This window comes from Hyperolius riggenbachi, chromosome 5 (assembly GCF_040937935.1).
Source record: "Hyperolius riggenbachi isolate aHypRig1 chromosome 5, aHypRig1.pri, whole genome shotgun sequence".
In the NCBI taxonomy this organism is placed as follows: domain Eukaryota; kingdom Metazoa; phylum Chordata; class Amphibia; order Anura; family Hyperoliidae; genus Hyperolius; species Hyperolius riggenbachi.
Genome location: NC_090650.1, coordinates 256,169,576 through 256,230,523, shown reverse-complemented (window position 1 = coordinate 256,230,523; position 60,948 = coordinate 256,169,576). Strand labels below are relative to the sequence as shown.

At 43.7% G+C, this 60,948-nt stretch overlaps 1 protein-coding gene across 1 annotated transcript; it reads right to left on the bottom strand.

Moving 5' to 3' along the window:
* Positions 1 to 6,981: 6,981 nt before the first annotated feature.
* On the bottom strand, positions 6,982 to 42,208 carry NQO2 (N-ribosyldihydronicotinamide:quinone dehydrogenase 2). Its single transcript, XM_068234610.1, has 6 exons — positions 41,946 to 42,208; positions 38,278 to 38,442; positions 35,795 to 35,925; positions 26,183 to 26,296; positions 18,652 to 18,753; positions 6,982 to 7,727 (listed from the first exon to the last, which is right to left on the bottom strand). Exons 1-6 carry the CDS (start codon positions 41,950 to 41,952, stop codon positions 7,554 to 7,556), a joined length of 693 nt encoding a protein of 230 aa, XP_068090711.1. The 5' UTR covers positions 41,953 to 42,208; the 3' UTR covers positions 6,982 to 7,553.
* Between the last annotated feature and the right edge of the window lie 18,740 nt (positions 42,209 to 60,948).

The following is a 60,948-nucleotide window of genomic DNA, read 5'->3' as shown; positions in this document are numbered from 1 at the left end:
AATGTCACCTTCGGTGGTAGCTCAGGAACGGAATTACGAACTATTCACCAGATGGTACAGAGATCCGGTTAGACTGGCTAAATTTGACGCCAACACCTCTAGTGCGTGTTGGCGGGGCGGTTCAGCGGAAGGCACTTCCACATATGGTGGCAATGCCCCATTCTACGTCCTTTCTGGCAAAAGGTATTCAACCTCCATGAAATTCTCTACCACCAACATATGCCCTGTATCCCTGAAATTGGACTACTCTCCATTATTCCTGGCTCATTGGCTTCTTCTGATCTGCGCTCGGCTGCTTATTGCCAGAAACTGGAGGAAACAGTTAGCCCCCTCCCTAACAGAGTTTATTAACCAAATGAAGCATATAAAGAGAATGGATGACCTTCTTCTCTCTGCTCAAGACAAATTTAATGTATCTACTCTCAGATGGATGGTATGGATTGATTTCTGTGACTCGGATGCCCTCCTCACTTTCCTGGCCTAAGAGCTCATCCGCTCTTGCCCCCCATATCCCAATACCACATAGAGTTAAAGCCTTGTGCCTTACATATCTTTGACTACTTTAATATACATTGAGTCATTCTATATATTGAATGGTATTACTTCAGATTTGTACTTCTGGTCTATGTACACCCTGACACAAGTCATGTGCATTTTTCTTGCTCTGTTTCTGATTTAAACCTGCTTCCCTTTCCCCTCCCTTCCCACCTCCCCTCTCCCCTCCCTTGTCTCCTCTTCCTCCCCTTCCAACTGTAAATTGGTAAAGAAGAGATAGATATACTATGTTATTTTTCTACAAAAGATTCTATGTTCTGTAATTTTTGCTACATTTTGATAATGTTTGTATGTTGATGCTTTATCTTTAATAAAAAGTGTTTTTTGGAATAAAACAATGTGCGGTCAAACAGATCCAGTGAAGTGTATGCAGTGACTGCTATATAAAACAGCGTGTGGTCACACAGATGCAGTGAAATGTATGCAGTGACTGCTATATAAAACAGCGTGCGGTCACACAGATGCAGTGAAAGGTATTATAATACAATATGCAGCAGTCACACTAGGCACTGAATGTGCTGGGCCTGGCACAGTATTGCAATTAGCAAGAACCAGCTGTGACAGACAGGGCTGTATATGCAGTGTGAGTGGTGGGCCACACACACACACACACACAAAAAAAACACATCACAAGAACATTAGCTCTCAAAAGAGCTGTTTTGGTGGTGCTTTTCAGCAATAAATATCAGCAAGGAGCAAGCTAACAGACCTCCTAACTATCATTTTCCCTATCTCTCCAATGTCTCTACCTTCTCTCACTAATACAGCAGCACACAGAGTGAGAACATGGAGACACAGCTGCCCAATATAAGGGGGGGGGGGGGGGGCTCCAGGAGGGAGTGCAACCTGATTGGCTGCCATGTGTTTGCTGACTGTGATGTAGAGGATCAAAGTTTATCCCAATGATGTAGTATAGGGGGCAGGTCGAAAAGACATAAAGTTTGCGATCTGATGCGAACCGCATCGGGACATCTCTACTCATTAGGCTTTGTCCTAACCAAAATTAACATACCATGTAACCAGCCAGTCTTTTCTCAATTCTATACCCACTCAGCACCCCTAATCCCTAGCCAACCAACACTCTCTCTGGTCTCACTCTTTCCCACCTACCAAGCACTCTGTCAGCCCCTGCTCTCTACTACTCACACAGTACCATCTGTAAGCTCATACTCTATCTTCCCTCCATGCAGCACTCAAAGCCTTTACTCTACAGTCACCTGTGAAGGCAACTCCCACTCACCCAGTATCCTCAGTCAAGCCTCATGTCACTAACCTATCCGGAATGTACTTGTCCAGAATAACCCTTAAGCACCCCGCGCAGTATAACATTACAGCCTAGTTTCGGTGCTGAGAGCCGTGCGCCGAAACTACCTGCTTCGGTCTGTTGAGGGATCTGATATAAGGCATTAAAATGTACATAAAGTAGAAATTAAGAGAAAAAGTTAGATACCTCAGTAGAAGATTATCCAGAGGCTTCCCTCACTCCCCTCAAGCTCACCGTTCTAGCTCTAGGACCTCTGAACATATTCCACAAGTGCTTGTTGAATATGTTGGCATGGATGCTTTCTTATTTTCTTGTGTGTTGCTGGCTTGAAAGGCATTTTATTGATAAGTTGTGAAATATCACATAAGAGAAGACTTCAGAGAAAAAGTGAATTGGATATGACCCAATCACATTGATCCAATGGCAATCAACATATTGCTGCATCTTAAAGTGAATGGTAACCGGTTCCCCAAAAAATAAGCCAGATACTTACTTGTGGAGAGGGAAGGTCTGAGTCCTATAGAGCCTTCCCGCTTCTCTCTCGGTCCCCGTTCCAGTGCTGGCTCTCTAATAGCAGTATCCGACCAATTTGGTCAAATACTATTCTAATCCCCCACTGCGGGAGAGTTTGGAAGTCTTTGGGAGACCAAGTGCTCCCGAAGACAGGCCACCCCACACTGCGCACGCTCGAGCGCCCTCTCTCACACACTCGTGTGCGCAGTATGGAGCCACCTGTTTTCGGGAGGACTCGGCTTCCGAAGACTTCCAAATTCGCTGATTCAAACGGAGGAGCTGCCGCTGCAACAAGGGGACCAGGAGAGGAGAGTAAAGGCTCTATAGGACCCAGAGCCTTCCCTCTCCTTAGGCAAGTATCTGGTTTATTTTTTTTATATGATTCCCAATTACTATGCGTAGCCAGTATAAATGTCAATTAACTAAGGGTGAGAAAGCATGGAACAGATGCTATAATCTGTCCAAAGGTGCCCATTAACGGTACAATTTTTTTCATCAGATGTGATCTTTTGATGCACTTTTTACCATCGCCAGTATTTGGAAGGTATATATCAGTTGTTCCCAAAAACTGGTAAATTAGAACATTTTCTCTCTTCAAATAGGATCGATTAAATTTTCTGTTTCTATTGACCATAGAATCGTTTTACATTGATTTTCACCACTGCACAGTTTTGTGTACAATTCGAAAAGGTGCGTTGAAAGATCACATCTGATGAAAAAATGGTAACGTTAATGGGCACCTTCAATGAGATTGCAACTGTTTTTGCATTCATTTTACCAACAGACATAAATTAAACCTAATGTGAAAATTGCCTGAAGGGATAAACAACTGTATGTATCGAAATAAAACTTTCCTGTGAACCCATATTTTGTTTCAGGGCTTAAACCAATTAACTTTTTCTCTTGAGTTTTCTCCCAGGATATACCTTTTCTCTTATCCCTAAAAATACTTTTCAGCACTTAAAAATTCAAAAAGTGCTAAAAAGCAGGTAATAAAGTAATATCAAACATATTTTGAGTATGTTCTTGGTTAGTGGGAGCTTTAAAGGTATTTTATTGGTTTTGGAATTATCTCCTTGGGGAAAACTGAGGAGATAAGTTACTAGGATCTGGACCTTGGTTTTTAAAATCTAGGCTTGAAGATTAACCTTTTAGCAGCCACAAAAAGTAAAGCCCCATCTACACGATACGATTCTTTGTGCGATTCGATTACGATTCTATTTACGATACGATTTAATTCGACATGTCCGATCGGGATTCTATTCTATTCGATTTGCCATTGTTTTCGAATTGAATCGAATCCCGTTCGGACATTTCGGATTTAATCGGATCGCAAATAGAATCATAATCGGATCGCACAAAGAATCGGGTCGTGTAGATTATGTGACTGCAGAGCCGAATCTTTTTTTGCCTGGCAGGCTGGACAGAGCAGTGCAGGGAGTGTTTTTATACTTGCCTGTCTTGATGGCTGGATCAGCTTCGTCCCTTCCTCCACCCACTGCAATGCAATGCAATCCCGACATCGTCTTCTGCCTTTTAATCACATGATCGGGACTCTTATGTAATATGTAATCAGAAGTCAGAAGACGATAGACTGGTATTTCTAACACTGGGTTATTAACCCTTACAAGCAAAAAAAAAAAAAAAATAGACATAGGGACGTTCCAAGTAAGAACAGTACTGTATAATAAATATGCTTTTTACCATGGTACTGATCACTTCCTGTGTTTATTGCATCAACTTGTATCAAACTATAATTAATACATAGGAAAGTAATGTAAGTGACTTGAAAGGAAATCTTAACTTCTGTTAAACGAAATCCTCCAGGAAATTTTCTTTCAACTTGGCTGATATAACTCATATGCCAGTGTTTCTTGCTTCACCTAACAATGAATTAGATAATACATGAGCTATAGTGTAAACTAACTGCCATTCAGTCCTGGCTTTGTATTTATAAAAAAATTAAATTTCAGTAGTTGTAATTTAGTACTGCAAGCCAATCAGACTCTATGGCACATTGCTGTCAGCCTAATGACTTGTACACACACACGATGGTTATCAGCTGAGACCAGTTGTGGTCCTGGTCCTCTCTGCCAAGAGTCTAGTAGATGTACATCGACCCCGATCCTCCCTGATTCAATGCTAAGTGACCCAGAGTGCTGGATCATCTCAGCGGAGCAAAGGCTGAGCCTATTGTTCTCCTCCTTACCCTCCAGTTCCGTAGTGTGCCATGTGTCATTCCTCCTCCCCGCTTCATAGCAATAGAATGAGACTCATCTGTGTTGTGTTCATAAATTTGGCCTGCAGATGGCACTGTTTTACTCTTATAACTGTACAAGATTATCTAGACCATTCTGCATTGTTTGTTCCAGTTATGACCTGCAACAATCTGTGAAGCACTCAGCTGTAAATTGTTGCCTGATGGATTGTGTCCTGATCCCAGCAGATGGACCTATTAGTCTGTATACACCCTGGAACCTTTCCCAAAGGAGGAATAGAGACATGCTTACTTATATTCTCATTAGTAGGTTGTTGGTGTGCTGGTAACCAGTCTCTACAGTATTGTTAAATTATAGTGGAGAAGAAAGGGTTGTAACCTATGTTGTCTAGAACTGTGTTTCTCAACATTTTATTGATATGTACAGTGGGGCGTGAAAGTTTGGGCAACCTTGTTAATCGTCATGATTTTCCTGTATAAATCGTTGGTTGTTACCATAAAAAAGTCAGTTAAATATATCATATAGGAGACACACACAGATATATTTGAGAAGTGAAATGAAGGTTTATTGGATTTACAGAAAGTGCACAATAATTGTTTAAATAAAATTAGGCAGGTGCATAAATTTGGGCACTGTTGTCATTTTATTGATTCCAAAACCTTTAGAACTAATTATTGGAACTCATATTGGCTTGGTAAGCTCAGTGACCCCTGACCTACATACACAGGTGAATCCAATTAAGAGAAAGAGTATTTAAGGGGGTCAATTGTAAGTTTCCCTCCTCTTTTCATTTTCTCTAAAGAGTAGCAATATGGGGGTCTCAAAACAACTCTGAAAAGACCTGAAGACAAAGATTGTTCACCATCATGGTTTAGGGGAAGGATACAGAAAGCTGTCTCAGAGATTTCAGCTGTCTGTTTCCACAGTTAGGAACATATTGAGGAAATGGAAGACTACAGGCTCAGTTCAAGTTAAGGCTCTAAGTGGCAGACCAAGAAAAATCTCGGATAGACAGAAGCGACGAATGGTGAGAACAGTCAGAGTCAACCCACAGACCAGCACCAAAGGCCTACAACATCATCTTGCTGCAGATGGAGTCACTGTGCATCGTTCAACCATTCAGCGCACTTTACACAAGGAGATGCTGTATGTGTGATGCAGAGGAAGCCTTTTCTCCGCCCCCAGCACAAACAGAGCTGCTTAAGGTGTGCTAAAGCACATTTGGACAAGCCAGCTTCATTTTGGAATAAGGTGCTGTGGACTGATGAAACTAAAATTGAGCTATTTGGGCATAACAAGGGCCATTATGCATTAAGAAAAAAGAACACAGCGTTCCAAGAAAAACACCTGCTACCTACAGTAAAATATGGTGGTGGTTCTATCATGCTGTGTGGCTGTGTGGCCAGTGCAGGGACTGGGAATCTTGTCAAAGTTGAGGGATGCATGGATTCCACTCAGTATCAGCAGATTCTGGAGACCAATGTCCAGGAATCAGTGACAAAGCTGAAGCTGCGCCGGGGTTGGATCTTTCAACAATACAACGACCCTAAATCCACTAAGGCATTCATGCAAAGGAACAAGTACAACATTCTGGAGTGTTAATCTCAGTCCCCAGACCTAAATATAATTGAAAATTTGTGGTGTGAGTTAAAGGAGTCATCAGGCAATCTATAACAAAATGAGTGGTACTTACCGGGGGCTTCCTCCAGCTTCAAGCTCCCAGGATGTCCCTCGCCGCAGCTGTGCCCGCAGCCGTTCGCTACAGGTCCGTCCCGGTCCCCGGCGATGACGTCAGAGTCGCTCCATACTGCGACTGCGTGAACTGCGCTCTCAATCACCGCCACGTGGGCCGGAGCGGACTGCGCAAGCACAGAACAACTGCGCCTGTGCAGTCCGCTCCGGCCCACGTGGCGGTGATCGACAGCGCCGCTCACGCAGGGGACCAGGACGGACCTGCAGTGAACGGCTGCGGGCAGAGCTGCGGCGAGGGACATCCTGGGAGCCCCCGGTAAGTACCACTCATTTTACTATGGTTTGCCTGACAACTCCTTTAAAGAGAGCTGTCCATGCTCGGAAGCCATCAAACATGAATGAACTAGAAATGTTTTGTAAAGCGGAATGGTCCAAAATACCTTCAACCAGAATCCAGACTCATTAGAACCTACAGGAAGCGTTTAGAGGCTGTAATTTCTGATAAGGAGGATCTACTATATATTGATTTAATTTCTTTTTTGTGGTGCCCAAATTTATGCACCTGCCTAATTTTGTTTAAACAATTATTGTACGATTTCTGTAAATCCAATAAACTTCATTTCACTTCTCAAATATCACAGTATGTGTCTCCTGTTTGATATATTTAACTGACATTTTTTTATCGTACCAACCAACAATTTATACAGGAAAATCATGACGATTAACAAGGTTGCCTAAACTTTCGCATCCCACTGTACCCCTTTTAAAACCCCGTACTCACCAAGTAACCCCTAGCATAGTAACCATTTATCACAAGGACCCCTGGACATTATATATTTAATCATAGTACCTGTTAATTGGTTCTAAACAATTTCCAAACATTTACTATTGCTTTTAATTAGCTAATTAACACTAATTTGGTGTTTTTTAAATAAGATTGATCATTTTCTAAAACTCTAAATTTGTTATTCTTGGTTAATTATATCAAGCCCAAGTACCCCCTGGAACCATTAGAAGTACCCCCTGGGGTACGCGTACCACATGTTGAGAACCTACGGTCTAGACTACACGAAAAAAAATATTGTGCTAGGCGGTTCACTTTACATTAAATATACAGATAGTATTTCAACTTAAAATTTTGCTATTTTCCTGGAGTTAGTTTCCTATTCAATCCACAGCTTTAAAGTAGCTATGGTGATGAAGGTCATCTTTTTTTTTTTGTAAAAAAAAAGTGCAATGTGGTTACAGATGGCAGACATGGAGATTATTTGCACAGCAGACAACCTTCCATCTCACAGAAGATCTTGCATCTAATGGAAATACCAAGATGGGGTGCAGTCTATAGGTGGCTCTTCCCAAATGTTCTCCAGCCTTTGAGCCCACTTAATAAGCATGTCTCTCCGCTTTGCTTCAGCCACATACTCTGGTGCGTAGGATATTTGAGGAGCCAGAACTTGAAATCCACAGAAGTGCAATATGCCATGCTGAGAGATCAAAAACAGCAAACATTAGAGGTACAGGTTAATCCCGGTAAGCTATAATATAAGACTACAAGGATGAGCCTTATTTTAAAGGAAATTGTTTTTAAAGCCAAGGACACAGTTCTAAACATACCATTTCATAATTTATTATGCAGATTGTCTTTTATCTTTTTTTGTGGCAAAAGGAGGTTTCTACAGCTAAAAATACAGCCTTTTAAAAAATGGACACATGATCTGTAGTTGAAGTAGTTAGCAGCAGGCTCTGTCAAAAGATGACAGATGAACAGACCAACATTCCAACATTCCAACCGAGATCGTTTAACTATCTTATTAAAGAAAACGTGCTAAGAGACTGTTACAGATAGCTCATGCTTGTGCATTTTGAAAGGCCGTCATGATGGATCACATTGGATCAAATCGTTCAACGTCAGATCTTTCAGGCTGGGTGCACACTTAGCAGAAACACTAGCGTAGCGGGAAACGCTGCATTTTATGCAGCAATGTTAGTCTGTGGGGTGCAGAAGAAGCTGTGTTTCAATACGTTTTTACAGTATGCGTTTCGCAAACGCTGGTAGTGTTGCATAATATGCAGGATGGCTGCCAAAACGCACACAATGAAAGTCTATGGTAACTCATATGCATTGCGCTTTGCATGCGGGTTTTAATGCGTTTTTAATAAAAAATTGAAGATTTCTGATGCGTCTCCGCTTCCTGTTGTCTTCCTAGTGATTCGCATAAACTTAAATAAAACCACACATACAAAACGCATATGTGTTTTACATTAGCAAACCACAAACGCATTAAAACGCATGTGCGTAAAATAAAGCAAAACGCACCAAAAACGTGGTTAAAACGCAATAGAAAAATCACAAACGCACCATCCTAAAAAGCTACTTTTTCACGCTATGTCATATGTGAACCCAGCTTTAATGATGTTTGCGCTAAAGCCTATGGAACTTCCCCCTGCATCCTTCATCATTTAACAATCCTATCGTTGACACTCTTCTTGTTGCTGTTGTCAACATTCCATCGCTACACAGCTTTAGTATAAAGATCGTGTAAACTTTGTTCATTGGCAGTTTACAGCAATTCAGTCTTGTGATGGGTACTAAGCTTAAGCCCAAGCACTCTGTTATTGCGCTAGTGCAGTGATGGCTAACCTTGGCACTCCAGCTGTGACAAAACTACAAATCCCTTCATGCCTCTGCCTTCCCGAGGTATGCTTAGAGCTGTCAGAGTATTGCAATGCCTTATGGGACTTGTAGTTCCACCACAGCTGGAGTGCCAAGGTTAGCCATCACTGCGCTAGTGGAACACACTTTGGGGTTGATTCACAAAACTTACTTATTTCTCATCTTTACTGTAAGGAGAGCTAATGCATGAGAAACAAATGGAAGATAATTCAGGAAATAAACAGATAAAGAGAGATAAACCATGAGTTAAAGAGAGTCTGAAGCGAAAAAAATTTGCTACATTTACCTTTTAACTCACTTCAATACTCTCATAATTAGCGTTAAACCACCGCATCCCCGCCGAAAAACGAGGGCTGCAGACCCCCAAAATCCCCAGGGGTGGGGGGAATCTGGCCGGCCCTTCCTGGAAGGGGCAGAGCTCGCTGCTGTAGCTCTGCCTCTTCTGATGTCAATCGCGGCGGATCGCCGCCTTTCCCTGCACGGCACGGCGATTGATGACAGGAGAGGCAGAGCTACAGCTCATAGCTCTGCTTCTTAAGGCCCATACACACATCGGATTTCCGTGAACGACGGGTCGTTTGAACGTCCCGTCGTTCGCCCGCTAAATCGGGCATGTGTACAGACTGTCGTTCGCCAAACTCACTCTTATCAAGTGAACGACAGTCTGTACACACGCCCGATCTAGCGGGCGAACGACTGAACGACGGGATGTTCAAACGACCCGTCGTTCACGGAAATCCGACGTGTGTATGGGCCTTACGGGCAGCACAATCCACAACCAAGTTGGTCGTGGATGTTTGCCCGGGGATTTGGGGGGTCTGCAGCCCTCGTTTTTTGGCGGGGATGTGGCGGTTTACCACTGATGAGACTTCTGAAGCGAATTAAAAGGTAAATACAGTGACTTGCAAAAGTATTCGGCCCCCTTGAAGTTTTCCACATTTTGTCATATTACTGCCACAACCATGAATCAATTTCATTGGAATTCCACGTGAAAGACCAATACAAAGTGGTGTACACGTGAGAAGTGGAACGAAAATCATAAATGATTCCAAACATTTTTTTTACAAATCAGTAACTGTAAAGTGGGGTGTGCATAATTATTCGGCCCCCTGAGTCAATACTTTGTAGAACCACCTTTTGCTGCAATTACAGCTGCCAGTCTTTTAGGGTATGTCTCTACCAGCTTTGCACATCTAGAGACTGAAATCCTTGCCCATTCTTCTTTGCAAAACAGCTCCAGCTCAGTCAGATTAGATGGACAGCGTTTGTGAACAGCAGTTTTCACATCTTGCCACAGATTCTCGATTGGATTTAGATCTGGACTTTGACTGGGCCATTCTAACACATGGATATGTTTTGTTTTAAACCATTCCATTGTTGCCCTGGCTTTATGTTTAGGGTCGTTGTCCTGCTGGAAGGTAAACCTCCACAACAGTCTCAAGTCTTTTGCAGACTCCAAGAGGTTTTCTTCCAAGATTGCCTTGTATTTGGCTCCATCCATCTTCCCATCAACTCTGACCAGCTTCCTTGTCCCTGCTGAAGAGAAACACCCCCAGAGCATGATGCTGCCACCACCATATTTGACAGTGGGGATGGTGTGTTCAGAGTGATGTGCAGTGTTAGTTTTCCGCCACACATAGCATTCTGCATTTTGGTCAAAAAGTTCCATTTTGGTCTCATTTGACCATAGCACCTTCTTCCACATGTTTGCTGTGTCCCCCACGTGGCTTGTGACAAACTGCAAATGAGACTTATGGTTTTCTGTTAACAATGGCCTTCTTCTTGCCACTCTTCCATAAAGGCCAACTTTGTGTAGTGCACAACTAATAGTTGTCCTATGGACAGATTCCCCCAGCTGAGCTGTAGATCTCTGCAGCTCATCCAGAGTCACCATGGGCCTCTTGACTGCATTTCTGATCAGCACTCTCCTTGTTCGGCCTGTGAGTTTAGGTGGACGGCTTTGTCTTGGTAGGTTTTCAATTGTGCGATACTCCTTCCATTTCTGAATGATCGCTTGAACAGCGATCCATGGGATGTTCAAGGCTTTGGAAATCTTTTTGTAGCCTAAGCCTGGTTTAAATTTCTCAATAAATGTATCCCTGACCTGTCTGGTGTGTTCTTTGGATTTCACGGTGTTGTTGCTCCAAAGATTCTCTTAGACAACCTCTGAGGCTGTCACAGAGCAGCTCTATTTGTACTGACAATAGATTACACACAGGTCCACTATATTTAGTCATTAGCACTCATCAGGCAATGTCTATGGGCAACTGACTGCACTCAGGCCAAAGGGGGCTTAATAATTATGCACACCCCACTTTGCAGTTATTTATTTGTAAAAAATGTTTGGAATCATGTATGATTTTCATTCCACATATCACGTGTACACCACTTTGTGTTAGTCTTTCATGTGGAATTCCAATAAAATTGATTCATGTTTGTGGCAGTAATATGACAAAATGTGAAAAACTTCAAGGGGGCCGAATACTTTTGCAAGCCACTGTATATAAAATATAGCAAAAAAAATTTTCGCTTCAGAGTCTCTTTAAGTCAGGAAAGGAGAGATAAATTGTGAGATTGTAAGTAAGGTGAGATAATTCAACAGAAAAGCTTTGTGAATCAACCCCATTATCACATTATGGCCACAGTGCAGCCAGCCTGTCCTGTATCCAATTGCAACCAGCAGATGGTGTGCACTTACATTTTGTATCGTCACGACTGAGATAAGTACAGTATTATTATTATTAATATCATTTTTAAATGTTAACATATTATGCAGACGTACACAAAAATACAGTGTTTTTAAGACTATAAGATGCTCCTGACCATACGATGCACCTAGGTTTAGAAGACGAAAAAAGGTAAAAAGTATATACTAAACCTGGTGCATCCATGGTGAAGGGGCATCTTGTTGATTATGCCCCCTTTGCACCTCATGCCCCCTTTGTACCTCTAGTGTCTCCCTGTGTCCTCCTCTGTCCCCCTTGTGTCCTCCTGTCCCCCCCAACGAGTCCACCTCTGTCCTCCTTGGATACTCCTCTATGCCCCTTTGTGTCCTCTGCTCGGCCCCTTTGTGTCACCCTGTATCCTCTTTTTATCCCTGTGTCCTCCTCTTCATGGGCACAGTACAGGGAGTCCATGACATTTCAGCGGGTTGGGGGTTTGTATTAGCAGGCGTTCACAAGTCGGGAACTCCCTGCATTTGGACAATAAGACGCAGTGACTTTTTCCCCCACTTTTTTGGGGGGAAAAGTGAGTCTTATAGTCCAAACAATACAGTAAGTCATGCTCACATACATAATATACAAATACACAAGAGAAGATGAAGTATGGCACTAGAGATGGCCCGAACCTCCGATTTTCAGTCCGCGAATGCGAACTTCTGACACACCAAACTCACCGTGTAATGCACCGCAAACAGCTGCTAGCAGCGGCCTTAAAAATTCAGGAATCCACATGGAGTCCTGGACCATGTTGGTGGTGGCGGAGAAGGCAGTCAAGCGGCCTGCAGGCAGAGGTGCTGTGTGGGGAGCGACTTAGTCTTGGGGCAGGCAGTCACATGGAGTGCAGGCAGAGATGCTGTGTGTGGGGACTGACTTAGTTTTCGGGCGGGCAGTAGCCCTCCGGGATCCATGCCTCATTCATTTTGAAAAAGGTGAGGTACTGAACACTTTTGTGACTTAGGCGACTCGTCTTCTCAGTGACAATGCCTCCAGCTGCGCTGAAGGTCCTTTCTGACAGGACGCTTGAGGCAGGGCAAGCCAGAAGTTGGATGGCAAATTGGGACAGCTCTGGCCACAGGTCAAGCCTGCACACCCAGTAGTCTAAGGGTTCATCTCTGCTCACAGTGTCTACATCCACACTTAAGGCCAGGCAGTTGGCTACCTGCCGGTTGAGGCGTCGGTGGAGGGTGGATCTGGAAGGGCTAAGGCAAGGCGTTGGACTAAAGAATGTCCACATGTCCGACATCACCATGAGATCGCTGGAGCGTCCTGTCCTTGCCTGCGTGGACATGAGAGAAGGATTACTGGCAGTGGTACCTTTATTGCGTTGTGCTGTGACAACACCCTTAAACGCATTGTAAAGCATAGTTGCCAGCTTGTTCAGCAAGTGCTGCATCCTTTCTGCCTTCTGGTGATTTGGAAACATCTCCGCCACTTTGTGCCTATACTGAGGGTCTAGTAGCGTGGCCACCCAGTACAGCTCATTCCCCTTGAGTTTTTTTTATACGGGGGTACCTCAACAGGCTGGACAGCATGAAAGACGCCATCTGCACAAAGTTGGATGCAGACATACTATCCATCTCCTCTTGCTCTTCCTCAGAAACTTCAGGTAAGTCCTGATCCTCCCCCCAGCCATGAACAATACCACGGGAACGTTGAGCAGCACAAGCCCCCTGCGACGCCTGATGCGATTGTTCTTCTGCCGCCACCTCCTCCTCATCCTCCAAAGAAACACCTTCCCTATCATCAGAGTCTGACTCCTCTTCCCCACACGGCTCTTACTCCTCAGATTTATTATTACGTATAAGCCAGGGAGTAAAAATGTCAAGGCAGATGCCCTGTCTAGATGTTTTGAGCCCGAGACAGTACAGCCACCAACTCCCGAGAACATACTGCCCGAAAAAGTTGTTGTGGCAGCCACCGAGACCTGGGAAGATTGGTCGCTTACTTGGGGCCTTATCAACAGGATAGTCCCGAGGGGAAACCTGACGGAGTTCTATTTGTGCCACTTCATTTGCGGCTGCAAATTTTTACAATTGTTTCATGCACATAAAAATGCAGGGCACCCTGGGGTGGCCAGAACGCAGGATTTACTGTCTAGGTGTGTGTGGTGGCCATCACTGGTCCTAGATTGTAGGGAGTTTGTCAGAAACTGTACAGTTTGTGCCAGGAATAAGCCATCCAGACAGGCTCCTGTGGGCACCCTTCAGTCTTTGCCAGTACCTAAGGGAACCATGGACTCATTTGTCCATGGACTTTGTGGGCGAACTCCCCAGGTCCGAGGGGAAAACAGTCATATGGGTGGTAGTCGACAGGTTCAGCAAAATGGCTCACTTTATTCCACTGGACGGACTCCCCTCTGCCCAGGAACTGGCGGATCTCTTCATTTAACACATTTTTGGCATACCAGAAAATGTGGTGTCAGATAGGAGAGTCCAGTTTGTGTCGAAACTCTGGAAAGCCTTTTGTCATCACCTGTCATTTTCCTCCGGCTACCACCCACAGACCAATGGGCAAACTGAGAGGGTTAATCAGTCTTTAGAGCAGTTCCTTAGATGCTATGTGGCTGACGCGCAGTTAGAATGGGCAAAGTTCTTGCCATTTGCAGAATTTGCGCATAACAACCTGAAAAGTTCCTCTTCAGGCTTTTCTCCCTTTCAGGTGGTGACGGGGAGGTCTCCCGAATTCTCTCCATTGCCAGTGGTGTCTTCTCCTTTCCCTGCTTTGGAAGAGTGGCAGGGATCTTTTAAGGAGATTTGGACCATGGTCAAAAGGAACATGGAAAAGGCCTTCCAGACCCAGAAGAAGCAGGCTGATAGAAAGCGATCAGTAGAGTGGGACTTTGTACTCGGAGACATGGTGTGGGTCTCTACCCGACATCTGGCACTGAAACAGCCATCAGCAAAATTGGGTCCCAGATATATAGGCCCATACCCTGTGTCTAAATAGATTAATAATGTCACTTATGTAATTTCATTACCACCCAGTATAAGAGGTGTTAAGTCATTCCATGTGTCTTTGATGAAGCCGGCTGTGCATGTGGATTCCTCTCCTCCCCCCCCCCCCTCGATAATTGATGGGGAACCTGAGTATGAGATTGAGCGGATTTTGAATTCTCGGCGGGTGCGTAACTCGGTACAGTACCTTGTGCATTGGAAGTTTCATGAGTTGCATCCTGAGAAGCCATGCAGGACGTGTCCGGAGTCCACGCCTCAAGGGGGGGGGGGTACTGTAACAAACGTTGGAGGGGCAGCTGCGGTGAACAGCGCTACCACCGCAGCTGCCTCCAGCTCCCTGTTTAGCAATGTATCTGTGCCTCAGGCGTCTAGCACGCCGAGGACGGGTCTGTCAGTTGCACATAGGGTTGCATTGTCGCGTCAGAGGAGATGCTCGCCGTTCCTCATTGGTTGATAGGAGGGGGCGTGCCAGAGGGGTCTCTTCTGCTTCATAAGCCTAGCTGAATCACTCGCAACTTGTCTGCTGTTGCGAATACTTTGTGTTAGCGCTCAGACCCTTAGATAGTTCCGGTGTGCTTTGATCCGGAAGGAAACTGGGGATTTCACACAAGATAGGAATTGTTTGATAGCCTTAAAGATTTACATTACTGTGTTATTATTTGTGCATGACTCTGGCTCGTTCTGACTACTCTTCTGCCCATCTGATCTTGCTGCCGACTCTGCTTGCTTATACCTTTTCTGTCTCTACCTCCCGATTTTGTACTGCATCTGTCTGTCTGTTGCCGAACCCGATCTGTCTGGCCACTCTACTCTCACCAGAGGGCCCTTGACTCTGGTGAGGGGCACTGTACTGTTAGTACCCACCAGCTCCTCTGGTGAGGTATTGCCAAAGCTATCAGTACTACTGTTGCCGAACCCGATCTGTCTGACCACTCTACCAGAGGGCCCTTGACTCTGGTGAGGGGCACTGTACTGTTAGTACCCACCAGCTCCTCTGGTGAGGTATTGCCAAAGCTATCAGTATTACTGTTGCACAGATCACTCATTGCTATTTGTTGTCACATCAGCTTCTTATATACCAGTATTATAGGTGATTCTGCAGATCACCATATAATCAGGTATATATCTGCATTATAGGTGATACTGCAGATCACCTAATAATCAGAATTCTGTTCTTTGCTGACACAAATCGTTACAATTAAAAGCCAGGATCACCGCAGGGAGTGGCAGAAATGGCAAAGAGGGATCCAGGAGATCACAGTGACTTGATTGGTATGTTTTTTATTGTACAAATCGGACAGTACAGATTCTCAAGAGGCGGGTTTTGAGAATCTTTTTTAATTTGTGGTACAAATCTAGAAAATGAGAGAAGTTGCTGAGTGGGAGCAGCTCTAAAAAAGTTCTAAAGCCATGCATGGGGAAACGTTTAAAATAATTATGACTGTTTCCAATTGGTAGCCATCGTGCTACAAGCCCTCAAGCTCCCCATCTATCATGGACCCTTGGCGTACATCCTCTGCGGCTAAATACTAGTGGGTTGAGTTAGCACATGTGCATGAGGTCTCCAGCTCTTTATGCAGTCGGGAGGTCAGCTGATCTACTACTATATCTGTTTGCTGCCTGCCACCACTTCTTGCCTGGTCTATGACTATACCTGTTTCTGCTAACTTTGATCTTTTGCCTGAACCTGGCAATGCCTTGTCTTCATCAACTCCCTACTGGAGTCTCCCTTCATTCTCCTGATGAATACAGGGAGTGCAGAATTATTAGGCAAATGAGTATTTTGACCACATCATCCTCTTTATGCATGTTGTCTTACTCCAAGCTGTATAGGCTCGAAAGCCTACTACCAATTAAGCATGTTAGGCGATGAGCATCTCTGTAATGAGAAGGGGTGTGGTCTAATGACATCAACACCCTATATCAGGTGTGCATAATTATTAGGCAACTTCCTTTCCTTTGGCAAAATGGGTCAAAAGAAGGACTTGACAGGCTCAGAAAAGTCAAAAATAGTGAGATATCTTGCAGAGGGATGCAGCACTCTTAAAATTGCAAAGCTTCTGAAGCGTGATAATCGAACAATCAAGCGTTTCATTCAAAATAGTCAACAGGGTCGCAAGAAACGTGTGGAAAAACCAAGGCGCAAAATAACTGCCCATGAACTGAGAAAAGTCAAGCGTGCAGCTGCCAAGATGCCACTTGCCACCAGTTTGGATATATTTCAGAGCTGCAACATCACTGGAGTGCCCAAAAGCACAAGGTGTGCAATACTCAGAGACATGGCCAAGGTAAGAAAGGCTGAAAGACGACCACCACTGAACAAGACACACAAGCTGAAACGTCAAGACTGGGCCAAGAAATATCTCAAGACTGATTTTTCTAAGGGTTTATGGACTGATGAAATGAGAGTGAGTCTTGATGGGCCAGATGGATGGGCCCGTGGCTGGATTGGTAAAGGGCAGAGAGCTCCAGTCCGATTCAGACGCCAGCAAGGTGGAGGTGGAGTACTGGTTTGGGCTGGTATCATCAAAGATGAGCTTGTGGGGCCTTTTCGGGTTGAGGATGGAGTCAAGCTCAACTCCCAGTCCTACTGCCAGTTTCTGGAAGACACCTTCTTCAAGCAGTGGTACAGGAAGAGGTCTGCATCCTTCAAGAAAAACATGATTTTCATGCAGGACAATGCTCCATCACACGCGTCCAAGTACTCCACAGCGTGGCTGGCAAGAAAGGGTATAAAAGAAGAAAAACTAATGACATGGCCTCCTTGTTCACCTGATCTGAACCCCATTGAGAACCTGTGGTCCATCATAAAATGTGAGATTTACAAGGAGGGAAAACAGTACACCTCTCTGAACAGTGTATGGGAGGCTGTGGTTGCTGCTGCATGCAATGTTGATGGTGAACAGATCAAAACACTGACAGAATCCATGGATGGCAGGCTTTTGAGTGTCCTTGCAAAGAAAGGTGTCTATATTGGTCACTGATTTGTTTTTGTTTTGTTTTTGAATGTCAGAAATGTATATTTGTGAATGTTGAGATGTTATATTGCTTTCACTGGTAAAAATAAATAATTGAAATGGGTATATATTTGTTTTCTGTTAAGTTGCCTAATAATTATGCACAGTAATAGTCACCTGCACACACAGATATCCCCCTAAAATAGCTAAAACTAAAAACAAACTAAAAACTACTTTCAAAAATATTCAGCTTTGATATTAATGAGTTTTTTGGGTTCATTGAGAACATGGTTGTTGTTCAATAATACAATTATTCCTCAAAAATATCACTTGCCTAATAATTCTGCACTCCCTGTATTAGCTTCTAGAGAGAGATCTATTATATGGGGGCTGGTAATTTTGGTAATTCAATTAAAACTAATCAGAAACATTCACTAAATGTGCTACATGCACACGCACGCTACTTGCTCTAATGATCAAAGTGTCCTGGGTACCTCATCCTAACTACATCTATTGCAGGGCAAGTCTTAAACAGGTATCACTATATCAGTAAGATATTGCCCTTATGACTTCTTTTCTACTTCAGCATGTTTAAACCTGAAAGCATAGCTCCCAACTGATCCTCTTTTGGAAGGACAGTCCCTCTTTGGGAGCCCTGTACCTCTTTCTCCCTTATTTGTCCCTGTTTCAGAACTGATGTACAGATCTGTGTAAATATATGTAGTTTTCAACAGAAAAATGTGTTTAAATTACTCTAAACTTTATTTCTATTCTTTAAATTGATAATATTTCCTATTTTTAAATGTTAATATAAAGGAAAATGAAACAGGATAGAGAGGACCCGTGTGGTTTGAATTATAAAACAACATATTTTTCTTTTGAAATCTTTATGGTATGAATGACTAGGGGTGTGTGTGTGTGTGTGGGGGGGGGGGGGGGTTTAGGGGTGTGGCAGGGGTGTGGCTTAAGTGTCCCTCTTTCTAATCTCAAAAAGTTGGGAGGTATGCTAAAAGTATGTTATACGTAGCAGACAGTATTTTCCCAAAAATATATAGATTCAATATAATGCTTTACTTTATAAATATTTTATAAATACTTACTTGGATAGGCCAAAGAAGATATTTGACATCACCTTTTACTCCTTCTTTGCTAAACATATCTTCCGTTCCACCAGTTGTAAACGAAAGTAGCGCAATTTTACCCTTCACAGCAAAAAGGTAAAATTGTTTAGAAAATTTTTATTGAAACACAAAATACTCAAATGAGGTCCTGATCACAGAAAGAAATTGAAGAAACCCCAAATATAGGTCAGTTAATTACAAAAAAACAAAAACAGGGAGAGGGTCTATCATGAATGATGCAGTTAGAACAATAGGCATCAGGGCCAGATTTACAGCTCAGGAGCCTATAGGCACAGAAGTTGTGGCGCCCCTAAACTCCACCCCTCAGCAAAGGCCCCACCCCAAGTCACACCCCCTATTTTTATGAAATAAAACCAGACAAGGAAATGCAAATATTATCAAAGAAAAATACAGAACAGCAACTATATGCAAATATTACCAATGATATACAGAATTTAAAAAATATAGGACAATATTACCAACAACGAGCCAAATACAAATCACAAAGAAATTATACTAACAACACAAAAGTTGCATATGGTCTCGTGGGTGGGACCATGGCTCAGTCATCAGGCCAATCACTACACTGCTACTCAGCAAGTGCGATGATTGTCCTGATGATGGAGCAATGGACTTGCCCATGAGACCATCGGCTACAGTGATAACACAAATTACTGTACATCATCTTTGGCTGAAGCTACACTCGGGACACAGTGTGGCATGGAGCTGAGGGAAAGCAGAGGATTCAGGAAGACAAAGGGGGACACATCGGGACATCAGAGTACAGGGGGTACAGAGTAAGACACGGGGACAGCAAAGGGGGACACCAGGAGGACACGGGGACAGCGGATAATACGGGAACAGTAGAGGACACAGGGACAGCAGTTAACTTACCTTGTCGCCGCCTATAGCCAATGTTCTCGACATTGCGTTTCATGTCCCTCCACTACCTCCACCCTCTGGGTTTGAAGGAGGAAGCATTGGGAATATGGAATGCTAAGGAAAGCAATGTGGAGCACATTAGGTGGCGGCTAGGATAGGTAAACTGTCTCACTGTCATGGTCCGCACATTTAAATCATAATTTGGAAAACAAACGTCAGAGCTCATTCACAATTAGAAGATGTCCTTGCTATATAAACAATATATAATTAATATCAATAAAGCTAGGATATAACACTAGCTATGGTAGGAATTACAGGGGGATGCATAGGGGGTGGCCACGGAAGGAATATCCAGAGGGTGGGCACAAAAGGAATGCACAGAGGATGGGCATGGAGGGAATGCACAGAGGGTAGGAACAGGCAGAAAATGCTTACAGAATGGGCATGAGGGGAAAGCACAAAGGGTGGGTGCAGGGGGGCACACAGAGGGGGGGGGGCATGGGTGGGGTACGCACAAAGGGTGAGCATGTGGGGGAAGCACAGAGGGTGGGCAGAAGGGGAATGCACAGAAGGTTGGCACTGGTGGGGTACACACAAAGGGTGGGCATGAGGGGGAAGCACAGATGGTGGGCACAGGCAGGGTACACACAGAGGGTGGGCAACCACAGAGGATGGGCATAGGGAGGAAGCACAGAGGGTTGGTACAAAGAGGGTGAGCATGGGTTGGGTACACACAGAGGGTGGGCATGAGAGGGAAGCACAGAGGGTGGGCATGAGGAGGGAGCACAGAGGGTGGGCACAAAGAGGATGGGCTTGGGCTGGGTACACATACAGGGTTGAGACATCCGCCTGGGGCTCAGCTCTCCATTCTACTGCCTGTACCAGCGCCATCCGGATAAGTATATTGCCTCATTTTCCCCTGTGTCACTTTTTCAGTACGCAGTATCATTGTCACAGTTCATTAAGTGTCACTGCCTCACATGTCCCTGCACTTGTGGACATATATTTTTTGATCATATTGATGATATGACCTCTAGCACAGTTAAGTATATAAATTAGTGCATTGCACATGTTCAGAGAGTTCGTTTGGTAGCTAGGTGAAGGGTGAGGTGTTTTTAATTTCCTTTTTTTCCCATCTAGTTGACATTTTAGGGTTTTTGGTTTAGTTCCCACTAGACTGCTTATAAAAACTGGCATTTTGCATGGTAGAGTAGGACTCACCAGATTGGGGACACTTTGGCGCAGTTGGTGAGCTTAAGCGCGTTAAAGCGTAACCAAGAGCCCCTGTCACTTGGTACCTATACCACTCTTCCTTAGCTATATACTGAACCCGAGTTCAATCACTGGGGGTAGCTCTGCATTGAGCACCCCACGGTGTAATCTCTTAAAGCTATCAGCTACATATCTGATTATTGGGCGCTTATTACTATTATATATATATATATATATATATATGTACAGTGGTGTGAAAAACTATTTGCCCCCTTCCTGATTTCTTATTCTTTTGCATGTTTGTCACACTTAAATGTTTCTGCTCATCAAAAACCGTTAACTATTAGTCAAAGATAACATAATTGAACACAAAATGCAGTTTTAAATGATGGTTTTTATTATTTAGTGAGAAAAAAAACTCAAAACCTACATGGCCCTGTGTGAAAAAGAAATTGCCCCCTGAACCTAATAACTGGTTGGGCCACCCTTAGCAGCAATAACTGCAATCAAGCGTTTGCGATAACTTGCAACGAGTCTTTTACAGCGCTCTGGAGGAATTTTGGCCCACTCATCTTTGCAGAATTGTTGTAATTCAGCTTTATTTGAGGGGTTTCTTGCATGAACCGCCTTTTTAAGGTCATGCCACAACATCTCAATAGGATTCAGGTCAGGACTTTGACTAGGCCACTCCAAAGTCTTCATTTTGTTTTTCTTCAGCCATTCAGAGGTGGATTTGCTGGTGTGTTTTGGGTCATTATCCTGCTGCAGCACCAAAGATCGCTTCAGCTTGAGTTGACGAACAGATGGCCGGACATTCTCCTTCAGGATTTTTTGGTAGACAGTAGAATTCATGGTTCCATCTATCACAGCAAGCCTTCCAGGTCCTAAAGCAGCAAAACAACCCCAGAACATCACACTACCACCACCATATTTTACTGTTGGTATGATGTTCTTTTGCTAAAATGCTGTGTTACTTCTACGCCAGATGTAACGGGACACGCACCTTCCAAAAAGTTCAACTTTTGTCTTAGCGGTCCACAAGGTATTTTCCCAAAAGTCTTGGCAATCATTGAGATGTGTTTTAGCAAAATTGAGACGAGCCTTAATGTTCTTTTTGCTTAAAAGTGGTTTGCGCCTTGGATATCTGCCATGCAGGTCGTTTTTGCCCAGTCTCTTTCTCATGGTGGAGTCGTGAACACTGACCTTAATTGAGACAAGTGAGTCCTACAGTTCTTTAGATGTTGTCCTGGGGTCTGTTGTGGCCTCTCGGATGAGTTTTCTTTGCGCTCTTGGGGTAATTTTGGTCGACCGGCCACTCCTGGGAAGGTTCATCACTGTTCCATGTTTTTGCCATCTGTGGATAATGGCTCTCACTGTGGTTCGCTGGAGTCCCAAAGCTTTAGAAATGGCTTTATAACTTTTACCAGACTGATAGATCTCAATTACAGTACTTTTGTTCTCATTTGTTCCTGAATTTCTTTGGATCTTGGCATGATGTCTAGCTTTTGAGGTGCTTTTGGTCTACTTCTCTGTGTCAGATATCTCCTATTTAAGTGATTTCTTGATTGAAACAGGTGTGGCAGTAATCAGGCCTGGGGGTGACTACAGAAATTGAACTCAGGTGTGATAAACCACAGTTAAGTTAATTTTTAACAAGGGGGGCAATTACTTTTTCACACAGGGCCATGTAGATTTGGAGTTTTTTTTGTCACTAAATAATAAAAACCATCATTTAAAACTGCATTTTGTGTTCAATTATGTTATCTTTGACTAATAGTTAACGGTTTTTGATGAGCAGAAACATTTAAGTGTGACAAACATGCAAAAGAATAAGAAATCAGGAAGGGGGCAAATAGTTTTTCACACCACTGTACATATACAGTGGGGTGCAAAAGTATTCGGCCCCCTTGAAGTTTTCCACATTTTGTCACATTACTGCCACAAACATGCATCAATTTCATTGGAATTCCACGTAAAAGACCAATACAAAGTGGTGTACAGGTGAGAAGTGGATAGAAAATCATACATCATTCCAAACATTTTTTACAATTGAATAACTGCAAAGTGGGGTGTGCGTAATTATTCAGCCCCCCGAGTCAATACTTTGTAGAACCACCTTTTGCTGCAATTACAGCTGCCAGTTTTTTAGGGTATGTCTCTACCAGCTTTGCACATCTAGAGACTGAAATCCTTGCCCATTCTTCGTTGCAAAACAGCTCCAGCTCAGTCTGATTAGATGGACAGCGTTTGTGAACAGCAGTTTTCAGATCTTGCCACAGATTCTCGATTGGATTTAGATCTGGACTTTGACTGGGCCATTCTAACACATAGATATGTTTTGTTTTAAACCATTCCATTGTTGCCCTGGCTTTATGTTTAGGGTCATTGTCCTGCTGGAAGGTGAACCTCCGCCCCAGTCTCAAGTCTTTTGCAGTCTCCAAGAGGTTTTCTTCCAAGTTTGCCCTGTATTTGGCTCCATCCATCTTCCCATCAACTCTGACCAGCTTCCCTGTCCCTGCTGAAGAGATGCACCCCCTGAGCATGATGCTGCCACCACCATATTTGACAGTGGGGATGGTGTGTTCAGAGTGATGTGCAGTGTTAGTTTTCCACCACACATAGAGTTTTCCATTTTGGCCAAAAAGTTCCATTTTGGTCTCATCTGACATGAGCACCTTCTTCCACATGGTTGCTGTGTTGGGGGACATGTGGGGGCATGGCTTGTAGCAAACTGCAAACGGGACTTCTTATGCTTTCTGTTAACAATGCCTTTCTTCTTGCCATTCTTCCATAAAGGCCAACTTTGTGCAGTGCATGACTAATAGTTGTCCTATGGATAGAGTCTCCCACCTGAGCTGTAGATCTCTGCAGCTCATCCAGAGTCACCATGGGCCTCTTGACTGCATTTCTGATCAACGCTCTCCTTGTTCGGCCTGTGAGTTTAGGTGGATGGCCTTGTCTTGGTAGGTGTACAGTTGTGCCATACTCCTTACATTTCTGAATGATCGCTTGAACAGTGCTCCGTGGGATGTTCAAGGCTTTGGAAATCTTTTTGTAGCCTAAGCCTGCTTTAAATTTCTCAATAAATCGATCCCTGACCTGTCTTGTGTGTTCTTTGGACTTCACGGTGTTGTTGCTCCCAATATTCTCTTAGACAACCTCTGAGGCCCTCACAGAGCAGCTGTATTTTTACTGACATTAGATTACACACAGGTGCACTCTATTTAGTCATTAGCACTCATCAGGCAATGTCTATAGGCAACTGACTGCACTCAGATCAAAGGGGGCTTAATAATTATGCACACACCACTTTGCAGTTATTTATTTGTAAAAAATGTATATATATATATATATATATATATATATGGATATATATATATATATATATATATATATATAGATATATATATAGATATAGATATAGATATATAGATATAGATATAGATATATATATATAGATATAGATATAGATATATAGATATAGATATAGATATATATATAGATAGATATATATATATATATATATATATATATATATATATAGATAGGTAGATATATTATATATATATATATATATAGATAGATATAGAGGTAGAGATAGAGAGATAGAGATATAGAGAGATAGAGAGATAGAGATATAGAGATGTAGAGATATATAGATATAGATATAGCTATAGATACATACAGGTAGATATATATATACATATAGATGCATTGTTATTATGGATATACAGGCAGTATGATTCTTTTTAACTGTTTTTATTGAAAAAAACAAACAAACAAAAAAAACTGCTCTATAGTGATTATTGATGAATTGTTAATACATATTTGTACTTTTTGAATACTACAATTGTGTGGTGCTGTGTTTAAAGGACCTGCTCCTTCTTTTCTTGTCATTACATTGGTCCTAGCATACACAATAGATAGTGTTGCTGAGATATTGCATGTGAGTTCAGATGCAGCAACAAACCTTTGTCTTGAACCTAAAGTGAAAAGAATATAGAGGCTGTCATATTTATTTTCTTTTAAACAGTAGCAGTTGCTGGGCAGTCCTGCTAATCTCTTTGGCTGCAGTAGTGTCTGAATCATACACCTGAAACAAGCATGCAGTTAATCTAGTCAGACGTCAGTCAGAAACATCTGATCTGCTTGTTTGCTCAGGGTCTATAGATACATACACACGTCTGATATTCCTGAACGACTTGTCGTTCAAACCGGTCATTTGAACGACAATTCGGCGTGTGTAAGAACGATCGTTAGACTGATCGCAGCAGTCTTGACTGATCCGCTTGGCGGATCCGTGAACTAACTGTCCTTCAAACAACAGTTAGGTCCGTACATGTGTACAGTTTGACACTAATAGACTTTTAAACAAGTTGTTTGATCAGTCATTTGATCTAGACTATTGTTCTATCTAGTACATTGACCAGTCAAACGACATGTAAATTAGCTGTAATTAGCATTTCAAAAACATTTTGTCGTCTGTGTGTACAAGAAGTCTGAATGACTTTTTGCTTGAATGGCAAGTTGCTTAAACTTCCGGTTTGAAAGACAATCGGGCATAAAATCAGACGTGAGTACGCACCTTATGGCTAAACATTTTATGCTAGGTACACAAAATGTAACTTCCCATCTGATTGACAGGAAATGGACAATTACTTCTGATACGTTCAATCTGTTTCTGATCGATAAAGGGATTGATTTTTAGGTTATCATTGGAAAACCGATCCCTTAATCGATTGGGAGCAGTTTGGACATGTACAAACTATACAACTTCTCATCATATTATCCATCGATCGGATTGGAAATTGAATTGTATTTACCAAGCATTAGAGACAGAGGATCAGCAGGACAGCCAGGCAATTTGAATTGTTTAAAAGGAAATAAATATGTCAGCCTCCATGATTCTCACACTTCAGGTGTGCATTGACAATACAGTTAATTATGTACACTGCAGTGCACTTGCATGTTTTATGTGTATACTAGTAGACCCAAGCCCATTTAAAAACGGGCTCTAGGTCTTTTTTTTTCCGCCGCCAGTCACTGCGCATGCGCGCGCACGCAACTGCTCGCCCACCTTGCTCCCTGGTCCCTCCAGCTGTCCATTACTGCGCACATGCGCAGTAACAAAATAACAGGGACACAGGGACGCTGCAAACTGCTGGATGCAGCGACACAGGCTAATTATTATATAGGATTATTATTATTATTACCATCATCATCTCCATTCCATTTTCTCTACCTGCTCCCCTTCCTCTTTAATTTTTAAAAATGCTTGTATAGTCAGTTACATTTTCCTTTAAACATGAACTAATTTGAGGTTTTGACAGACTCTTTCCCTCTTAAAATGGATTAAAATATGATAGGTAGCCAATAACAGAGACCCATAAGATATAATGGTGTTAATATAGCACACCTTTAGCAGTCCGGTGTCATAACAGCCAGGGAAGTCAAAGGCAAATCCCTGTACAAAGACTCGATCTATCCAGCCCTTCATGATAGCAGGAAAGCTGAACCAGTACAAAGGAAACTGAAAAAGAAGAAGAAAGGCAGGCATTCTACTTTTACTTTATTTTCATTTAACCAATCAATACACACAGAAACGTAAAAAATGCTCCATGTACTTCATTAGCCTGAAAGCTTGACAGATATAGTGACTCAAGAGTGACCCCTCCCCTGACATGAACAAAGTGAGTTGACATCCACTGGACCTGCCCATGTGAGTCAGCCAGAGATTTTGCAGTCAGGATTGGAGGGGTCCATCTGTTCAACACAGATCAGGCTAGATACATATCTGGATCAGGACCAGTAGGGTGCTTAGAAAAGTGCACACAGGACAGGAGCAGGGCCGGATTTCTGGAATAACACCATAGGTAGAGATTTTGCGTACATAGAATTTTAAGTTCGCGAACGGTCGAATGCAAACTTCTGCAGATGTTCGCGAACAGGTGAATCTGGCGAACCCACCATAGACTTCAATGGGCAAGCGTATTTTAAAACCTACAAAGACTGTTTAAGGCCACAAAAGTGATGGAAAAGTTGTTTCAAGGGGTCTAACACCGGGACAGGGGCATGCCAGAGGGGGATCCATGCCAAAAGTCTCACCAAAAATTATCGAGTTGCTGCAAAGTCTGGTTTTAATCCCTAAAGGGCAGAAATCACATTATGCAAAGCTCTGGGTGTCAGTGGGCTGTGGAGTGTCTCACACAGAGAAATGCAATAGTACTATAAGAATACAGTGAAATAATAATGCACTGGAGTGGTTCTGTGCATGTAACTTAATGAGGCAACAGAAGTAGTGTGCAGACAGCTCTGGGTGTCAGTGGGCTGTGAAGTGTCACACAAAAACACAGGAGACCAATGTACCAGCCCTCAAAAGGCCTGTTTGGGTGCTTTCATAGCAAGCGAGGAACAAGAACACAGGCCTAGCTAATGCTTTCCCCACCTATCTGCAGCAAGTCTGACACTGCTCTCACTAACAGTCAGCAGCCAGCAGAGCATTAATCCAATATGGCCACTGCTACTGCTTTTTGATAGGTGGGTGGGGGTCCAGGAAGGGGTGCTAGCTGATTGGCTGCCATGTGTCTGCTGACTGTGAGGTAAGAGGTCAAAGTTTGGCTCCATGATGATGTATAGGAGGCAGGTCGAACACGCCAAATGTTTGCTGTTCGCAGATGTTTGCAGAATACTGCTTGCCGGCGAACTGTTTGGGCCATTTCTAATCATAGGCCTTGGGTGCTGCCAGAGGGGGGCAACAGGGCATGGAAGAAGTTAGCTGTATATGAAAGAGGGTGCTGCAAATAGGAAGCAACACATGGAAGAGTGGAGCTGCTGCCAAAGGGAGCTGTACCAGAAAGAAAGGGAATGCTGTACATGGTAATTTCAAACCATATAATCTTCAGCGCTATTCTCAATATTCCACCACCAGTGACACCAATAAACAAGATGCGCTTACCAGAGTATGTTTAGACCTTAATTACAGGGTCTAAAAATGAAGCATCATAGGACCAGCGGCTGGTGTCTTCCCTGCCGGCCTCCGTACACATACACTGGTATCCACCATTATTAGGACAGTCACATCCACCAGAACTCGCAAGTGTGTGCAAAAAAGATAAAAACACTCATCTAAGCGTATCAACCTTTAAGGCTTTTAATGTCAACAACATTTTTAAAAACAAACTTAAAAAAAGCACTCACATATGGGCCCTTGCGACAGGGACCCAGAATGATGATAAGCGTGAAAATATACCAGGACGCCGTCCAGCCAAATGTCTGCCACAGCCGACCGGTTTCACTAGCGTAGTTTCATCAGGTGCTAAAAGATAAATGGCTGATATTGGCTTTTTTATACCTTAAAAGTCCGCAGAAAGGCATTCCTCCCTCAGACGCCGGAGCGAAGATGCTTACTTCATTTCCAAAATGGCGCTGCATTCCAAGCAGCGTCACTTCCACTTCCGGTCAGCCGGATACTATTGTTTATAAAAAGTTTGCGTCATAAAGCGGAGAAGGCATGCCCAAGCACGCATTACTTCCTTCCTTATAAAAAAGATGCCCGAAATATGCACCATTGCAACAAAGGTTTTTTAACATCTAGCATTTTTTCTAAATTTAGATACAGTAAACCTATCTTAAATTAATAAGGCTGCTCTGCTTCCTGTTTACAAATATATGGTATTCATTCATATTATAAAACAAGTCTGCCATCTAGTGGCCAAAATTAAAATTTACATTCCAAAAAGGTCACCATCCAATTTTATGCATTAGAAATAAAACAATTTAAATCTAACTCTATATTTAAGCCATGTAGAGCCATACAATTTAATTCATATACCCATTTGGTCTCAAGTTTTGATCAAGTCTGATCAAGTCTGCTACATGATTGAAGTGTTTTCTGATCAAGTCTGCTACATGATTGAAGTGTTTTCTGGTCAGGTCCACCACATGATTGAAGTGTTTTCTGGTCAGGTCCACCACATGATTGAAGTGTTTTCTGGTCAGGTATGCCACATGATTGAAGTGTTTTCTGGTCAGGTCCGCCACATGATTGAAGTGTTTTCTGGTCAGGTATGCCACATGATTGAAGTGTTTTCTGATCAAGTCTGCTACATGATTGAAGTGTTTTCTGGTCAGGTCTGCCACATGATTGAAGTGTTTTCTGATCAAGTCTGCTACATGATTGAAGTGTTTTCTGGTCAGGTCTGCTACATTTTAGGGTAGCTGCATGGCTCGGCATGGGACGCCACGCCGTCCCTACTCTCACCTCAGCATCCACTACAGGTCTGTAAAAGGGCCCTATCCACCACCGTGCATGCCGTCTGACCTTTCAGACCGTGACCGCCACTGCTTAGATCTGTAGTCCACATCCATCCATCCACTGGCTATCACCTATCCCATCTGGTCAATACGGACATCCAGATCCAACAAGTGGACTTCAACAATGGAGCACCGTATGTGATGAGTAGGCATGGTGAGCCAAGCTTAATATATTGCACCTGTACTCTGAATGTGAGGCGCTGTCATGTGCTTACATGCTGCATCTTGCTTCTGCATATGTATCACAGTTGCTCTGACTTTGCTGTTGACCAGCTGCTAAACCTCTGCACACTGCTACACTGCTTACAGTGCTGTGTGACGTGCATAGCACTTACAGACTTTGTTTCTGTTGCCAGTGTGAGGACATTTGAGGTGGACTTGGGCACAGGGCTTTTTCAACCATGGTCCCTTAAAGAGACTTTGTCTATACTATGCAGCCTGTTGGGCCTTTCTATGCATACAGCTTCATCTGTTTAACCAGCATTGACCAGCAGTTGTTCGTTCCTATTTGATCACTAGAGTTAGATGCCGGCGGATGTTTGTGGGTGTGAGGTTGTTGTGGGTTTGATGAGTGGTGACGGGGTGGTCATCCCATGTTCTTTTTACATTTTATGTTTTATTATTGGAGTATTCAATAAATTTTAATATTTTTGCAAATAAGAGATAATTGTAGAATTTGTGTTTGTCATGTAGAAGGGGGTACTGTATGTCCTGCATTTTAAAAAAGATTCCACTGCCAGCTTTTTGATTATTATAGGTCTGCTACAGGATTGAAGTATTTGCTGGTCAGGTCTGCCACATGATTGAAGTGTTTTCTGGTCAGGTCTGCCACATGATTGCACGTATTTTCTGGTCAAATCTGCCACATGATTGAACATATTTTCTGGTCAAATCTGCCGACTTGATTGAACGTGTTTTTTCGTCAAATCTGCCAACATGATTGAACGTATTTTCTGGGCAAATCTGCTCACATTACGTGTATTTTCTTGAGAAAACCTGCACAATTATGTGAATTTTCTGGGGAAAGGGTCACCAAAACTTAGGCCCATTGTCTTTGGGTTGCACTTTTAAAGGGAACCCGAGGTGAGAATAATATTAAGGCTACCATATTTATCTCCTTTTAAGCAATACCAGTTGCCTGGCTGCCGTGCTGGTCCTCTGCCTAAAATTCTTTCAACCATAGACCCTGAACAAGCATGCAGCAGGTCAGGGGTTTATGACAATATTGTTCTGGGTCCCTGTCGCAAGGCAAGGGCCCATATGTGAGTGCTTTTTTAACTTTGTTTTTAAAAAATTTGTTGACATTAAAAGCCTTAAAGGTTGATACGCTTAGATGAGTGTTTTTATCTTTTTTGCATACACTTGCGAGTTCTGGTGGATGTGACTGTCCTAATAATGGTGGATACCAGTGTATGTGTACGGAGGCCGGCAGGGAAGACACCAGCCGCTGGTCCTATGATGCTTCATTTTTAGACCCTGTAATTAAGGTCTAAACATACTGTGGTAAGCGCATCTTGTTTATTGGTGTCACTGGTGGTGGAATATTGAGAATAGCGCTGAAGATTATATGGTTTGATGTTTCTGAAAACACTATACTGGAGTGTTGGACTTTAGCAGCTTATTTCATTTGGGACTTTTTTGTTTGGTTGTGCTGATATAGTCAACAAATATTGAACATGGAAATTACACACAGAAAAGGGGACTGCATATGGCATTGGGACAGAGACGGCTCTACGCAGGTGCAAGAGGGGGCGGGGCCCCCTCAAATAAATCTTGTGCCCCCTCAAACAGGTGGGGTGGCAGTGGAGAGAGAAGAGGGAGCGATGGGCACAGCGGTGGGGAAGGGGGGACGTCTCCCTAAAGTGGGGAGAAAAAGTACCTGCGTCTTATAGTCCGAATGTCCGAATGTAACCTACCCTGGTGCTTGTTTCCCTGTATAGGAAATAAATGGTCCCAAGCGAGCGGCAGCAGTACTGTCCAGAGCGGCATAGCAGCAGCCGCTGTAACTACGCACACTGCTTGTCCTTTGATCTTAAACCCCCCCCCCCCCGCGTGCCCCGCAGCAGCGCGATCCAGAATGTTTGCATGTGGCATAGGAGGTCCTTTGACATCATAGATCATAGCTGGTCCTGCTGGTCTCGCCCAGAAGCTGTCACCTCTAATGCTGGTCCTTTAAACTTGCCTAGAATACGCCGCCCGCCATTATCTACAATACTCGTCCTTTGATCTTGCCCAGCATGACCTGGATGACATTGACAGGCGATTCAGCCGCTATAGCGGCAGAGTCCTCAGGCTTCCGTACTACCTTGTTTACATACGTCACCCCATGACCCGGCGCACGTGCGACGCAGGTCATTAGAGAGCGCCAGTAAACAAGGTAGTATGGAAGCCTGAGGACTCTGCCGCTATAGCGGCTGAATTGCCTGTCATCCGGGATCGTGCTAATGGGGTCTGACGCTGGGCAAGATTAAAGGACGAGCATTGGAGATAACGGCGGTCGGCGTATTCTGGGCAAGTTTAAAGGACCAGCATTAGAGATAATGGCGGGTGACTGCTTCTGGGTGAGATCAAAGGACCAGCTATGCTGATCACGGTGGCTTCTCCTATGCCACATGCAAACATTGTGGATCATGCTACTGTGGGGTACACTGGGAGGATTAAGATCAAAGGACAAGTAGTGTGCATAGTTACAGCGGCTGCTGCTATGACCCTTAGAAGTACTATGGATCACACTGGTGCTGCTGCCATCATTTACATGGCATGGACACCCACACTAATTTACCATAAATGTAATGTTTAGTTAGTGTAGTTGGGGAAAGAAAGGAAGGGATGGGGGTTGTGTAGTGCAGTGTAGCTTGGGGGGGGGGGGGGGGGGCAGCAGGAGTTAGTGAAGTGTAGTTTAGTATAGTTTGTGGGGGCAGCAGGGGTTAGTGTAACTTGGCAGTGTAACAAGGTCCATAAGACACTCCTGGACCATGGATGCACCCAGGTTTAGTATATCTTTTTCCCCTGGTTTTTACCCCATAAACCTCGGTGCGTCTTATAGTCCGGAGCGTCTTATAGTCCGAAAAATACGGTATTTTCACATTTTAAATAAAGTGCCATTTAAGCCACTAGCAAGCAAGAACATACTGTACTAGGAATACATTTTTACCTATCTTTTGGTACTTTTTTAATTGCAAACGTTATTTAACCCATTTTAGTTCCTGGACGTAGAAACTACGTCCAGGAACCATGCACGCTCCTGCGCCAATCGCGCGCGTGCACGCGCGCTCCCGGCCGCGGTTCGTTAGCCAGGCAATCAGTGAATCGGGCTATGGTGCCCGATCACTGATTCCTCTCCCCCGCTGAAAAAGCGACAGCTTCTCTCGGAAGCTTCTCTTTTTCTGGCTGTAGCGTCCCCCATGCGTCTCTCTAAGTGAATGTTACGCTTAGAGTGATGTCATGTAAACAAACTCATGGCCACCATCTTGTGGCCAAAAAGTAAAACTACAACTAAAAGTAAAAAAAATTAAACTCAAACACACATTTACATTATAAATCTATTGTTTACATCCCACCCTCCCAAAACTACCCAAATAAAATGTTTAACCACTTTACCCCCGGCGGTACGAATTTCTCCGTCCCTTTTTCCATCCTTTAACCCCCAGGGACGGAGAAATCCGTACCTTCCACGCTACCGCCGCTGTCCGCGCTCCCGCCGCTCGTGCGCGTGCACCCGCCGCTCGTGCACACCGCCACCCGCTTGCCGGGAGATCAATGAACGGGAAAATCGATTCCCGTTCGTTGATCTAAACCCCCGCAATGATCCGCTGCTTCTATTAGAAACAGTGCGATCATTGTGATTCTCCCAGCCTCCTACTGCTTCCTGTAAGCGTCCTTCCGGATGCATACAGGTCGCATGTAAACAGACTCACTGTGGACATCTTGTGTCCAAATAGTAAACTACACCCTAAAGTATTTTACACATACAAATACATTGTATTACACAATAAATTAACTCATTACCTCCCACACTCCCCAATTTTTATTTTTTTTGTTATTAAAAATAAATAAATAAATACAATAAAAAAATAAACAAAATAGTTACCTTAGGGACTGAACTTTTTAAATATTTATGTCAAGAGGGTATAACACTGTTACTTTATAAACTATGGGCTTGTAATTAGGGATGAACGCAAAACTGAAAAAAATGCACCTTTATTTCCAAATAAAATATTGGTGCCAAACATTCTGATAGGGACATAATTTAAACGGTTTTATAACCGGGACAAATGGGCAAATACATTTCATGGGTTTTAATTACAGTAGCATGCATTATTTAAAAATTATAATGGCCGAAAACTGAAAAATAATATTTTTCCCACATTTTTTCCTATTTTCCCATTAAAACACATTAATAATAAAATATAATTCTTGGCATAATGTCCCACCTAAAGAAAGCCTAATTGGTGGCGAAAAAAAACAAGATCTAGTTCATTTCATTGCGATAAGTAATAATAAAGTTATAGATGAATGAATGGATGGAGTGCTGAAAGGTGAAAATTGCTCTGTGTTCAAGGGGTAAAACCCCTCAGTAGTGAAGTGGTTAATATAAAAAAAAAACATTACAATAAAAAAACAACAACATGTAAATATTTACCTAAGGGTCTAAACTTTTTAAATATCACTGTAAAGATGAAATATTTCTATATTGTTTTTATTTTAAACTTGTAAATAGTGATAGATGCAAAACGGAAAAAATGCACCTTTATTTCCAAATAAAATATTGTCGCCATACATTGTGATAGAGACATAATTTTAATGGTGTAATAACCGGGACATATGGGCAAATACAATACGTGAGTTTTAATTATGGAGGCATGTATTATTTTAAAACTATAATGGCTGAAAACTGAGAAATAATGATTTTTTTCTGTTTTTTTCTTATTCTTCCTGTTAAAATGCATTTACAGTAAAGTGGCTCTTAGCAAAATGTACCCCCCAAAGAAAGCCTAATTGGTTGCGGAAAGAAAAAGATATAGATCAGTTCATTGTGATAAGTAGTGATAAAGTTATAGGCTAATGAATGGGAGGTGAACATTGCTCAAGTGAAAATGACGGAACGCGAATGGGTTAAGTACAAATGTTATTTTAAACAGAAGATAAAAAAAATCTCCTAGGAGGAAACTTAGGAGAAGAAATTAATTGGATTGGGGCCAGAAAGTGTTAGAACCACTGTCAGAGTTTTATTTGTGCCTATTTCTTAGTTAGGGTTGTCTCAAATCCCTGTTTTATAAACCAATGTCATAGGGAACAGGTAGTGAGGGAAATGGCCCCAGTAGTAGGTTACAAATGAAAACATTTTGAATTTGTTAAAGGAATTGTCGAAAAATATCTAACTATCCACCATCCCCAGTTGGTGAGCAGTAAGGCCTCATATGATGACATGAGAAGCCTCACAGTCGCTTCATGCTACCTCCCACCATTTCATATTCTCAGGATCCCTCTACAGCATTCTCTCTCTCACTCTCTGTGATTCCCTTAGTGAGCATGCATGCACACACAATAATGCACCATGCATGCATGGCTTCCGCTGAGATGGTCAGGCTTCCACCCAAGCCAAACACACATGGGAGGAGTGGAATGGTGATACTTGGGAGAGAGGAGCAAGGCAGAGGGAGGGGCCATCATGGCACTTTAGCTCAGCCACTCTGTGCCACATCAGCGGTGGACTGAGAAGAATCTAGGGGGAGGATTCATGGACAAACATTCCTTGTATTAGGCAAATATCAACTGAGTTAAGCTTCCAGTATGATAATATAGAAAATGAAAATCATCTCTGTATGCCCCTGATAGTAAGGCTGCACATCTAGAACCACTGGTGTATAGTGAGCCTATAGATAATACATTTTACAGAGCCACACCAATCCAACATGCATACAGCTGGGCGCTAGTCTAGTTTAGGGGACCCAGCAGGAAACCTCATAGGGAAATTCTACTAACGTGATTGGGAGGACAGCACAGCAGAACTGCTAAGTTTTAGATGTAGGTTGTAGTAAACTACGTCCCACGCTATTTGGCCAACCGCATTATTTTGTGCTTTAGATGATGCTGTTATTGGCAATCTGTTCCCTACGAGGTTTCCTGCTGGGTCACTTAAACTAGACTAGCGTCTACAACTGTTTCAGACTTTCTGGTCCTCATCAGTGCATGGCAGAGATTGATATAGCTGTATGGGATTGGGTCTGGACCAGTATTAATTAGTAATACCCAGATAGCTCGTGGTGACCCAGAACCACTAGTAAAGTGCTAAAATAGACCAAAACGCCTTCTATTAAAAAGAAATGCTAAATGTAATTTTGTCTACTTAAAATAGAAGTTATTTTCCCATGATGCATATTTGAATCATCTCTTTAATTTTGAAGCCCCTGAAGGCAAGGCTCCACATCCAGAACTGCTGGTGTTTAGTGAGCCTGTCGCTCTGCTAGTACATTTTATCAATCCAACATACACACAGCTGTTTCAGACTTTCTGGTCCGTATCAGTGCATGGCATAGATTGAAAATATACAGTATGCTGCTTGGTTAGGGTGTCTGAAGGTCTCGTAAATAAAGGGTTATTTTAAAATATATATATATATATATATATATATATATATATATATATATATATATATATATATATATATATTAAAAAAGAAAAAATATAATGTTTTTATTAAAACTTGATCTACCTGAAAGATGATTAAGTCAGCTTCATGGACCTTTCTTTGCTCCTCAAGAATATCTTCACTTAAACAACCCTTCTTAAATGCTTCCTTTGTCTCTATACTGTAGCTGAAGTGCTGAGGATTGCACAGATCTCCTGTCCAGTGAGAAATAGAGTTTTTTCTTTTTACTGTTAGAAGAAATGAATTACACAGCACAGACAAAAGGCGCAGCTGCAGACTTAACTAATCTGGGTTAGTGGAATAATTGACAAATGCAACATTCTGAATGGCAACATTGGGTAGTCTTTGAAAAAGGGAATTAAAATACAAGTTTAATACTGATCATTGGAATCTGTGGAGCTGGTCATACACCATGCTATCTTAATTTTACAATCTTACAACATCTATGTAGTACAAGAGTCAGATTTTCTCCAGGCTAGGGTCACCTGTAATGCAGCTTCACACTCATGTACTGGAACTGTCATCATTCTGAAGTGTATCTAGAGGGGTGCAGGCATGGCTCGTGCCATGGGCACTACAGCACCATGTATGAAACAAAAAGGAAAGGCAACCCCTCTATATATAGGATGGTAAACGAGCACTAATTGGACCAAGAAACATATGTGATGTATAATATGTCTTTATTGAAGCCAACTAAAAATTTCAAACATTTCAAACAAAGCAAGCCGTGACCAAGCCTATATAAGGTTATATAGCCTATATAGGCTTGGTCATGGCTTGCTTTGTTTTAAATGTTTTAAATTTTTAGTTGGTATCAATAAAGACATATTATACCTCATGTATGTTTCTTGGTCCAATTAGTGCTCGTTTACCATCCTATATATAGAGTGGTTGCCTTTCCTTTTTGTTTCATATACGTTCACTATCAGGTCTATGACCTATCCCCTCCATGTATAGACTAAAAGCAATATTTATTGCCTAATGATGCATGCTCACCTTTTCTTTTTGTTTTAAACACTACAGCACCATGGGCACCATGCCTGCCCCTGTCCTGAGCCCCATGCCTGCCCCTGTGCTGTGCTGCCATGCCCGCCACTGTGCTGTGCCACCATGCCTGCCCCTGTGCTGTGCTGCCATGCCCGCCCCTGTGCTGCGCCACCATGCTTGCTCCTGTGCTGCGCTGCCATGCCTGCCCCTGTGCTGTGCTGCCATGCCTGCCCCTGTGCTGCGCCACCATGCCCGCCCCTTTGCTGTGCCACAATGCCTGCACCTGTGCTGCGCTGCCATGCCTGCCCCTGTCCTGAGCCCCATGCCTGCCCCTGTGCTGTGCTGCCATGCCCGCCACTGTGCTGTGCCACCATGCCTGCCCCTGTGCTGTGCTGCCATGCCCGCCCCTGTCCTGCGCCACCATGCCTGCTCCTGTGCTGTGCTGCCATGCCTGCCACTGTGCTGTGCCACCATGCCTGCCCCTGTGCTGCGCCACCATGCCTGCCCCCATGCCTCAGACCTCAGATCAGATTAATTCTGTTATCTAGGAAGCATGGCCACTTAATTTATGTATGTAGGGCACACTTGGCTTAGTGCTTTAAGGGTCTTTTTCCACTACACAGCTGAATCGCAAAATCGCAAATCACTAGTGATTTTTAAATTGCTAGGGTTGCTACTTTATTATAGGAATCATGAGAAATATTTTCCACTATAGTGATTCGATTTACAAATCGCAAGCGCTTTCTGGAGCGATTTTAAGAGGGATAATGCAATGCAAATGAAAAAAATCGCAATCGCATTTGCAAACCAATAAAGATTAATTTTGGATGTGCCGGCTTTTTTCCTTGATGAATACTGCATAGAAGGCGTCATCCCTCTTTTCAGCTGTTGTACTCCCCTTAAAGACTATGGGTTTGATCCTTTAGTGAGTGCGAGACAATACTACCAATGTGATGCATTGTACCACATGCCATGACAAGTCGCTAGCATTATATGTTGCCATTTGCATTACTCTGTCGTTGCTGTTGTCATCACACTATGTTGTTGTTATTTTGCACTATACTGCTGTCATTGCAGTATGCCAATTGTCATTGTACCACAAACAATTCCAATCTATTCTACGATAGCAATTCATATCAACCACAGCCTCCTGTGCATCAAGTGTCAACACTGGTTCAGAGCAGCTGTACTTGGAAAAAACATTTATTTCATTTCTGAGAGTCGTCCATATTAACTTACTTTATTTGTGTACTCAGCTTCTGTGAATGTTGCAGCTCTTTAAATATTGTAAACATGATCTGCATTAGTCTGCTAACCCTAAGGACATTTACCTTATACTTTCTACACACATAAAGAGACACAAGGACTATTTTTTGGGTCATTTACATGGCACTAAGTTTTTGGAGTTATGAAATTAAACCATAGCATTTTGGGAAACATTCACATAAGAGTTAGAAAACACAAAATCTGAGCACAATCTCCGCAGTCGGTTCTGAATCCAGCAATGTTCCTTAATACATGATTTCTGCAAGCCACATGAAGTGACTATTATTGCTTACCTGTGATATCACTTCTGGTTGCAGCTGCATTAAACTTCATTGTGTAAAGATCAGAGACTGTGACATTGCACCCCTGCTTGCTGAAGACGTCTACTGCTATATTCTTCAGTGATCCATTCATGGATTTGGGCTCCTGGTGGGCATATACTATCAGAACATTTTTGCCTTTAGAAACAAATGGCACTGATCATTTTTAGCAATTCACTTGTACCAAAAACAAAAGAAACCAACACAGATACAGAACAGGACACAGAAAAGGAAACAGACAGACCAACTAGCTGTGCATTCTGGGAGACCAGGTATATGTTCTACTGGCTTCAGAATTCTCAGTAAACAAACTTTTCACTGAGCTGCACCTGAGAGGACTCAAGATGCGGCCGCAATAGCAGCATAGGGGGCGATATACAGGCTGGGAACGCGAACAATCACTCGCGTTCCCATGCCTGTCGGCCGGTGACGGCCAAACCGGAAGTGTTCGCCGGTGGGTGCAGAGGCATCGGAGCGGAGCTGCGAGGGCACCGATCGTCTGCAGGGGGCTGAGGGAAGCCCCAGGTGAGTTCATCTCATTTTTTTTTTTTTTGGACTTTAGGTTATCTTTAAGTGACACTGCCTATTTAAGTGATCCTGCATTTTTTTTAATTAATGGAGAGGAGGGCTTCATCCAACATTTTGCTGGGTAGATCTACTTAGACCGCTGTTAAGTTCATGAATATTTGGCTCCACCCATGACCACACCCACATGTGGGTGCATGGCCACACCCATTTTTTGGCTGAAGTGCCCAAAAGTGCCCCGGATCTCTTAGGGTCCTAGCAACGCCCCTGGATCGCAGCCATGTCACATTAAATTTTGTGACAATCGGAAGGCAGGGGAGGAGAGAGGCAATGCGGCTGAAGAGGAGAGGAGAGGCCAGGAGCGGCTCTACCATGAAACGATATCATGGCTGGGGGTGGCACTAGGCACAACATCCACTGGAGCGTTCCCTCAGCCGCCGGCTTGCTCATCTGCCCTCCAGCCAGCCGCGGCTGAAGGAGGGGAGACCAGGACGAGCCCCAGACACCGCCGCTGGAGCAGGCATGTACACCTAGCTATCTTTACTGAAGGCACCTATACCCACAGTGCTACCCATAAATATTCATACCCTGGGCAAATTTTGACTTGAAGTAAAATAAAAGTAAAATTAATAAAGTAAAATTAAAGTAAAATTTTGACTTAAAGATAATAATAATAATTCCTTTTCTACATCGTCTTATTATCTTTTGGGAGACACCTATGTCATTTCCCATCAAAAAATTGCTTACTAGTGGAATAAAAGTAACTTAAATCAAAATTTGCCAGGGGTATGAATAATTATGGGCAGCACTGTAACTACTTATACCTGGCTACCTATACTGAAGGCCCCTCTACCTAGCTATCTATACTGAAGGCCCCTATACCTAGCTATCTATACTGAAAGCGCCTATACCTAGCTATCTATACTGAAGGTACCTATACCTGGCTACCTGTACTGAAGGTACCCATACCTAACTACCTATACTGAAGGCACCTATACCTGGCTACCTATACTGAAGTCATCTATACCTAGCTATCTATACTGAAGGCATCTATACCTAGCTATCTATACTGAAGGCATCTATACCTAGCTATCTATACTGAAGGCACCTTGTAATGAATAGCGGAGATGCCGCCGCACGGTCTGGCGGCGGGGCGGCTGTCTCCGCGTTCAGACCGGCGGTTTCCGCACAGCAGCATGTGTCTGGTTTGCCTGGCCCTTCTAGTGCACATGGATGCAGAGCTACGCGCGTGCGCGCCAGAAGACAGGACCTTTATGCCAGCAGGAGAGGTATCAGCTGATCAGGACGATCAGCTGATCCCAGCAGAACTCCTGATTGGCTGAGTGGCTGGGGGCAGCGCTTCAGAATATATAGATCTTGCTTGTCAGTTGCTGGTTGTCTGCCGTTGCGAATACTTACGTGTGAGCACTCAGACCTCAGTCAGATCCTACAGTGTGTTAGAACCAGGTGGACCTGGGAATTCACACTTAGCCAGATTACGCTCTTGTTATTGCTGTGTTATACTTTAGACCAGTTCCGGGGTGTTGAGACCAAGGACCTCACACCCAAGCTTAGGATTACTGTGTCATTGCTGTGTTATACTTTAGATCAGTTTCAGGGTGTTGAGACCAAGGACCTCACACCCAAGCATAGGATACTGTGTTATTCCTTAGACTAGTTCCTGGGTGTCGAGACCAAGGACCTCACACCCCAGACTAGGATTGTACTTTATATCTGTTATGACCATTTGCTCTGTCGACCTCTCTCTTGCTTTCTGATTCGGTACCTCTGCCTATCTGCCTACCAGTTGCCAACCTTGCCTGTACCCGGTTACCGAATCAGCCTTCCGTCTTTGTACCTTATCTGCTCGTGTGTTGCCGACCTGGCCTGCCCGACCCTTCTGTCTGTCACTCATCCCTCGAGTGTTCAGTCTGTCTGTACTACCCGTGACACTATTCCACCAAGTGTCAGTTAGCTGCAAGGACCTCTTGCTCCTCAGAGAGTCCTTCCTGCAGTGCAGCCAGTGGCCTCTATCCCATAGGAGTCCCCTGGCTGCAGTACAGTCTGATTATCAGTTTACCAGGGAATCACTGGCTGCCAGATTGTCTCTATCCCCTCTCTTAAGGAGATAGTCCCTGTACAGCCGAGGGCCATCTGCTCCTCTCTGTGGTCTCTGGCCGAAGTTATCTGTGTCTCCCGCCCCACAGGAGATAGCCTACAGTTGCACTAAACACTTACACTTCATTAGGTGTCCAGAGGTTAGTCATACTTGTATTATTGGTGATTCTGCAGATCATCCATAATCAAGTATACATCTGTATTGTTGATGATTCTGCAGATCATCAATAATCAGATTCTCTCTGTGTGCTGACACCGATCGTTACACACCTATACCTAGCTACCTATACCTGGCTACCTATATTGAAGGCACCTATACCTAACTGCCTATACTGAAGGCACCTATACCTAGCTACCTATACTGTAAATGTTGGTAGATCTCCTGGACTTGGCACATTTTAAAGTAGCTCGCGAGCCGAAAAAGTGTGGGCACCTCTGGTTTACAGTACGCTGCTGAATCCACTAGAATCTGCTCACTCTGTGCTTTTTACATCAGAAATAGGGTACAATCTTATCAAGTAATCTGGAATAAGATGGTGCTCTGACACAATGGAAATGTTAAGTATCAGACTACGTTGTAAAAATAAAAATGTGCCTGTATCTGAAATGCCATTTGACTCTTTTAAAAACACTTTTAATAATGTATGCTTTGTGCGCTTTTAAAATCGGATGCGTTTTTTAATCTCAAAAATCATGAAAATCGTGAAGACCTGTACACACTGTTGCGATGCGTTTTTTCTATTTTCATGAAGGCTTTGTGATTTAATAATCGCAGCGCAAGCGCAGCATTGTATACAGGCCCTAAGTTAAGCAGCCATGATGAATTTTGTCATGAACTGAAGTGCCTCCTACTTTTCCTCCTCAGAATTGTGTCCATTCCCTCCCTTTTCCAAGGCATACGCAATCTATCCATGTCTTAATAGAAGGATCACTCCCAAGCATGTGGGCAGATTAACAATACTATGCAAATGTGCTAAAAATGAAAAGCATTTACATACCTGTCATTATTGCTGATATGCCTTTCAATTTGTTAAAACTGAGATTCTTCTGATGTGTCCAAAAATGACTTCTCTGCTAATGGAAAAGCTTATGTAGGTGGTTAAGGTTTTATATTTAGTGCACATCTACTGAACAGCAGACAGACTTCACACGGCACGAGTATCACAAGAGTAGCTGAAGGCTGAAAAAAAAGACATGAGGCAGCCTCTAGCAGGCTGAGTCATTCATTCAATATGAAAAAGAGAGTACCATTTGCACTTGCTGAACTACATTCCGTAGGAAACAAGAGCATTGTTAATTGGTTCCCCTGCTTTTCGTGAGAACTTTCAAGGGTAGCTGGTGATCACACTAGGCAGAAAAGACAAGGCCGAGCTGTGAACTGATCAGGCCTTCCACTACCAGACAGGTTAATTGCCTCAATGCAGCAGCAACAAACAAGCAAACAAACAAATAATCTCTGGAACCAACATTTCTATTAAATCAATGGGATTTTCCAGCTCTTTGGAATGTATTAAATAAACTCTTAAAATAGCATAATCCCTCAAAACAAAAGGAAAAGCCAAAGGCCTTTCAGCTACATTTCGTACTCACATTGTCCCAGGATAAGATGATGAACCAGCGAGAGTTGTGCTGTCTCGTTTTGTACTCACCCGATGTGATGTGAGCACAAAGTACAGCTCATTGTTAAACAAGACTCATCTGCTTCCAGTTGAAAATCAAGAATTCACACCCAACTTGTGAATGAAGAAATTGATGGTACATTTTATCAACAAACTAAAAGGCTCAAAGATACAGGAAGCCTGGTTAGTGTCAGGAGCTTTGGTGGCCCTGTGAATGAATAATATCATGTTGCATGTCTATGGCCCTCGGCCTTTGTCTTTTCACTGTGAATAACTGTAAGAGGTGATGACGATGGTACAGCTTTAGTTTTCAAGCCATTTGAGATGCTACTGCAGTCGATTTTGTTTGCTGACCTAGTTTTTTTCTGATCACAGGAAATCTTTGTTGCTGCTGCATTATAAAGACAACATTAACCCTAATAAAGCTAGTGTGCATATAAACTTTTGATGGTAATCGGACGTAGAAAGTATGCATGCTCTGTTTGGCTGAAAATGCATATTCATTTCTGTGGAGGAGGGAGAGCAGCAAAAGTCTTCATACTGCAGGAAGAATCAATAGTAATCTCCTGGGAAAATCCTCTCTGGTAGACTGTTTTCCTGCAAGCAGGACCAGCTCTAAATGTGAAGCATGGTTCATACAGGAAAATATGATCACTGCCCAGCCTGATTGGAAATAATCAGATAAGCAATGGTTGGTTATGGAATTTTAAAGGATACCCGAGGCGAGGGCAAGAAGTTCTGTTCTGACTTAGTGTGCCGCTGCCTCCTCTGAAAGATCTGCAAGTCACGATTAACCTCCTCAGCGGTAATACCGAGTCAGGCCCGGGATGAAACTGCAGCTCAGAGCAGGTAATCCTGTGCCTGAGAGAGTTATATGCAGGCGCTGCTGCAGATCTCTCTATTGTATGTTTTTTGTTTCTTGTTTTTAGAGTCTAAAAGCTTGTGAAAAAATTGCATGGCATTTAGACCCTAAATCTGGAAATAATCATAATGCCAGGGAGGTTAAACGTGTATGCATGGCCCTGGCTGCACACCTCCTCGTTTGTGGCTGGGAACGCTCTGCACATGCGCAGTTTAAAGATAATCTGAACTGAAAATAAAAAGTCAAAATAAACATAAACCCATCATACTTACCTCCTGTGTAATCTACTCATCAATCTCTTTCTCATCTCCTGCATCCTGTTTGTCCATCGTGATCAATGGAATTCTCTGTCCTCCATTTTGAAAATGGCCATTACCCCATAACAGCTTCCTGGTCAGCACACTGTTAACTGATAACTGTTAACTGATCATTTGCAGATACTGATCTGTTGCATGTGTACAGCATCTTTGTGTGCAGCACCTTGCAAAGATTTGTATCTTATGGGGAGTTCAGCTCAATAGTCTAGACCCTAGGTTCTCAACATGTGGTACGTGTACCCCAGGGGGTACTTCTGATGGTTCCAGGGGGTACTCAGGCTTGATATACATAACCAAGAATAACAAATTTAGAGTTTTAGAAAAATATGAATCTTATTTAAACAAAGCCAAATTAGTATTTTAGCTAATTAAAAGTCATATTAAATGTTTGTATATTGTTTAGAACCAATTATCATGCACTACGATTCAAAATATATTTGTCAAGGGGTACTTGTGATAATGTTTACTATGCTAGGGGGTACTTGGTGAGTACAGGGTTTCAAAAGGGGTACATACCAATAAAATGTTGAGAAACACTGGTCTAGACTGTGTAGGTACGGCTCTCATACTACATGGAAGGGGATAAAATTGGTCTTTGATCTTTCATTTTCCAAAGACTTTTATCTGATGTATGTACCAACCTTTAGCTTTCAGTTATATTAGCGGATCATTTCATTTATCATTTTAAAGATCTAATTTTAAAGTCCTGTATGGCCTGGCCCACAGCTAAACTGTAAAGCATGATATGCAACTTTGCAGAAAAGTTATAATATGCATGTGAATTTTAAATAATACATATTTTGCTGTTGCCATATCTGTGGACACAGATCACACCTACTTTGATGTTAAAAAAAAGAAAAGAAATGAAAAAAGTATGCTTTCATTACACTTGTGTAACACTGCCACCTGGTGGTATCAATTGGAATGTCATTGCTCATTGGATTATATTAGAAGATAACTAACATTAGTATTGAACAATTACTTCCTTTGGTCAATTGTATTTATTACTTTTATAATTTTTAGTTAGTTAAATAGAAAATTAATGTTGTATGGGAAACATCTTTATTATTTATTTCTAACAAGCCCAGCATTATATGTAAGCTTGAAGGATCTCTGTCATGTAAGCTTGGCAGTCCACCTGATTTAGGCCCATTACATATGGGCAGCTGGTGGCAGTAAATTAATCACCTGTCAGCTGCTATCCTGCGCCATCTGTTATTGATTTGCACGGGCAGTGTACAGGCGTCCATCTCATTGGGGCACATCTAAGCATGGACAATGGGCACACTTATATGCAATGGGATGCAGGTTATTGCTGCAGTGCCAGATCACATCACTGTGATGCAAATACAGAAACAAAGTTACAGATGCTGCCATTCAGCTGCATTAAATTGTAGTCATGCTAAATGTAGTTTTGGGGAAAAAAAAAATTATTCCTGTTTAAAAGTTGCTAATGAAGAATGCTTGAGGAGTAGACTACACGGGAGGCAAGTATGACGTGTGTATGTTTAATTTTACTTTAAAATTTTCAGTTCAGGTTTTCTTTAATGCGCCTGGAAGTAAGACTGTACATCCAGCGCTGCCCAATAAGTCTGAAACAGGCTGTATGCATGTTGTATTGGTGTGGCTATATTCAGGGCCGGGCCGAGGCATAGGCTGGAGAGGCTCCAGCCTCAGGGCGCAGTGTAGGAGGGGGCGCACAATTCATTCAGCTGTCATTCCTAATTGTGTATGAAGCAGAAACAAATAAGAAAAGGGGATACATAGCAGTGACTGCAAGCCAGATAACTAGATATTAAGGTGTTGGGGAGGTTGTGGGCCCTGTGGCCCTCTTAGTCTAATAGCAATCAGTGTGTGACGGCTGGGGTGGGAGGGATGGAGGGGCGCACTTTGGTGTCTCAGCCTTGGGTGCTGGAGGACCTTGTCCCTGCTCTGGCTATATTGTTAAAAAATTATGAACATCACTCTTGCAGAGTGGTTAGTGGACAAGGTGACAGTGACCATCATTTGCATACAGTGAGACACAATTTATCAGGCCCATGTAATTAGGTTCCCGAAAGTAAGTGTATTTTATGTGTAACACCCTCACAGGTTTGTGTAATGGTAATGTTTAATGCTAAACCTTTTTATTTCCCTCATGGGTTGCAGTACACAGTTATGCCCACTAAGGGGTGCACTTAGGAAAGATTACTGTGCCACCTAGGAACCAAGTTTTCAGAGGACAGTTCCCGAGGAGAGGGGAAGTTTTGGCGCAATAATCCGGTAGGAGGAGAGAGAAGGAACAGAGGATTGACTTGTGTCCTGTGTGTGCTGTTAAAGACAGAGTTACTGGATTGTCTGGCCGGACAGAAGATCAAGCTGTATGACTGCTGCACTGGGACCAGAGAGAGTGGACTGTTTCCTTGAATGAGTGAGCCCAAGGACTTCATCATAGTGAGTTGCTGGTATTTCTGCCCTCAGAGGTAACAGATCTGCACACCATTCTACAGTGTTTTGAACAGTGCATCCAGGACAGGAGAGTGAGATCAACACACATCAATGTCCTGCATTCACCCCAGATGCATTGTTACTAGCTGTCTGTCTGGAGGACACTGTGCTAACTCTCCTAGTGCACATTTCTCATGCTGATATTGAAATACTCACAAGGTAAATGCTTAGAGCCTAGGAACCCTGTTCTGGATCATATAACTCAGTAAAGTGCAGGAATCATAGACTGTGGACTCAGACAATAGTTAGGGATCTTCCTGCACAAGTGAACTATACTGTCCACCACTGTTATAAATATTCAACTGAGAGACGGGCCCCAACGCATGCAGCTGTCAACTTTTTCTTCTTTTTGCTACCACCAGGACTATATTTTTCTCCCTTTTTGGTATATTTAAGTATTGGAAGCCATTTACATGGATTAAGATATTCGGCTGCTGTATTTTCATGTGATTAGCCTCAATATCTAACTTTCATTGTATTCTCAGCATAGTTTAACTTTATAGTGAAACTCGTTATAGCGACACCCTGTGGAGAAAAGTGTAATCGATTGAAATGACTGTTTAAGGAACTGTTTGACCTTGCTTTACATTCCATATTGCAGTATTATTTTATAACTAGTAATATTGTGTGCAAGATTGTGTGCTTATCATTATTTTGTTTAGGGTCTTACTGTTGAAAATAAACAGGCCCATTGTTCATATAAACTGTGTCTGAGCATTGGGGAAGAAAAAGGGGAGTTCACCGGAGCAAAGGAGGTCTGAACCTACTATCCCACTTCTAAGACACACCCACGGGTGCGCTACATTTTGGGGGCTCGTCCGGGATATATTTCAGACCATAACTCCGCCCCTTTTCACCCTTTTGAAGCACAATAAAGACAAAAAAAAAATGGACTCAAAATCAGTCACTGAGTGGTGTCAGACCTGTAGAGTGGACTTAGACAAAGCACTGGCATTGATAGTCCCTAGTACTAAATTATCCCGCCGTCAGCTTTATGATTTGATGGAAGACATTATCCCAGGAGAACATTGTCTAATTAGAGATATAAAAGTGAATAGGGACACAGAAGAGGAGAGGACAGATGTTCTGCTTCAGTGGGAGACACCAGTGTCAGCGTTAGATTTCCCTGAGGACTTTGAATTTGGGAAAGAGGGACTTAAAGCTAGATTGGTCCGAACAGAGTTTTCACCTGAAAACAAGTCAGTAGATGCAAATGATATGGTCACCACCTCTGAGTTAGTACAAGCTTTGACCGAAGTAATGAGTAAATGTGCGACTCTGGGCCAGGAATCTTTAGCATCTGAATACCGAAAATTAAAGTTCTTTTCAGGGACTCAGCCCACACCAAATGGGGAGGAGGAGTTTGAACCCTGGCTGGATCAAGTACTTCAAGTAATAGAAGAATGGAGTGTTTCGGAAGCTGTTAAGAAACAGCGAGTGGCTGAAAGTCTCAAAGGGGCGGCCGCAGAAGTGATCAGAAATCTAAGATTGAGCAAACGGGACTGCTCAGCTAGAGACTACCTGAACGCTTTACAAGACGTTTTTGGCCGAACTGAGACAGTGGAAGAGCTTCAATACAAGTTCACTCATACCTATCAGATGGAGGGGGAGAAATTGTCCCAGTATATTAGGCGGTTCGATCGAATACTTCATCAACTAATGCTCAAGAAGGGGATAGACTCAGAACAAGTAGATCAGAAAAGACTTCAGCAGATATTTCAGGGTGCATTACCCCTAGATCCCATCATGATAAAGATGCGGGCACAAACAAAACAGACAACTTTAATGTATCATCAGTTGGTGAAAGCTGTCAGAGAGGAAGAAGCAGTGTTGGAAGAAAGGAGCACTGCTCAGGTAAAAACAGGAGCAATGGTTCACAGTGTAGTTAGTTTCGAAGCATCACAGATACAGTCACAAGTAGCTACACTAGCAGATTCAATAACACAGATTGTCAAGACAGTAGAGGGGCTGCAGAAGACAGTCAAGACTCTAGCAGAAGAGAAGCAAACAGATGCAGCATCTGCAGGTATGGCAGTCAGAAAAGAATTAAATGGAGTCAGATCAAGACCATTCGTTGGATTCTGTTACCGATGTGGAGAGACAGGACACATGAGACGGGGATGTCCAAATCCTGAGAATCTGAGGAGAGTAAATGAAATGTTCTTGGTGAACTCGATGCAGGGAAACTTCAGAGGGCCTCAGTGAAGGAGCCAACTGTGTGCCCAAGTTCAAAGCGCTCCATAAATAACACCATGAAGGAAAGAATCCCTGCCTCGAATTCTTCACCCATTTTCACTTCAGATGACAGAAGACGAACACAGCCAGACCTACGCCCTTCAGAGCAGTTCAGAGTCTCACCCATCAAGCCTGCTCCATTGAAAGAGACAGCAAAAGCTTCAAGACGACCATCTACCGCTCATCAGCATGCCAACTGTAAGGCAGTGGAAAGAACAAGGAATGAGAAGCTGCCAGCTGGTCTAATTGGGCCTTCCCCCCTAGTGCCAATTAAGATAGAAGGAATCTAGAGCAAGGCTTTGTTGGACACTGGGGCTCAAGTTACTATTTTATTCAGAGACTTTTATCAGAAGCACCTGAAACACTTGCCACTACAAAGACTGGAAGATCTGGAGATCTGGGGACTGAGCGACACAAAGTTCCCATATGATGGCTATGTCTCACTCAAGTTAGAGTTCCCTACCCCAGTGGTGGGGATCAGCGAAGAAGTTGACACTCTAGCTGTTGTGTGCCCAAGACCTAAAGAGAAGGGAGAAGCTGCCATGTTGGTTGGGACAAATACAGACTTTATTCGGAGATTGTTGAGACTGCAATTGGCTGAGAACTGTCCCTCGCTTCACCCATTCTTAAAACCAGTGTACTATGCTTTGAAAAAAGATAAGATCAACCAAAAAGAAGAGATTGGCCATGTCTGGTCTCCTCCTGGGAGAGAATATGTCATTCAACCGGGAAGAATAACCTGTCTAAGGGCAAAAGTGAGGATGTGTGGAAAGGCAGTTACTTCCCACTTCATGATGGAAATGGGCTCAGAAGTAGAATTGCCACCTGGTCTGGAGTTAATACCAGAGGTCTGGCCAGCCGACAAATTGAAACACCCACATGATACGTTGCCAGTGGGGTTGAAGAACAAAGGGAGCACACCCATTATTCTTCGCTCCCAAGTCCGTCTGGGAAATGTATATGCTGCCACACCTTTGTCTCCAAGTGATAACACCAATATAAATGAACTGAATCTGGAAGATGTTGACTTAGGAGGTGGTATCTTGTCACCAGAATGGGTGGCTCGAATTAAAGAGATGCTGAAGCAAAAAAAGAACTGTTTTTCTACAAGTGAATATGACATAGGTCGTTCTAAGAGTGAAATGCATAGCATCAGGCTGAAGGAAGATCGGCCCTTTAGGGAACGCTCAAGAAGAGTTGCTCCAGGAGATCTGGAGGACCTGCGACAGCACTTGATGGAATTGAAAACCGCTGGGGTGATTCAGGAGTCCAGAAGCCCTTATGCCTCCCCCATTGTGGTTGTCAGAAAAAAAAATGGATCAATACGCATGTGCATTGACTACCGCACTTTGAATCAGCGAACCATCCCTGATCAATACACCACCCCACGGATAGAGGATGCACTTAATTGTTTGGTGGGCAGCAAATGGTTCAGCGTGTTAGATCTGAGGAGTGGATACTACCAAATTCCAATGGACCCTAGAGACAGAGAAAAGACTGCGTTCATCACTCCTCTGGGGTTCTTCGAGTTTAATGACATGCCTCAAGGTCTATCAAATGCTCCAGCAACTTTTCAGCGGCTCATGGAAAGAACAGTTGGAGATATGCATCTTCTTGAAGTACTTGTCTACCTGGACGACATCATTGTCTTTGGTAAAACATTAGAAGAGCATGAGACAAGGCTAAGGAAAGTGTTGGATAGGATTGAAAAAGAAGGATTGAAACTATCCTTGGACAAATGCAAGTTTTTCCAGCCTTCAGTAACATATGTCGGACATGTGGTGTCTGCAGAGGGTATAGCAATAGATCCCAGCAAAGTTGAAGCAGTGACATCTTGGCCTAAGCCCCGTACCATCACAGAGTTGCGCTCATTTCTTGGGTTCTGCAGCTATTACAGAAGATTTGTACAAGGGTTTGCCAAGACAGCCCGTCCACTAAACCAACTGCTTCAAAGTGATGTGGATGTCACTGAACCAGATGAAGGCTTCAAGTTGAAGAACGTGAAGGGACCAAGAGGGCCTAAAGAGTGTATTGAGGACCGCTGGACCTCTGAGTGTGATGAAGCATTTGAAAAGCTCAAGCATTGTCTTACCCATGCTCCAGTGCTAGCCTATGCTGACTCAACTAAACCCTATACACTCCATGTAGATGCTAGCAGAGAAGGTCTGGGAGGAGTTCTCTATCAGGAGCAAAATCAGGGGTTGAGGCCTGTGGCTTTCATTAGCCGAAGTTTATCTCCAACTGAAAAGAACTATCCAGCCCACAAATTGGAATTTCTTGCCCTGAAATGGGCTGTAGTGGACAAACTGCATGACTACCTTTATGGAGCTGAGTTCGAAGTTCAGACTGACAATAATCCTTTGACATACATACAGACTACTGCAAAGTTGGATGCCACTGGACACAGATGGATGGCTGCCCTGTCTAACTACAATTTCAGTCTGAAGTACCGTCCAGGCACCCAGAATGGAGATGCTGATGGTCTATCCCGTAGACCTCATGAAGACTTACACCCTGATGATGAATGGGTAGAAATACCTGCACCAGGAGTGAGAGCTATGTGCCAATTTTCAACAGTCCAGCAGAGAAGTGAATGTTGGGCCCAGAACCTAGCGCTACCAGCCGAAAGCCTACCTTCATCCTATTGCAATCTAGTCACTCTGCAGGCTTCTTCATTACCAGCGTTGAGCAACAGTGATCTCAGAAGAGATCAGACGGAAGATCCTTTAGGAAAATTAGCAGTGACAGCCTTAGGGAAGAATCAAGTTGACATTCTTCGTACAGATGTTCACCCAATGGCAAGGCTGTTGGTCAAAGAGTGGGACCGGCTTCAGATACGAAATGGACTTGTATACAGAAGGGTTCCAAGTGCCGTCAACAGTGAAAAATGGCAGTTATTACTTCCTCAGAAATACAAGGAGACAGTACTTTGTGCATTGCATGATGAACATGGCCATCTGGGTTATGACAGAACTTTGGGGCTCGTGAGAGACAGATTTTATTGGCCATGTATGAAGCAAGACATAGAGGACTATTGCCGTTCCTGTTTGTGCTGTATTCAAAGAAAGACTTTGCCCACAAGAGCTGCTCACTTGGGACAGTTACAGAGTGGAGGACCACTAGAACTTGTATGCATAGACTTTCTCAGTATTGAACCTGACGAAGGGGGAATCAGCAACGTGTTGGTTGTGACAGACCATTATACAAGATACGCTCAGGCATTTCCTGCTCGTGATCAGAAAGCCCTCACAGTTGCTAAACTGCTTGTTGAAAAGTTCTTTGTTCATTATGGACTACCAAAGAGAATTCATTCTGACCAGGGGCGTGATTTTGAGAGCAAGCTTGTAAGAGAACTACTGACACTTTTGGGAGTGCAGAAGAGTCGCACCACCCCATATCATCCACAAGGGGATGCCCAGCCCGAACGCTTCAACAGGAATTTACTTGACATGCTGGGGACTTTGTCTATTGAAAAAAAGAGTCATTGGAGTAGACATGTGGCCACAGTGGTGCATGCCTATAACAGCACAAAAAAATGATGCCACAGGATTCTCACCTTACTTTTTAATGTTTGGCCGAGAAGCTCGTCTCCCTGTTGATCTGACATTTGGAGTTTCTGCTGATGACACCCCGGTGAACTCTCACACCAGCTATGTGGAGAGACTCAAGAAAGGCCTTAAGCAAGCTTATGAGTTGGCTGAAATCTCTTCAGGACAGAGACATCAACAGAATAAGGCCCGCTATGACAAGAAAGTGAAAGTACATGATCTTCAACCAGGGGACCGAGTTCTTTTGAGGAATGTGGGCTTTCAAGGCAAGCACAAATTAGCAAATCATTGGGGCTCTGATCCCTACATCATCTGTTCCCAACTGCCAAACATTCCAGTCTACCAAGTCCGCCCTGAAGGGAAGGAAGGGCCAACCAAGACTTGGCATCGTAACAACTTGATGCCCCTAGCAGAAACTGTGAGGATGATAAATTCTGAACCCAAACGGGCACAAGGAAAATCAAATTCCAGGCGATCCAAAAGATTGCAGAGAAGAGGAGGGGCTACCCAGTTAGCTGAAGAACCAGTGACCACCTTTGATGGAGAAGAAGACAGTGATAGTGAATGGGGTATAGATGGACTTTTCTATGATAGTGTGCACAACAACCCCATTGAAAGTGATCTGAATGCTAATGCTCTAGAGTTCATCCCTTGTCAAATTGACCAATCCAAAACAGACATCTGTATAGATGGTTCTTCGGCTCTGAACGAACAACAAAATGAGAGTTTTCCCCTGCCTACTATGGACAATGACCTCTTGTTTGCAGTTAATCCAAGTGTAGGTGACTCCCGGGTCACTCCAGAACTAGAGGATGTGACTACTACAGAAATAAAGTGTGTCAATGATGCACCACCTGTTGAAGCATGCTCCCCGGTCAACACCTCTGAACTAAGGCCACCCAGACAGATTAGGCCTCCACAGAGACTCACATATGACACTATGGGAAATAGTACTCAAGAGCCTGTGAGCACTGCACATCGAGGAATCTACGCCCATGTTCCCTTTGCCCTTTGCTCCAAAGGTGACACCCTCCCCACAATAATGTGTGTTGATGATGCTCCATGGTGGAATGTCCCATTTGACTACAGCACTAATGTTCAGTTAGTTAAACATTAAATGTTATTTGAAATAATGTTAGATCTAAGCCATTTCTTGGGAGGACCCAAGCCTTTTTAAGTGGGGGGAGAGTGTAACACCCTCACAGGTTTGTGTAATGGTAATGTTTAATGCTAAACCTTTTTATTTCCCTCATGGGTTGCAGTACACAGTTATGCCCACTAAGGGGTGCACTTAGGAAAGATTACTGTGCCACCTAGGAACCAAGTTTTCAGAGGACAGTTCCCGAGGAGAGGGGAAGTTTTGGCGCAATAATCCGGTAGGAGGAGAGAGAAGGAACAGAGGATTGACTTGTGTCCTGTGTGTGCTGTTAAAGACAGAGTTACTGGATTGTCTGGCCGGACAGAAGATCAAGCTGTATGACTGCTGCACTGGGACCAGAGAGAGTGGACTGTTTCCTTGAATGAGTGAGCCCAAGGACTTCATCATAGTGAGTTGCTGGTATTTCTGCCCTCAGAGGTAACAGATCTGCACACCATTCTACAGTGTTTTGAACAGTGCATCCAGGACAGGAGAGTGAGATCAACACACATCAATGTCCTGCATTCACCCCAGATGCATTGTTACTAGCTGTCTGTCTGGAGGACACTGTGCTAACTCTCCTAGTGCACATTTCTCATGCTGATATTGAAATACTCACAAGGTAAATGCTTAGAGCCTAGGAACCCTGTTCTGGATCATATAACTCAGTAAAGTGCAGGAATCATAGACTGTGGACTCAGACAATAGTTAGGGATCTTCCTGCACAAGTGAACTATACTGTCCACCACTGTTATAAATATTCAACTGAGAGACGGGCCCCAACGCATGCAGCTGCCAACTTTTTCTTCTTTTTGCTACCACCAGGACTATATTTTTCTCCCTTTTTGGTATATTTAAGTATTGGAAGCCATTTACATGGATTAAGATATTCGGCTGCTGTATTTTCATGTGATTAGCCTCAATATCTAACTTTCATTGTATTCTCAGCATAGTTTAACTTTATAGTGAAACTCGTTATAGCGACACCCTGTGGAGAAAAGTGTAATCGATTGAAATGACTGTTTAAGGAACTGTTTGACCTTGCTTTACATTCCATATTGCAGTATTATTTTATAACTAGTAATATTGTGTGCAAGATTGTGTGCTTATCATTATTTTGTTTAGGGTCTTACTGTTGAAAATAAACAGGCCCATTGTTCATATAAACTGTGTCTGAGCATTGGGGAAGAAAAAGGGGAGTTCACCGGAGCAAAGGAGGTCTGAACCTACTATCCCACTTCTAAGACACACCCACGGGTGCGCTACATATGTTATTGTTTATACTTGTGATTACAACTTTGGCTCATAGAAAGCAAATAAAAGTCTAGTGCAGTGTTTCTCAACTTTTTCGACCCATGTACCCCCTATCGCAATTCACTTCCAGCCAAGTACCACCCCCCCCCCCCCCACACACACACACACACACACATGTGTATTTATGTAAACACACACACACACACACACACACACACACACACACACACACACACACACACACACACACACACACATAGTATGTATATATATATATATATATATATATATATACATATATATATATATATATATATATATATATATACCCCCCACCCCAGGTATATGTGCCTCCATAGACAGCCAGGTATAGGTGCCCACCCCAGTAAAGGTGCCCTCAGTATAGCTAGGTATAGGTGCCCCCAGTATAGCTAGGTATAGTTGCCCCCAGTATAGCCTGGCATGGGTGCCCACAGTATATCTAGGAATAGGTGTCCTCATTATGGCTAGGCATGGGTGCCCCCAGTATAGCTAGGTTTAGGTGCTCTCAGTATAGCCAGGCATGGGTGCCCACAGTATATCTAGGTATAGGTGTCCTCATTATAGCTAGGCATGGGTGCCCCCAGTATAGCTAGGTTTAGGTGCTCCCAGTATAGCCAGGCATGGATGCCCACAGTATATATAGGTATAGGTGTCCTCAGTATAGCTAGGCATGGGTACCTCAGTATAGCTAGGCATGGTGCCCCCAGTATAGCTAGGTATAGGTGCCCCTAGTAAAGCCAGGTATGGGTGCCCACAGTATAGCTAGGTATAGGTGCCCCCAGTAAAGCCAGGCATGGGTGCCCACAGTATATCTAGGTATAGGTGTCCTCAGTATAGCTAGGCATTGGTGCCCCAGTATAGCTAGGCATGGGTGCCCCCAGTATAGCTAGGTATAGGTGCCCCCAGTAAAGCCAGGCATGGGTGCCCACAGTATATCTAGGTATAGGTGTCTTCAGTATAGCTAGGCATGGGTGCCCTCAATATAGCTAGGCATAGGTGCCCCCATTATAGGGTGCCCCCCCTTATGTATAGGCAAGCTCCCCCATTTTGCGCTGCGTCTCCTCCTGGCTGTGTACCCCCGGCTGTGGTCTCGAACCGAGTGTTGAGAAACACTGGTCTAGTGTACTATCAACAGTGTATATTGTTCAACCTCACCCTCTCCTCCAGCACCTTCCCCTTGGACTTCAAGCAGGCTATTGTACTACCCCTGCCTGACAGGGACGGATCTAAACCAAGTTGCGCCTGGGGCAAGGTCAGGTTTTGGCGCCTATAGGTCAGGTTTTGGCGCCTAAACTGCCATTAATTTTGCCACCTTTTTAAGAATTCAACAAACTGCGCCTGGGGCAAGAGACCCGCCTGCACCCCCCCCCGATCCGTCCCTGCTGCCTGAAGAAACCCTCACTCGACCTCCATACTACCTGCTAACCACAGACGAATCTCCCTCCTCTCCTTTGCATTCAAAATTTGTTGAGTGCCTGGTCCACAGACGCCTGTCAATTACCTCAGCACCAACTCACCATTCTATCCCTTACAATCCAGATTTCGGCCTGGCCACTCAACTGAAACAGCACTCAGCATTCAGTCAACGACTTCACCCTTGCGAAAGCTGAGGGCAAGTACTCCATCCTGCTCCTCCTCAACCTCTGCTCTGCATTTGACACAGTGGACCATCTACTTCTCCTCCAATCCCTGCATCCACTGGCATTCACAACCTCAACCTGGCTTGGCTCTCCTCCTACCTTTCCAATTGCTCCTTCAAGACCTCCTTCAATAACTAATTGTGTTGTTGTGCTCTTCAGGGATTCTAAGACCTTCCACTGAGACAAGAATAAACACAAAGAGAGAAGTGCGGGAAACCTTTTGGTGTAGCATGTTAAAGTAAAGGGCCTATAGAATGTTAGTAGTAGAATAATACTCACAAACGAGGGTTGCAAGATCAGCAGCCACAGTATGAAGGCATGTGAGGAAGTCCCATCCTCACTCAGGTTTGCCAGTTGTATGTCAGCAAGGTTGCACTCCAAGAAAAATTATATTGTAGTAGTTCAAAGGACTAAAACAAAAACAACCTCCATAAGCTTGGGGGCTGTAAAAGACTACAACAGGAGAGGAGAAGTAGCTATTTTTTATGCTATTTATAGCATAAAAAGAGCCCTTAGTCCTTTTTTAGAAGTAAGTAAAAAAGGACTAAGGGCTCTTTCACACTAGGAGCTGTTCTGTACGTTTTGACAGAACACACCTAGGATGCGGTTAAAAAGGTAACATGAAAGTCTGTTGACTTTCATGGAACTTTTCACATTAGACAAAGTGTTCCAGAGTGTTACATTGTAACACCTCTGGGAGCTTTTAATCGTACGATGCAATTGTTTTCCTGTTGAGTGAATTAGAACTAGCGCCGCTTATACATATCGAACCGCAACTTCCCGACATCATGCTGTGCGTCATAATGCGTGTACCAAATTGCGTTTGTGCATGCGTTAGCTAGTGTGAAAGAGCCCTTAGCCTGTTGCGGTAAAAATATTTATTAGAATTCAGACACTATTAGTGTAACACATTTCACGGAACCCAGTCCACTTCTTCAGTTCACTGAGAACAGTGTCTTAAATGTGGAATTTGTGTATAAGGAATGCCAAAATGACTCCTCTTCCATCCACCTCTTGGTTGGGGTCCCTCAAGGCTCTGTCCTTGGCCCCTTACTGTTCTCACCATACAACTGCTCCATTGGTAAGGTAATCTCCTCCCTGGGCTTTAAATTCCATGTGTATGCCCACTACATCCAGATCTACCTTTGCACCGCAGATCTCTCCACCTCATCTCACCACCATAGACAAAATTGGATGGACAAATGGAACTCATGATTTACCGGCCCCAGGCAGCAACACACCTCCTGGATATTTATGTCAGGGTCAACAACACGACCATTCGCCCTACCTGTCAGGCTCACTGTCTGGGTGTCACACTCTCTCCTTAACCCTGCACTTCCAAAATGTTACCACATCCTGAAACTTCCACCTTTTGTAAAATCTCCAAGATCTGCCTCTTCCTGACTTCGGACAATGCAAATTAATCTGTAACGATCGGTGAAGCACAGAGAGGATCTGATTACCGGTGATCTGCAGTATCACGGGGAATACAGATGTATACCAGATTATAAGTGATCTGCAGTATCACCGATAATCCGATATACCAGCTAACCTCTGTTCACCTGAGTAGAGTGTAGTGTTTGGTGTAACAGTAACACTTAGAGGACTAGGCCTCAGTGCAGCAAGGAGTACTGCACAGATTCCTTCCGCAGACCTGAGCTCTCCAAAACGGGAGGAGTCAGACTGACAGTAGGAAGGATGGTCTGAAAGTGACACTCAGGAGGAAGTGTCACTGACAGGACGGGGAACCGCCTCCAATAGTAAGGTCGGTTCTCGAGGTCGGACAAGCCAGGTCGTACAGGCAGAGTTCGGCAACAGGGTATCAGAAATATCGAGGTACAAGATCAGGAGGCAGAAACAGAGTCTAAGGACGAGCCGGTGTTCGGCAACAGAGTATCAGAAATATCGAGGTACAAGGTCAGAGTTCAGGAGGATAGTCAGGCAGGCAAAAAGTCATAACAGATAATCACAATCAAACTAGTACTTTAGCTATCAACAGAATCTAGCTAAGTGTAGGATTACAGCTCCAGCTGGTCCCGTCACACTTGCGGATCTGACTACGGATCTGGGTGCTCCCACATATGTGATCGCACGCCAGACAATGAGCAAGTGAACAACCCGTGGTATATATACACAGGTCTCCCCCCAGCACCTCCCTAAGTGCTGGGCCAATGACGAGTGGAGCCAGAGTCAGCTGACCAGCCTGGTCAGCTGACTCCTTTCTGGCTGCCATAAATTCCCTGCCTGAGTGCGCGCGCGCGCGTCACTCTGAAACTAGAGGGACTACGAGTCCCAGCCACAGCAGCCCCGCTCTGCGGTGTCTCCGCAGCGGGGGTATGCGCGCTAACCGCCGCGTTTGTTTCTCCGCGCTCCGCTGAGCCCTGTACGGAGACAGCCGCCTCATACCGAGAAGAGGCGGCTGCCTCTCCGTGTGCAGGCTCACTATGCGCGGAAGGAGCCGCCTGCCGCTGGCTCATGGCGGCGGCTCCTCCACGCTTTCTCACAGTACCCCCCCTTGAGGAGTGGACTCCGGACAGCTCCCTCCAGGTTTTCCTGGGTGCAAAGTGTGAAACTCCCTCTTCAATTCATCGGCATGCATGCGAGTCCCTGGTACCCATTGTCTCTCCTCAATGCCATACCCTTTCCAATGTACAAGATATTGTACCGAGTTTTGCACAATACGTGAATCTAAAATCTTTTCCACCTCGTATTCAGGTTGGTCATCTACCAACACAGGAGAAGGAGGAGTGGGACCCACCTGGACCGCAGGGACACATGAAACGACCTTACGCCCCGCATGCTGGCAGGAAGATCAATGGCGTAAGTCACGTTATTGATTCTTTTGGTCACTGGGAATGGACCCACAAACCTGGGACCCGGTTTGGCAGAAGGCTGCTTCAGGGTCAAGTGACGTGTGGACACCCAGACTAAATCCCCTGGCTGAAACTTCCATTCCACGGATCGTCTCTTGTCTGCTTGACCCTTCTGACTCTGGAACGCCTTCTGCAAATTCCCCTTAACAACTCCCCAATTGTCCCTGAGTGACCTCTGCCAATCCTCCAGTGCTGGAAATGGAGACGAGACAACTGGAAAAGGGGAGAATTTGGGTGACCATCCTGTCACAATCTGGAATGGAGAGAACCCAGATGAGGAATTCTTCTTAAGAAGAGAAAATGCTGCCATGGCTTCAGGGGACCAGTAGTTGGTATCCGCCCCTTTTTTCGTCAGACTGGTAAGGGGGGCAACTAACGTGGAGTACCCCTTAATGAACCTCCTGTAATAGTTCGCAAAACCTAAAAATCTTTGTAGGGCTTTTAACCCCACCGGCTGTGGCCACTCCAACACAGCTGTGACCTTGGCAGGATTCATTGAAAGGCCCGAGGTGGAAATTACGTACCCTAGGAACGTGACAGTGGTCACCTCGAAAATAAACTTTTCCACCTTAGCATAGAGCCTATCTTGTCTTAATTTGTTCAAAACAAACTTCACGTGGACCCTGTGCTCGGAGAGGTTATTGGAATAGATTAGTATATCATCAAGGTATACCAGCACGAATCTACCCAATACCTCCCGGAATACCTCATTGATTAATTCTTGGAAGACGGCTGGCGCATTGCACAACCCGAAGGGCATCACTAGGTACTCGTAATGCCCGTCGGGTGTGTTGAAGGCCGTCTTCCACTTATCGCTGTCATGATCGCTGCTGCAGCAGGTATTGCTGGAAGTAGTAGTGCTGCAGCTCAGGTAGTTCTGATCTCTTTCCATGCAAGCTGCATAGCTTTGTCTGCCTTTCCCTGCTGTCAGCTTGTGACTGATTATCATTCACCTGTGTGGGAATCTGCATGTCTGCTCCCATTGGATGACCTCAGTATAAAGATCTGCTTCCTGCAGGACTCCTCGGGTTTTCATAGCTTCAGTTTAAGCCTGTCTTGCTGTCGCTTCAGCCCCCGATCGTGTTTCTTGTTCTAAAGATACTTTGCTGGTCTTTGCATCATATATTGGTTCATTGCCAATATATATGCATACCAGCACGTTTATTATTTTCCTTGTATTCGTGTTACGTTGATACATCAGTGTCGCTGATATATACGTACACGAACTGTTTATATCCTGTGTGCAGTTAGTCAGCTTTCCAGCACGTTTTGGTAGTTTGCGCGTATTCGTGATCACCCGTGCTGAGTAAGTTACCCTGCTCCTGGTTCTGTTTGTGGATTGCGTTCATCTCTGCGAAGAGATAACGAATCCTTCTGAATCATGTTCTGTTACCGTTTGTGGATTGCGTTCATCTCTGCGAAGAGATAGCGAATCCTTCTGAGTCCTGTTCCCTGTATTGCTCCAGTCTTAGTCAGTGTTCCTGCTTATGTCATATATCGGTTCATTGCCGATATATACATATGTTAGTCAGACGTTACAAATAGTTTCATTGATAGCTGTAATTGTAATACGCTAGGAAAACATACTTATTGTATATTTGTCTGTGTTACGTTCATCTATCTTGATCCTGCTATTTCCTGACTATCCTGTCCTGTCTTTGTGAGGCACGCCATCGCTGCAACGCATTGGCTGCCTCATTCCAGTCTGTCTTGTTGTGAACGCTTGCTGTCACTAAGTAGCGGCTAGCTAGCAAGCGTTCATTCTGTCTACCTGTCCTGATCTCCTCAGTTCTGCTTTATGCGCTCAGCGCTACTTTGCGCTGAGACGTTATAGCGAAAGCATTGTTTGTGGCTGTCGGATCTGCACCGGCTCTGTGCGCCACAATCTCCTTTTGGAGTCAGTCCTCCCCTCCACTATACTAGGGATAGCCTGTTTCCTTGTGCTAGTGTGTGTACCTCCTCCACGTCAGCTCATGCGTTGCATGC

What these genes read in the sequence shown, in the direction of transcription:
- NQO2 (XM_068234610.1), bottom strand. An exon ending in ATGACACCGGACTGCTAAAG is followed by an intron (nt 18,754 to 26,182) that starts GTGTGCTATATT and finishes TTTGCTGTGAAG; the next exon opens with GGTAAAATTGCGCTACTTTC. An exon ending in ATCTTCTTTGGCCTATCCAA is followed by an intron (nt 7,728 to 18,651) that starts GTAAGTATTTAT and finishes TTGATCTCTCAG; the next exon opens with CATGGCATATTGCACTTCTG.